The 72089-nt window shown below is 43.0% G+C and overlaps 1 protein-coding gene and 1 pseudogene across 2 annotated transcripts; one reads left to right on the plus strand and one right to left on the minus strand.

The window, feature by feature from the left end:
- Nucleotides 1-562: 562 nt before the first annotated feature.
- Nucleotides 563-9728, minus strand: LOC115104810 (scavenger receptor class F member 2-like; annotated as a pseudogene).
- A 619-nt stretch (nucleotides 9729-10347) lies between these two features.
- LOC115105845 (proline dehydrogenase 1, mitochondrial-like) lies at nucleotides 10348-25021 on the plus strand. Of its 2 annotated transcripts, XM_029628275.2 has the most exons (15): nucleotides 10348-10793; nucleotides 11211-11419; nucleotides 13637-13671; nucleotides 13808-13849; nucleotides 16152-16301; nucleotides 16455-16519; nucleotides 16646-16762; nucleotides 17343-17422; nucleotides 17542-17623; nucleotides 17878-17970; nucleotides 19685-19831; nucleotides 22651-22826; nucleotides 23075-23173; nucleotides 23536-23624; nucleotides 24029-25021. In XM_029628275.2, the coding sequence occupies exons 1-15, from the start codon at nucleotides 10446-10448 to the stop codon at nucleotides 24217-24219; spliced, it is 1923 nt and encodes a 640-aa protein (XP_029484135.2). In that variant the 5' UTR covers nucleotides 10348-10445; the 3' UTR covers nucleotides 24220-25021. The 2 variants fall into 2 exon arrangements, with proteins under 2 accessions (XP_029484135.2, XP_029484136.2); XM_029628276.2 differs by lacking the exon at nucleotides 13808-13849.
- Nucleotides 25022-72089: the final 47068 nt, after the last annotated feature.

The following is a 72089-nucleotide window of genomic DNA, read 5'->3' on the forward strand; positions in this document are numbered from 1 at the left end:
TCAATGCTTGGCATTCCGTTATGGACCAAGCTCCAGGGAGATGTTTAAACAGGCAGTCAAAACATAATTCTAGTCCTCATCCCACCACTAGGCCCCATACGTTTTCCGCAGTAAAACTTATAGAATTAAATAATGATGCAATAGCGCCTATGCATGCAGCCATGCACCCATTCATGTCTTGAAAGCATCAATATGATCGACCTTTCACAACAAGGCAGCTGGTCATCTGCCAATCTTACTGTGTGGCTTATGTTAAATAACTTATTTTCAGGACCTTGTTGCTCTTAAATGGGTCTTTGCTTTGTCTGAGAGCGAATGAGAGATGTTCCTGTCTAAGCAGGTCACAGCATGGATTCAGGATGACCGGCACCAACAGTCTGTAATCAATTAAACACCATCTGATCTTCTGTAGTCTTTACAGCTGCATCAAAGTCTATCATTCCCCCAAAAAACTGCACACACAACTGCAGCACATGTGTCAGACAGCCACAGGGCCCTCAACACAGACCCCAAGCTGTTCTACCATCAACACAACACACCTCTTGTTTGTCTGAGGCCCTGATGTGGCTTCATAGTTCTGGGCAGTGGGATCGGCTTTCCAACTTAAAACATTTAGGAGATGCAAATTCCAGGTTTTTGGGGTGTTTGGTTTATTCAATATGAGCAAATTAGAAAATGTTGGGTACAATAATGACGATTGATCAAGGTAAATAAGTATTCAGACCTCCTAGCACTCACTGTTATACAATACATGGATTTGAGAATAGCTAGGAAAATAAAAAGTTAAAATAGAAAGACTACTGCATTATATCATAACATTTCTCAAGATGAAAAACACCCACAGAAGGGAAAATATTCCATCTATATTCGATTTGGTGCAAAACACAATGAAACAAATGTGTTCCAAAAAATATTTCAGACATCTCAACATGTGCGTTGTTTTCTCAGAATTGAAAATCAACAACACTGACCACACTAACTTGCAGCCTGAGGTGGTGTCACTGCAACCCTTGGAGCAATAGTCTTTGTTTTTGAGTCTATATTTCCTTCCTAGTTTTTTTTCGAGGAGGCTTTGTCATTGGGTCCTTCTTTACTGTGGAGTCTCCCTTCTCTGAACTGCTTTCAGAGTGGTGAGAGTCCTGTTTCTCTGGGATTTTGGCTTCTTTAGATGGCGTATCTGGCAGAGGCTTCTGTGAACTAGCGGATGTGGGAAGCAGAGCCTTTGCTCCAGTCTTTTGGGGCAAGGTGGGCTTCTTTCTATGGGACTGGAGGTGAGACAGGCTCTCCTCACAGCAGCCGGTCTCACTCCTGTTCAGGCGCTGAGTCTTTTCCTTCAGCTGAGCAGCTAAGAGAGAGGCTGCCTCCGAGTGTATGTTCAGTTGGTTAACCTCCCTGTTTAGGGATAAACTGGGGCTCTTCTCTGCGGACTCTCTTTGGATTTCAGGCTTCCGGTCAGCACGGAAGTTGCCCATTTTCCTGAGGACACTCTGCACTGCCCCGTTGATGTGCTCTATCTGCAACATACCAGATCTGCTTTTAGTTGGCTTCTCCCCTTGGAAGCCAGCCCCATCTGTACATGCAGACTCTGCGGCATTGGGAGCTTGCTGCTTGCTGGCTTTCTTCCTGGAACTCGTTTTCTCCTCAGCCACAGTCTTTTCCTGACTTATATTATTCTGTTTCGGCCCAGGAGATGCATGGACCCAGGATAGCTTTGGCTTTGTGGAAGAGTCTGGTGGTCGAGGTTTAACCCTCTCAGCAGCTGTAGGCTTTGCATTGTCTTTGACGGTGTTTGACACTACACTGTTCTCCTTGCTGGACTGCTGGGGTGGCTGCGGAGCATGGGCCCGGAGGCGGATGCTGTTGGCTGACTCTGTGCCACTGCAGGAGCCCTCATTCTCTGAGGACTTCTGGAGTGGCAGCTCACTGATGTTAACTGAGACCTGCATAGTCATGGCCATGTTCTCCGGCAATGTGTCTACCTCAGAGATATCATCATAATCAGCCAGTACTCTAGTCTCTGTTGTGTCGATTCTGTTCCCTTTATTTTTGTTCTGTTCTCCAGGTTCTAGAGAGAGGAGAGAGTTCAAACGACAATCATGTTCTTTTCAAATAAATAAACGATAAGCAGAATCACTCCCCTTTCAAACCTGAGATGTTGAGGAAATAAAATACAATGGAATGTTTTAAATGCTGTATTTCCTGTTGATGTTTACTCTTGAAACTAGGGCCTTAATTGGATGACATGGCAGCAGATTAGTAATTGTATTTGGGGTAGATCAGCTTTAATAGTGCAAATAGATTGTGGCTTCCATCAATGTAATTGTCTGTATCATTTCCAATCCCCCATATATATATATTTTTAAATACATATACACATATATACACTGCTCAAAAAAATAAAGGGAACACTTAAACAACACAATGTAACTCCAAGTCAATCACACTTCTGTGAAATCAAACTGTCCACTTAGGAAGCAACACTGATTGACAATACATTTCACATGCTGTTGTGCAAATGGAATAGACAACAGGTGGAAATTATAGGCAATTAGCAAGACACCCCCGATAAAGGAGTGGTTCTGCAGGTGGTGACTACAGACCACTTCTCAGTTTCTATGCTTCCTGGCTGATGTTTTGGTCACTTTTGAATGCTGGCGGTGCTTTCACTCTAGTGGTAGCATGAGACGGAGTCTACAACCCACAAAAGTGGCTCAGGTAGTGCAGCTCATCCAGGATGGCACATCAATGGGAGCTGTGGCAAGAAGGTTTGCTGTGTCTGCGTAGTGTCCAGAGCATCGAGGCGCTACCAGGAGACAGGCCAGTACATCAGGAGACGTGGAGGAGGCTGTAGGAGGGCAACAACCCAGCAGCAGGACCGTTACCTCCGCCGTTGTGCAAGGAGGAGCAGGAGGAGCACTGCCAGAGCCCTGCAAAATGACCTCCAGCAGGCCACAAATGTGCATGTGTCTGCTCAAACGGTCAGAAACAGACTCCATGAGGGTGGTATGAGGGCCCGACGTTTGGCATTTGCCAGAGAACACCAAGATTGGCAAATTCGCCATTGGCCCCCTGTGCTCTTCACAGATGAACCAAAGGCTCTCCATGGTCAGGGCTTGACAGTACCCCCCCCCCCCCCAAAGGTGCGGACTCCAGCCGCAAAGCCTGAGGGTGGGGGGTTGACTAGTGTTGGTGGCGGCGCCGGTGCCGGTCGTAGCCCCCGCCCAGACCCTGGATCCGGCCATCGCGCCGGGCTGAACGCCGTGCCTGGACTGGGCATCGGCGCAAAGGAGGACTCCGGGCATGGAGTTGGGTTGGACACCGTGCCTGAACTGGGCACCGGTGCAGAGGAAGGCTCCGGCCTTGGAGCTGGACTGGATGCCGTGCCTGCACTGGGCACCGGCGCAGAGGAAGGCTCCTGCCCTGGAGCTGTACTGGGCACCGCTCCTGGACTCTCCGGACCATTGACCGTTACAGGAAGCTCCGGGCCGTTGACCGTCCCGGGAAGCTCCGGGCTGTTTACCATGCCTGTTAGCTCCGGACCGTTGACCGTCACAGAAGGCTCTGGACCATTGAACGCCGCCTGGAGGTTCCGGACCGTTGACCGTCGCTGGAGGTTCCGGACCGTTGACCGTCATTGAAGGTTCTGGACCGTGGACCGTCGTTGGAGGTTCTGGACCGTTGACCGTCGTTGGAGGTTCCGGACCGTGGACCGTCGTTGGAGGTTCCCGGGACCCCGAAACGTCGCCGGAAGCTCTGGACTGTGAATGCGCACTGGAGGCCTAGTGCGTGGAGCCGGCACAGGTGGCACCGGACTGGTGACACGCACCTTAGGGCGAGTGCGAGGACCAGGCACAGGACGTACCGGACTGAGGACACGCACTTCAGGGCGAGTGCGAGGGGCTGACACAGGATGTACCAGACTGGGGAGGCGCACTGGAGGCCTGATGCGTGGAGCCGGTACAGGTGGCACTGGACTGGTGACACGCACTTCAGGGAGAGTGCGGGAAGCTGGCACAGGATGTACCGTACTGGGAAGGCGCACTGGAGGCCAGATGCGTGAAACCGGTGCAGATGGCACTGGACTTGTGTCACGCTCTTCAGCACGCCTGTGCTGCAGCATTCTCATCGCGACCACCTCTCTCCGGAATTTTTCATCAAATTCCTCCTCCGACTCCCAAACAGGCTCTGGCACTCTTCGCTGCTCAACCGCCAGCTCCATGTGCCCCCCCACAAAAAAATGATTGGGGTTTCTGTGGCCGCGGTCCCCGTCGTCGCTGTCACCCTATGCTCCTTGGCGACTCCCACAAAGGAAGGGTCTCGTTTCCTCTCATTGTCCTCCCAAGTCCAAAACTACCTTACCTCATTTTCACACTGCTTGGTCCTTTGTTGGTGGGATATTCTGTCACGAACGCGTGGAGAGACGGACCAAGGCACAGTGTGATTGGAGTTCCACATCTTTATTTTTAGTGAAACTTAAAACAAACCAAGAAACAAACAACGACCGTGCAGTACTGAGGTGCAACATGCACTCACTCAAAAACAATATCCCACAAAGCAGGTGGGAACAGGGAACCCTTAAGTATGATCCACAATTAGAAACAACGATAATCAGCTGCCTCTAATTGGGAACCATGCTCAATCCCAAAACATAGAAACAAAATGACTAGAACACCCCCCTAGTCCCAAAGGCTCTCCATGGTCAGGGCGTGACACATAATATGGACTTGGTCCACCCCTACCTTGTCACAACACCAACAGATTGGCTCAAATGCATTAAGAAGGAAAGAAATTCCACAAATTAACGTTTAACAAGGCATACCTGTTAATTGAAATGAATTCCAGGTGACTATCTCATGAAGCTGGTTGAGAATGCCAAGAGTGTGCAAAGCTGTCATCAAGGCAAAGGGTGACTACTTTGAATAATCTAAAATCTAAAATATATTTTGAATTGTTTAACACTTTTTTGGTTACTACATGATTCCTACATGATTCCATATAGTAGTAAAAGTAGTAGTACTACTTGCACAAACTCATTTGCTAGTAGAAAATAGTAAAAATAAAGAAAAACTCATGAATGAGTAGGTGTGTCCAAACTTTTGACTGATACTGTATATATTATTATTTTCCCCTAACCCTACCACCATTCCCCTAATTGGAGTAAACTAATGGACAACAACAGAGGGGGTTTTAATGCAGCATGCAGTATCATCCAGGAGTGACAGGGAAGATTTAGTTTGTGACACTCACCGTCAGGGACAGCATAGACATGTCCATCCTCTGTGGTCTCTGCGGAAGAGGAGGCTCGGGACGTCCCGCAGGTGGTGGGTTGCTCCGCTGCGGAGGGTGGCTCGATGAAACTACAGTGTAAAGTGTTCTCATGGTTATGGTGGGACACTGTGGAGAACAGAAACAGAGCTTCTAACCCTTAGAACCTACATCCACTAAAGATTTGTACTTATCTGTTGACAATGATAAGACACTGAGCTCACTGTCACAGCCATTCAGAGAGGAAGCAAAGCAAAATACCAAGGATAAAGGATGCTACTTTGAATATATTGGGATTTGGCTGGTTTATGATCAATCATGCGAACCTGGTGAAAACACACATTAACATGAATGTTAAACAATGAACAGCAAGTATGACAGAAATGCAAATGAGTTTGTGCAAGTAGTACGTACCATCAACTTTGGGTAGCTTCTGCCGTCTCAGTGGGATGCATGGAAGCTTAGAGCTGATTCGTGTAAACCCTTCACAGAGTCTTTTGAATTTTTTCTCAGGGCTAAAAGCAAACAACAGACAAACAAAACAAGCAGTAAAGTCTGAGTTTAAATCCAACCAATGTGACAATATCTCATGTTGTACTGTGCCCAATACAAACAACAAAGAATCTGTGTTTTCATTGTGTTTCCACTTGACTTACTCGTTCTGTTTGTTCTGTCTACAGATACAGCAGCAACACAACAAGGAGAGGAGCAGGGGGAGGAGACAGGTGACCAGCACCCCTGCTGCCATCACACCCATCCTCTGGTTAGGCTCTGTTCAAAGAGCAGAGGTCACTAATCTGTCACCATTGAATAAACATATTTTCTAAAATAAATATTGTCCCTAAGTGTTTTTATGGCGGATACATACGTTACCAATAAGCTTTCTGGAAAAAGCATACATGTACATTACTCTTTTTTCCCTCATCACATAACATACGTCTGTTTCAGGAAAGGTTCTTACGTAGGTTGCATGCTCCAGTCACTGTGTTGCAGTTGTTGTCATGGCAGGAACAGATCTGGGTACAGTTAACCCCATACTGACCCTCTGAACAGCTCACATTACAGCTGCATAGGAAAGAGAGGCAAACGACATGGCTGAAAACTTCATTGGGCAATATGCTCTTTGCACAATTTTTGCATGTTGAAATGTTTTGCACTCACTAGGCACCAGAGAAGCCAGGGTCACAGAGACACTCTCCTGTAGCGAAGTGACACATCCCATTGAAACAGCTGTTGCAGTTATTGACACAGTTCTCTCCATAGGTTCCATTCAGGCACTTGAGCTCACATCTGTAAAGACAAAAATGGTTGAAAAAACTCAGAGATGATATAATTTCCTTCTCATAATTTCTCTACAATCATCTACATTTGATTATTCAAATCAAATCAACTGTTATTGGTCACATACACATGGTTAGAAGATGTTATTGCGAGTGTAGCAAAATGCTTGTGCTTCTAGTTCCGACAGTGCAGTAATATCTAACAACTAATCTAACAATTACACAACAACTACCTAATACACACAAATCTAAGTAAATGGATGGAATAAGAATACATACATATAAATATCGATGAGCAATGACAGTGGTACACTTGTAGGCAAGATGCAATAGATGGTATAAAATACAGTATATACATATGGGATGAGTAATGCAACGTATGTAAACATTATTAAAGTGGCATTATTAAAGTGACTAGTGATCTATTTATTAAAGATGTTGAATGTGATAGGAAGCTCATAATCCTATTCCTACCGATCACCCATCCAACCAGGGTTGCAGTGGGGGCAATTGCCGTCGATGAGGTTGCAGAAGTGTCCATCTTTGCAGGGTGAGCACACGTCCTCGCAGTTTCCACCAAAGAACCCAGGAGCACACATCTGGTCACACCTGGTGCCATTCCAACCGCGTTCACATGTAACGCAACGTCCCTCTACCACCTTGCAGGGCTGCTGGCCTTTACAGTGTCCACACCTGGAAGAACAGTAAGACCAAGTCCTCAGTAACATTATAACACAACATGAATAGCATGGACTAACTCAACTCATAACTGTCATACGCATGCTAAACTAGTGTTTCCAAATGGTTGGTTCCCTCATAGCATCTGCCACAGGCTTTCAGCCAAGGCTAGTTCCCTTGTTGCTAGAAACTGGATTGCGGCCATAGGTATTGGTTTTTGGTTGCCAACAGCTTTAGGTGGCCAAAAAACTCTAGGTGGGTTACAGCTCAAAACAGTTTGTCAATCACATTCAATTTGACAGCTTCACCACATGTCTACCACAATGGGCACAGTACAGCAGACTGAAAGAGAAAAGAGCAAAGACGTTTGTCTTATCCAGCTAATTAACCTCTGTGGTTCCAACTAAGTTATCTTTGTCCAACACAGCTGTGTCACAAACCTGTTTCTGCAATTCTGTCCGTAGAACCCAGCTGGACACGGCTCCCTGCAAAACCTCCCTCTGAATCCTGGCCTGCAGGTGCACGATCCATCCGCCTGGTTACAGCGTCCATGGATACACTGACACATGCGCTCGCAGTGAGTACCCCACAAACGCAGTCGACACCTGCAGCGCCCGGTGAGCTGGTCACACGGAGAACCGTTGCAGGCACACTGAACACCACAGTTCCTTCCATACCAGCCGGGGTTGCAGTGGCACTGGCCCGTTCCCACATCACACACAGAGTTGATGCTGCAGTGACAGTTGGTGGAGCACTGGGAGCCCCAGAAGCCTGCGTAGCACGTACAAGTGCCTGTCTCCTGGTTGCATTGGCCCTTCTGGCAATCACAGGCTCTCTCACAGTTTGGCCCCCAGCGATTAGGGTTACAGGTGCAGGCCCCAGTGACATCCTCGCAACTCCCGTTGGGATGGCAGTCACACTTACCCCTACAGTCAGGTCCCCAGAACTGGGACGGACATTCTACAGGGAGGATGAAAGGCAAATATGTATCAATAATGAGATCATTTGTGTACTAAGTTCTCTCTGGACGTAGGCTACGTAGTTCTGAGTAGTAGGCTACCTGGACTGGCTGTATGTGAAAATGACTAGTGTTAACACATTAACTCTACCTTTAAATAAATGTCAAAATTACATTCAAAAGGGGCAATCTGCAGTTGCTACATCCATTTTTGGACTTACAAATTAATGACATGTACCCATTGATTCTTGAAGAATATAACTTATTAATGCCTCAGGAGCTTAGTTCAGCTGTTGTACCCCATCAGAATCCAAAATATAAGATTGTTTTACTCCAATGTTTGTAAACAGAGTAAATGTAAACAAACATTATATAGCCTCAAAACCAGGTTAAAACTATACTTTTTGGATTGTCAATCCATGTATCTATAGATCTGTCTATGAATTGGAGAGTGTTCCCATTTCTCCAGCCCCATCCCTAAGCTTTTTGATATTGTTTCAACAGCTGATTACCACTTTATTGATTGCTGTGAGGTAGTAACAGGATCCTTACTCATGTCACAAGTGGCTCCAAAATAACCAGAACGACAGCGGCATTCGTTGGGTCGCACACAAACTTCATTCTCTTTGCAGGTGAAGTTACTCTCACAAATTGCTGGAGGAAAACAATTGAGCGAGTTAGTTCACATTAAATGGTTATGCTTTAAGAAATGAAAGAGGAAATGGTTGTGAAGTCTACTCCCAATGATCGGACTCAGGTTTGTTAACTCCTATAAAAGAGGCGTTCAACTACTCACGTATTAAGCACTCATCTCCTTGCTGTGCGAAGCCACTACAGCATTGGAGCCTGTCAGATATGGGAGGGAGAAACAAATTATCTGTATTTGATTCATATAAACTAACGTCATTTAACTCTTTCTATCAAAACTAATATTATGATCACATTTCAATCATGACAGATAATGTAATAAATCTAAATATGAAACATGATCCTAATCACGTTGAGATGCAAATCGGTCACAGCATTCAAAGTGCAGGGAATTACTGGCACAAAGAAAAAACGAGGCAGTAGACCAAATAAGTGGAGATCTGAGGAAGGGCTTGGGTATTCAGAAAATATCAAACTATGTTGAAAAAATATATATGCATGTTTATCTACCTTCACTGACTTGAATCAGGCTGCTATAATAGTTTTGTCCATCAATGTCAAGCCTAAAACGTATTTAAAACAGGGACACAATCACTTACCCAGCTTCGCATACATTTCTACCTCTGGGATTTAGTTCTTGGCTGTAAATCCAAAAAAAGAAGAAATTTAGAAGCACAATTACAAAGACATTTCTGGTTGTTTCCATGTTATGATGAACACCATCCCTCCAAGGGCTTTCCCGTGGAATTATGCCTGACTTTCTTCCAAAAAGCACTGAAACAAATTTTCTATGTTGTCCAAAAAGTGACCCATCCAGAGGGTGGCGGTATGCTCTAGTAAATGAAGTAGCCTACCGGTAGGCTGTTAGCACAAGGTCTGTGCTTCAATGACAATTTGCAAATTCGGTATGAAGAAGTAATGGGAAAAAGTTGTAAACCTCTCTGGGCCCACCCCAATGCAACTACATCACCAACTCCCCACCCTCCAGTAAAACAGACTACCATATGAAAACCTGGTCAGTTACAGAGCAGATTCAGGACTTAGTCAATGGCTCTCTCTGTTGTTGAAAATAGGAAGTAGCACATTCTCACAGTACACATACACTATATCTATGGTCGGATGGATGACAACTAGTTTAACATTTCTTTGGGCCTTGTAGGCATATGTATTGACTTGGGTGAAGTGTTACTCTTAAACACAAACCTTTGTGCATACATGGTTGCATAAATCTGGCTCCCAGACAGTATTGAATTGTAGGATAAATAAACCCATTGATTGTTGTACTTTCTTTCAGGCAGGAGATACCATTAAGTCAAACACACTAGCACACCTTGCCAACAATTGTTTACACAACAACGATGGGGACTGGGGAGGGGGCAAGGGGAAACGGGTTTTACTGAAGGGGGAGTCCTCACTACGCGGAGTTCCTGCCAGATGCGTCAGAGTAGGCGTGTCTACTAAAACACGTACCTTGGGTTATAAATGCTGTGCAACAACTAATACTGGCTTTCAGGCTAGCCAGGAACGAAAAGTGGTGGATCCACGCGCCCTTAAACGCAATAAAACGAGTTTTAACGAATTTAAATACTAAAAGTAAATAACATTTTTTTTTTTAAATGTCGTACAATAAAGTAGTACCAGCTCTAGTCAAGTCAAGTTCCGACAACATCAAGAGAATATGCTTGTCTCACGGGAGATTTCGCTCCACGGTCGCATCCACGCAACGTGATGAGGTTGAAGGAGGGAAAGAGAAGCAAGTTGATGAGTGCACTGTGGCGAAAGCTGTTCAAGCGGACCTCATCATCCAGTCAAAAAATACCACCGAAGCTCAAACACAGAAGACCGAAATCGACTTCGACAATACTCATGAAGCTTACAAAAGTAAAGATAACATTGAGCTGCTTAGAAGTCTGTTGGTCTTCAAGCTTTGCACATTCGACTTCCTCGTTGACAAGAACAAGGAGGTAGAGACATTATTTTGATTGTTTTTGCTACATTCCTTTGATTAGTTTTTACAGGTGTAGTTAGTAGGCTAACTCATTTATCAGATCAGGTCAAAAGTTCACGGTCAAAAGGGCCATTATTCAACATGCTTGCAGAAGAACAGCTTACATTAATTTCACAGCCTAACATTTCCAGGTGCACAAGTAGTTTAGGCCTATTATCATTAGCCTGGCTGACTGTCTGCACAGCTGTGACTGAGGCAGGTGTTAAAGAAAACTCTCTTATCATACCATTTGTATTGAAATTTGTGACTGAAATGAAAGTCGAAGGTGGTGGTTTTCACAGATCAGCTCCTGGGGGGGATTAAATTAAAAGGAACACTACTCTTACTGGCGAGTTGTTGGTCTAACTCAGTTGATTATTTGCTCTGTCCATAGTTGATGGACCTTAGCAAGAAGGTATTTGGCCAGCGGTTGTTTGAGAGGCTGATGAAGATGACGTTCTATGGACAGTTTGTGGCCGGGGAGGACCACAACTCAATCAAGCCTCTGATCCATAAGAACCAGGCCTTCGGCGTGGGGTCAGTCCTGGATTACAGTGTGGAGGAAGACCTGACCCAGGAGGAGGCAGAGAAGAAGGAGATGGAGTAAGTAGTCTGCCACCCTAGTCTGCTGTAGTAGTCTGTATCTCATTTGTCACAACCCCAGCTGAAGTAACACTAATCTAGGATATAGGACTCTTGCAGTATCCACACTACAAAAACAAGCTTTCACATTTTCTAGATTCATAAATTATTATGAATCATTGATTATTTGTAGCAATGTGATATAGCGTGCGATGCCTATACTTTTACCTCAGTAGTCACTATGTAAACATTTTCTGCAATTGACCTATGGCAAAAGGCTACAGTCAAAATAATACTAGGTGATCCAATAATATTGTGGAACAAGCCATATGGTCAGTTCCATATGTTGCACTTTTCTCAGACATAGCATGGAGAGCCTACAATCTATCTCCCCTATCAAACACCCTCTCTCCCTCTAAAACACACAGGCCTACTCATCTTTCATATTCATAAAAACCTGTGTTTACAACTTCTCAGCATAAAACATGCCCATCCCATTTTTCATGGTCTCAAATGAATTGTAAACAATGCATCACTTTCAGCATCTGACATTTCCCAGCACTACCCGGCCACCATTGGTTAGTTTAGACATACCCCTCGAGGCTCTCTCCTGATTTGTTAGCTGAAGAAGCATGTTTATTTCAGTCCCTTTGAGAATGCAGTCACATGCGGTGGATTGAGACAAGCCAGCCCTGTTGTTACTTGATGCACCCGTTCAAAAGACGCCCAGGGCGTGTTATGTTTTCATGTGTTTTGAAAAACAGCCTTCCCTTGTTTGGTTAGGGATTTTCTTATAGCCTGACTATGCACACATTCAAGCTGAACTAATAGGCTGAATAATAAAGAGGGTGGGGTGGTAGATGGGAATGATAGTGAAAAGGTTAGTGACAGTATTAAATACCAACTTGGTAACAGTCTGACCCTACCTAATTTCTGTGGAACTCTCCACACCAGACTAATTAGGACTTTTGAAGCCAGTCTACATTGGTGGAGTAACACAACATCCTGTTCTCTCTTGTTGATAATTGGATGTACCAGAGAGGAAGAGGACTCATTGTGAATTAATCATTGTGAGAGTGTACCAGAGTTGTAATCAACCTTTTATTTTTTCATCAAGGTTGGCAAAGTACATGCTTTAAATTAGTTTCTGAAGTCTATTACTTTCAAACTTCCAGACTCTAATTGATTTTAAAACTTTCATGCAAATTGTGCAGTTAGCCTGTGCAAATATTTACCCCTTGATAACATTAAGCCATGGCAATCACTGAAACAACCAACAGCACGGAAAGATGCCAGCAGCATACCACCCTGCATCTCACTGCTAGCTTGCCTCTGAAGCTAAGCAGGGTTGATCATGGTCAGTCCCTGGACAGGAGACCAGATGCTGCTTGAGGTGGTGTTGTAGGGCCATCAGAAGGCACTCTTTTCTCTGGTCTAAAAAAATATGCCATTGCCCCAGGGCTGTGATTGGGGACATTGCCCGGTGTAGGGTTCTGTTTTAAACAGGTGCCCTGGCTCTCTGTGGTCACTGAAGATCCCATTGCGCTTCTTGTGAGCGTAGGGGTCTTAGCCACGATGTCCTTCCCAATCTGGCCCTCCAACCATCATGGCCAGCTAATCATCCCCAGCTTTTAATTGGTCATTCATCTCCCCTCCTCTCCCATGTAACTATTTCCCAGGTTGTTGCTGTAAATGAGAATGTGTTCTCAGTCAACTTAACTGGTCAAATAAAGGTAATTTAAAAAATACAGAAATGTGCTAATGAGACAACAATTTCCTTCGTGTTATTCAAGCTTGTGTATTAGGTTTGGTTCTGGACTGGATCTTTCTAGATTAACCTAGGCTACTGTATGTGGGATGCACTGAGGTTTTGAAATAGTCAACAGTCTCAGTGATCAGAAGTCCACGACGGGACAAGAGATCAACTAGCAGGACATTTGCACTTCTACATAATGTGAACACCCTCCCCCCAATCCCGCTGTCGTGCGTACCATATATATATATATATATATAGTACACTCAACATACTGGCACACACTGTGGTTGTGAAACGCAGAGCTAGAACTGATTTTAACAGCTTCTGGGGGGGCTGCTGCCACAAATACTGGGACCCCATTTTCCTCCCCATCTACTTACTTCAAAATTATTTCCAATGTCTTATTTGGTACTAAACACCTGAACTCTTGATATAAGTATCTCTCAATTGTTGTCATGTTATTTCGGTGTCCTCTATTTCAGTGCCTGTGTGTCTGAAGCTGAGAAAGATAGTCCAGGTGTGTATTTGTAGACTGAAATGGATTAACAATTCAAAATGTGTTTTCGGTTTGATTTACAATTCATTTATATGGTTATGATTGTGAGATTTGTTGTAATTGATTGGTTATTTGTGCACTTCATCATTTATTGCAGTGCCAGCTACAGAATTCTTTGTAACGCAGGAGCATGACCACAGTAATGTTACTTTACATAAATGTTTAATGACTGATGTATCAGGCCATCTGGTTGGTGGAGGTGGGGGGTGGAACCCCTTTCACACGGGGCACATAACCGTGCGTGTGGAAGCAGTGGGGGCGCATTGCAAAAATGTCTGTCGGTTCAGAAATGTTCCTGAATGCTAACTTTCTGGGTCTATGCCAGTGGTCATTTAAGGGTTAATATCTAGCCTCTTGCATGATGTTTGTTACATGAGATTGCATGGGTGAGGGAGCAGGTTCGATCTGGGTTTAGTCTGGAGGGGTTAATGAGGGCAAGTATGTAGGGTTGGTCGGTATCCAGATGTTCATACTCCTGCTGTTTTTGTAACATACCGGATATTACAGTATTACTTAATGTGATCACCAGGGGCAGGTGTGTGTGAGTGTGTGTACCAGTCAAAAGTTTGGAAACACCTACTCATTCCAGGGTTTTTCTTTATTTGTACTGTTTTCTACATTGTAAAATAATAGGAAAGACATCAAAACTATGAAATAACACAGATGGAATCATGTAGTCACCAAAAAAGTGTTAAACAAATTCAAATATATTTTATATTTGAGGTTCTTCAAAGTAGCCACCCTTTACCTTGATGACAGCTTTGCACACTCTTAGCATTCTCTCAACCAGCTTCATGAGGTAGTCACCTGGAATGCATTTCAATTAAAAGGTGTGCCTTGTTAAAAAGTTAATTTGTGGAATTTCTTTCCTTAATGCATTTGAGCCAATCAATTGTGTTGTGACAAGGTAGGGGTAGTATTCAGAATATAGCCCTATTTGGTAAAAGACCAAATCCATATTATGAAAGAACAGCTCAAATAAGCAAAGAGAAATTACAGTCCATCATTACTTTAAGACATGAAGGTCAGTCAATCTGGACAATACCACAGCATTCTGCAGCGATACGCCATCCCATCAGGTTTGCATTTAGTGGGACTATCATTTGTTTTTCAACAGGACAATGACCCAAAACGCATCCCCAGGCTGTGTAAGGGCTATTTGACTATGGAGAGCGATCGAGTGCTGCATCAGATGACCTGGCCTCCACAATCACCCGACCGCAAACCAATTGAGATGGTTTGGGATGATTTGGACCGCAGAGTGAAGGAAAAGCAGCCAACAAGTCCTCAGCATATGTGGGAACTCCTTCAAGACAGTTGGAAAAGCATTCCTTGGGAGGCTGGTTGAGTGAATCCGAAGGGTGGCTACTTTGAAAACACTTTTTTTGTTTACTACATGATTTCATATGTGTTATTTCATAGTTTTGATGACTTCACTATTATTCTACAATTTAGAAAATAGTAAAAATTAAGAAAAACCCTGGAATGAGTATGTGTGTCCAAACTTTTAACTTGTACTGTGTGTATGTGTATATATATCTCACACACACACTGTGCAAACAAACTGTTAAGAAAACCTGCTCTTCCATGACAGACTGACCAGGTGAATCCAGATGAAAGCTATGATTGGGGGTATTTCGAAATTCCCCGGTATGCGGTATAAACGGTATATCGTCCATGCCTACAGATATGCATGTTAAGTTAAAGAGCAGCTGAATCCCTGGTTCACGTCATGTGTTGGGGCTCTGGATATTTACATAACCCTCTCCCACATATATGTTTTCTGAGCATGGGTGTAGGTATCTAGAGATCTTTTTCTTTTACTTATTTTTATATACAGTATCTTATAACATGGTGTGTGCTGCGTCAGATGACCTGGCCTCCACAATCACCTGACCTCAACCCAATTGAGATGGTTTGGGAATGCCAAGAGTGCAATGCTGTCATCAAGGCAAAGGGTGGCTACGTAAACAAATAGAAAAATCTGAAAAAAATATTTATAACACTTTTTTGGTTACTACATGATTCCATATGTGTTATTTCATAGATGATGTCTTCACTATTATTCTACAATGTAGAAAATAGTTAAAATGAGGAAAAACCCTTGAGTGAGCAGGTGTCCAAACGTGTGTGTGTATATGTATATATATATATTAGGTCTGCAGATGTGTTGCCTTGCCAAGAGGCACATGCCTGTCTAATATATTTGGTACACGTTGAAGTATTCTGCTGTCACAATTTTTCATTTTATGAAAAACAGATCTCCAGGTATCTATGCCAATTTAGATCTAGATTGTTTAGGTGATGGTGGGGAGGGTCATTCCTTTGGAAAGTCTTCTCTTGTCTTTCCCTCCCAGTGTTCTGTGTGTGTATACTCAAGTCTAGAGGAAAGTCTTGTTACATTAGACAACATTATGTCTCATGTTGTTTTCTGACTTTAGGCGTTGACCACCGTGAGATGAAGTACAAGGCCCACCGTCAGTTTGGGGACCGTCGTGGGGGCGTGGTCAGTGCCAGGACATACTTCTATGCTGATGAGGCCAAGTGTGACAACCAGATGGAGACCTTCCTCAACTGCATAAAAGCCTCAGGTGAGAACACAATCAAATGCAGTGAGTTCAATTAATTGAGTCAAAAAATAGTTTTTATGCAGATGTTATATTATGCTTAGTATGATTATTATTATGTATTTATCAATCATGTTATTTCTGCACTAAATGTTATGTTGTATCTCTGACTCTTAGGGGGGGCCTCTGTAGATGGATTTTCTGCCATTAAGATGACTGCCCTGGGCCGTCCACAGTTCCTGGTGAGTTAGACACCCTCTGCCTGTTAGACTCTCTTTTAGCCCTTGATTTAACATTGGCAGTGATCATGACAGAGTGCAGCTTTTTTTTGTTTGTTGGTGTTATGACCTGTTTCCTCCCCTCTCCAGCTCCAGTTCTCAGAGGTGCTGGTGAAATGGAGGAGGTTCTTCAACCTGCTGGCAGCACAGCAGGGGAAGTCTGGCATGGATGCACTGGAGCAGAAACTGGAACTGGAACAGCTGAAGGTGCGTGTCACCTAGAGCAACACTCAAAGTGGAGATGTGACTGAGTTCAAGCAGTTTCCCAGCTAAAAATCACCCAAACCGGCTCTCTGCTACTAAGACGACTCCCTAGATCTAACATACTTCATATCTGTGAGAGCCTTATGGTTCCTTTGAGACAAAAACACCTGTGAAAACACCATACCAAAATGATGAAACATTATTGTTTTTCCTCCTACTAATTTCCTTGATCTATCTATAATGTTTCATCATTAATAGTTATTGATGTTCATTAATAAAATGAAATCCTATTTTGGTATTATATTAGGATCCCCGTTTATCTGTTGCGCAAGCAGCAGCTACTCTGATAATAGAGAATATTAAAAGACAAAAACAGCTCAAGGACAGAACTACATATTGTACGTTTTTAAACGGCACACACGGCCTACATATCAATACATACAAAATATCTAGGTCAAATTGGGGAGAGGCGTTGTGCTGTTAGGTAGTGCTTTATCTATTTATTTTCAACCAGGTTTGCTGTTCATTTGAGCATAAATGGGAGTTTCATGCAATAATGGCTCTATACTTCTGTTTGCTACAGGAGAGTTTGACTCAGCTGGGGGTTGGAAATAAAGATGACATTGAGAACTGGTTTACTGGAGAGAAACTGGGCCTATCAGGGTAAGAGGCTGAACCTGAAATGCATCATGAGCACACAAACAATCAACTATTCAATAGATAGTATGTGCATACAGGACTGAATTTGACTTTGAATATGTAATTTACATCATGTCCCCCAGAACGATTGACCTTCTGGACTGGAACAGCTTGATTAATGACAGAACATCGATCTCAAACCTGCTCGTCATTCCCAATGTTGAGGCGAGCTAGCCACATATTACACATGCATTCGCACACACATAAATTGACATATCCTTGTCATATTTAACATACAGGCATAGTACTGTAGGATATGTACCTGAATGTGTTTGTACACAGAAACTTATGAAGTGTAGTATGTACCTACACAAATCCATCCATCCATGCAGTGTACATACAGTATATGCATACATACATGCATTTTGTAGTTTAGGTCAGGGTTGACTCTAAATGAAATATGTCTTCTGATTTTCTAGACTGGTCAGCTGGAGCCTCTGTTGAGGAAGTTCACTGTTGAAGAGGAGAAACAGATGAAGAGGATGCTGCAGAGAGTGGATGTTCTGGCCAAGGTAGGGGGGGTTTTGAGTGCAACATAGGCACTGTTAACTAGCATGGCTTTAAAATTGAACAACAGTATATTAACCCAGCTACTCACATTCATTTTTATTAAACATTTTTATTTCACCTTTATTTAACCAGGTAGGCCAGTTGAGAACAAGTTGTCATTTACAACTGCAACCTGGCCAAGATAAAGCAAAGCAGTGTGACAAAAAACAACAACAGTTATACATGGGATAAACAAAAGTACAGTCAATAACACAATAGAAAAATCTATATACAGTGTGTGCAAATGGAGTAAGGAGAGGTATAAGGCAATAAATAGGCCATAGTAGCGAAGTAATTACAATTTAGCAAATTAACACTGGAGTGATAGATGTGCAGATGATGATGTGAAAGTAGAAATACTGGTGTGCAAAAATAAATAAAAACAATATGGGGATGAGGTAGGTAGATTGGATGAGCTATTTACAGATGGGCTGTGTACAGCTGCAGTGATCGGTAAGCTGCTCAGATAGCTGATGCTTAAAGTTAGTGAGGGTGATATAAGTCTCCAGCTTCAGTGATCTTTGCAATTCATTCCAGTCATTGGCAGCAGAGAACTGTAAGGAAAGGCGGCCAGAGGAAGAGGCATGAGTGAAGGAGGCTTTGTTGTGAAATAGGAAGCCGATTCTAGATTTAATTTTGGATTGGAGATGTTTAATATGACTCTGGAAGGAGAGTTTACAGTCTAGCCACACACCTAGGTATTTACAGTCTAGCCAGACACCTAGGTATTTACAGTCTAGCCAGACACCTAGGTATTTACAGTCTAGCCAGACACCTAGGTATTTACAGTCTAACCAGACACCTAGGTATTTACAGTCTAGCCAGACACCTAGGTATTTACAGTCTAGCCAGACACCTAGGTATTTACAGTCTAGCCAGACACCTAGGTGTTTACAGTCTAGCCAGACAACTAGGTGTTTACAGTCTAGCCAGACACCTAGGTGTTTACAGTCTAACCAGACACCTAGGTATTTACAGTCTAGCCAAACACCTAGGTATTTGTAGTTGTTCACAAATTCATATTCTAATTGAACCATGGGATGTAGTATATATCAGATTTGACAAGACTTTTCTCTTACTCTCATCCCTGCCTCAGTGAGCAGGCCATACAGGAGTTTATTGGAAATAAACATTTTGGCAATACTTTTGTTTATTCTTATAACAAATGTTCTGATTTACTTCAGCAGTGTGTCATCATTTTTGGGAAAGGTTGTGTTTGAATTGTAGTTGCACTGCTCCAACAGGAGCAAGAGTCTACTATGACGTGTTGTATCCAAAGTCTGTTTGCTCTTAAGTGAGTCTCTATAGATACAAGTAATACCTTGGTCCCTTGAGATTGCATTAGTATGGCTGGACTACATGGCAACACAAGATGGCCAAAGACCTCAACATGCTATGACTGTGATATGTGTTGCCTCACCTAGCTATCTTAAGATGAATGCAGTAATTGTAAGTGGCTCTGGAAAGCACAGTCTGCTAAAAGACTAAAATGTCAAATAACATGCTCTGAAATAGAAGGCTTAGACTCATACATTTCTATAGCCTAGGTAGGAGCAAGATCACTGAAGGGTTTCAGATAATCAACAACATTTTCTGCTCACTTTTCTGGAGCTGACCAGGAGTTGATGCTAACTGACAGAAGTTAACAAAAAGTTTTTGTCCTTCCCTCTATCCCAGCATGCGGTGGAGAATGGGGTGAGGCTGATGGTGGATGCTGAGCAGACGTACTTCCAGCCGGCCATCAGCAGACTGACCCTGGAGATGCAGAGGATCTTCAACAGAGAGAAGCCCATCATCTTCAACACCTACCAGTGCTATCTTAAGGTGAGGCCGTCCGTATTATCTTCCAAGAAAACTCTCCTCGGTTATCGTCACAGCCGTGTATATCCTCCCGCAAGCGGATACCAAGACAGCCATCAAGGAACTTCACTGGACTCTATGTAAACTGGAAACCATATATCCTGAGGCTGCATTTATTGTAGCTGGGGATTTTAACAAAGCTAATCTGAGAACAAGGCTACCTAAATTCTATCAGCATATCGATTGCAGGGTAGCCTTAGACAATAACATTGACGTATACGCTGTATAGGAGATGTTGTACCCACTGTGACTACTAAAACCTTCCCTAACCAGAAACCGTGGATTGATGGCAGCATTCGCGCAAAACTGAAAGCTCTTATGACCGCATTTAATCATGGGAAGGTGACTGGAAACATGACCGAATACAAAGTGTAGTTATTCCCTCCGTAAAGCAATCAAAGAAGCAAAGCGTCAGTATAGAGACAAAGTGGAGCCGCAATTCAACGGCTCAAACACGAGACGTATGTGACAGGGTTGACAGACAATCAATCAAACCAGCCCCATCTTTGACATCAACATCTTGATCTCAAACAAATTAAACAACTTCTTTGCGCGCATTGATGACAATACAGTGCCACTGACATGGCCCGCTAACAAAGACTGTGGGCTCTGCTTCTCCCTGGCTGATGTGAATAAAATATTTAAACGTGTTAACCCTCGCAGGGCTGCCGTCCCAGACCGCATCCCTAGCCGCGTCCTCAGAGCATGCGCAGACCAGCTGGCTGTTGTGTTTACGGACATATTCAATCAATCCCTATCCCAGTCTGCTGTCCCCACATGCTTCAAGATGGCCACCATTGTTCCTGTTCCCAAGAAAGCGAAGGTAACTGAACTAAATGACTATTGCCCCGTAGCACTCATTTCTGTCATCATGAAGTGCTTCGAGAGACTAGTCAAGGACCATATCACCGCCACCATACCTGACTCCCTAGACCCACTCCAGTTTGCTTACCGCCCCAATGGGTCCACAGACGATGCAATCGCCATCACACTGCACACTACCCTATCCCGTCTAGACAAGAAGAATACCTATTAAGAATGCTGTTCATTGACTACAGCTCAGCATTTAGCAACATAGTACCCTCCAAACTCATCATTAAGCTTGAGACCCTGAGTCTCGACCTCGCTCTGTGCAACTGGGTCCTGGACTTCCTGACGGGCCGCCCCCAGGTGGTGAGGGTAGTCCACTTCGCTGATCCACAACACTGGGGCCCGACAGGGGTGCGGGCTCAGCCCCCTCCTGTACTCCCTGTTCACCCATGACCATGGGGCCATGCATGCCTCCAACTCAATGATCAAGTTTGCAGACGACACTACAGTGGTAGGCTTGATTACCAACAACTAAGAAACCCGCCTACAGGGAGGAGGTGAGAGCCCTTGGAGTGTGGTGTCAGGAAAATAACCTCTCACTCAATGTCAGCAAAACAAAAGTCATGATCGTGGACTTCGGGAAACCGCAAAGGGAGCACCCCCATATCCACATCAACGGAAAAGCATGGGAGAAGGTGGAAAATGTTGGTTTCCTCTGTGTACATATCACCGACAAAATGAAATGGTCCTTGCACACAGATAGTGTGGTAAAGGAGGCGCAATAGCCGCCTCTTCAACCTCAGGAGGCTGAAAAACCCTCACTAAACCCTCACTAACTTTTACAGGTGCACAATTGAGAGCACCCTGTGACTGTATCACCGCCTGGCACGGCAATTGCCTACTTGGGGCGGCAGGGTAGCCTAGTGGTTAGAGCGTTGGACTAGTAACCGAAAGGTTGCAAGTTCGAATCCCCGAGCTGACAAGGTACAACTCTGTTGTTCTGCCCCTGAACAGGCAGTTAACCCACTGTTCCTAGGCCGTCATTGAAAATAAGAATTTGTTCTTAACTGACTTGCCTAGTAAAATAAAGGTAAAATTAAAACTTAAATTAAACCTACAGACTTGATATCATTGGCCACTTTAATAAATGGAACACTAGTCACTTTAATAAATGGAACACTAGTCACTTTAATAAATGGAACACTAGTCACTTTAATAAATGGAACACTAGTCACTTTAATAAATGGAACACTAGTCACTTTAATAAATGGAACACTAGTCACTTTAATAAATGGAACACCAGTCACTTAATAATGCCACTTTAAGAATATTTACATATCTCACATTACTCATCTCATATGTGTATCCTTCACTATCTATTGCATCTTAGTTGCTCTGTCACTGCTCATCCATATATTTTATACTTCTATATTCTCATCCCATTCCTTTACTAGATTGTGTGTATTAGGAATTGTTAGATATTAAAGTATGTTGTGGAATTGTTAGATATTACCTGTTAGATACTGCTGTACTGTCGGATCTAGAAGCATAAGCATTTCTCTAGACTCGCAATAACATTTGCTAACCATAAGTATGTGGCCAATAAAATGTGATTTGATTTGTATGTAGAGCTTGGGACTTGTTATTGGGACTACATGTACAGTCTCATTTAATATGTATGTAGGGAGGATCCCTGTTATGTATAGACTTGTCATAAACTTAGAGTGAAACAGGTTTTGTAAGCCTTCCATATTTGACTCATAAAAGCCCAACCTAGTATATAATCCATATAATCCTTCCATAACCATGTTTGTTTTTTGACATAAACCTGAAATTAAACTATTTAAACACGATTGTGTTACTTATCAACCCTTTATAAGAGGTGTTCTGGACAGCCTGGTGCCAAAAATGTCAAGATTTGTGGTGTTAACCATAGCGTTATATAATTGTGTTACCCTTTACTACCTGTAAAGGAAGCCTATGACAATGTGTCTGTGGATATGGAGCTGTCCCGGCGTGAAGGTTGGTACTTTGGGGCCAAGCTGGTCCGCGGGGCCTACATGTACCAGGAGAGGAGCAGGGCGGAGGAGATCGGCTACGAAGACCCCATTAACCCAGACTATGAGGCCACCAACCGGATGTACCACAAGTAAGACCCCCTTCTGTGCTTTGGGGTGACGTTTCCCCTAGGTACAGATCTAGGATCAGCTTCCCCGACCCCCAATCCATTTGTGTGAAAAATGCAAAACTGACCTAAGATCATAACCATTGGTGTTATGCGTGACTTTAGTTAAGTGGGTATTTTCATAGTTGAATTTGGATGTATTATGTGATGAAGTTATTATATCAGCTGAATGGAATAGCCAAAGTTCCTTGTCTTTCCCTGATTCTCCAAAGATGTTTAGAGTTTGTGTTGGAAGAGATCAACCACAACAGGAAGGCTAATGTCATGGTGGCGTCACACAACGAGGACACTGTCAAATTCACTCTGGAGAAGTAAGACCAGCCTCTGGGCTTTATTCAAATCAAGAGGTGGTTAGACTAGTTACTAGATTTTTTCTACAGACATTTTGCAACACAAAGCACCAAACCAGTAATAAAACCACTTCACAGAAACCAAATGTATTATATCAATGGGCATGTAGCAAGTGGTTAAGAGCGTTCGGCCAGTAACCGAAAGGTCACTGGTTCGAATCCCCGAGTCGACTAGCTAAAATATCTTTCTGTACCCTTGATAAGAGCCTCTGCTAAATGACTAAAACGTAAATGCATTCATCAGTGAGGTGATGTTTATTTTTGCACAGGATTATGTTTGTTTTATTTTATATTTACATTCCGTCTGTGTTGTCTCTCTGCAGGATGAACCAGATGGGTCTGTCACCCACTGAGAACAAGGTCTATTTTGGACAGCTGCTCGGAATGTGTGACCAGATCAGCTTCCCACTAGGTACTGTAACACCTTCAGAACTGTAGATGGGTGTTGCATAATAGTAATGGGTTTATTGGAGTTCCAAGATTTATTGATTGGCATTTTGGTCAGAAATCTTGTGCGACACAAACAACCTCAGGGTCTCACTCCGTCATCAGTCACCTGATACCAAACCATAGCTGTCTTTAGTGTGTAGATCAATAGGGGTTCACACAGTTCTTATACATTTTGTTATTATATCATTTAGCTTTTTATTGATTTAGACAAATTAGTTTAGAGACTAACTTTTAGACAAAAATACCTTTCATTCCTGTGCATGTAATTAGGTTCCAATGTTTTTCTGTGCTTGTGTGAAACACATTGCTAGTGGTTGTTGCTTCTCCAGTCACATAACATCTCCCACTCTCTCTGTGTCTGAGCAGGCCAGGCTGGATTCCCAGTGTACAAATACGTCCCCTACGGCCCAGTCAACGAGGTCATCCCCTACCTGTCTCGCCGTGCCCTGGAGAACAGGGGCTTCATGAAGGGTTCCCAGAGGGAGCGCAGCCTGTTGTGGAAGGAGCTCAAACGCAGGATGCTCAACGGACAGATCCTCTACAAGCCTGTGTACTAACTGAGCTGACTGACTGTCTGGCACACCAGCACTCTGCCCCTGTAATACATTCCAATGTCTTAACCAAACCTGCCCTGCGCACAATGGGGTGAATACTAACTTCCACTTAAGTTGAATTTCCACTTAGTCCTGCTCTGATGTCAATGGGAGCCTAAAGTGAAGCATTGGCTGAAGTGGACATTAGGATTCAACCCCATGGCTTTAGAATGTACTGTAGGTAGGCTTGTCTAGTACTAAGATACTAACTGACTGGCTCTGCCTTTTCATCTATTGCTGCCAAAAGTGTCCTTATTTTATATAAGAATATATGTTATCCACTGTGGTTTAGCAGCTTATTCAGTGGCTTATTGGCCATATTTAAAGTTGAGTTGTAGTTCTTAAGCTAGCGTGGAAAGTGTGTGATTTGTTATCACTGCTTATAGAGTCATATCAATATAACTGTAGTTGTCGACAGGATTTTTCTGAATTTATTAAGGCTCCTATTTAATGTGTCCAGTGTCTTTTTGTTTCCTTTCAATGTTCAGGAACGGTATGTTTTGTAAAAATGTAGTTATTTATCATTGTCTTACAGACTGCTTTGGAACCCTTGTTTGTTAGCATGTAATGTTTAAAGTTGTCCTTTGTATCTATGTTTTACTGAACTGTGGATGATTGGTCATTTGTAAACACTTTGTACAGGGTTCTAGCTTTGCTGATTTTTAAAACCAATACATTCATTATTTAAATAGGAATATATAAAACTGATGTACACAAGGTTGTACAGTATGATGATATTACTGTCTTATTAAAGAAATTGAGTGGTCATGTGATAATGAACTACAATGTATTGGCCTGAACGTTACACTGTCTCCCCAAATGTCTTTTACCCTTATTGGAATGTATAGGCCACCTTCCACCAAAAGTGTGTTTTTTGATCAGTTTAATAACATGCTTAGGGAATGTAACTTTGGGATATTTTAACATTAATTATGAAGACAAGTCTTGTAGGAAAACCCTCAAACAGATCATTAATACCTTTGACCTTACACAGCTAGTTAAAGGGCAAACCAGGGTGGCTCTAAAGCACAGATTGATTTGGTGTTCAGTAATAAACCAGAGAGAGTGACTAAATCATTCAATATGGTTACTGGGCTATCTGATCATAATCTGACACTTATAGCCAGAAAGCTGTCTAAGAGCAGGTTTAACCTCTCGACTGTTAGAAAGTCGGATCAACTTAGAATACCTAAGAGTGAATTAAACTATTTGAAAACGCAATTAAGGGAATTAACTGGAATGATCTCTTGTCCTAAACAGACGTGGAAGCTGATAGTCAGGTTTTTCTATCCACAATCCAGATGACAATAAATGGTTTCCTAAAGAAAATCAAATCCAAACCTGGCCAAAAGAGCACTATTCCTTGGCTAAATGGAGAAATCTGGAAATTGATGAAAAAGGAGATTGTGCTCTAAAAATAGCCCTAAGATCCAAATTAGAGCATGACAGATGTAGGTTTACCATGTTGAGAAATAAGGTGATGAAAGAAATCAGACAGTCCAAGGCAAACTTTTTTATTAACAATTGGTGAAGCAAAGGGAAATTCTAAATTGATTTGGGGGAATCTAAAAAAATGTAACAGGGAAAGACCATAGTAACAATGCAAAAAGACTAGAAATCATGGTGAATAACAGTCGAAATAGCAATAGCCAATTCCTACTTTATTGACTCTGTCAGGGTACTGACACAGAACCCTTCCACTGGTTTCTTGGGCTCAGTGCATAGTGAATAACGCGCAACTTGTCTTCATAAGGGAGGTTTCTAAATCAAAGTTGAACAAGGTGATTAGCTCACTAAAGAACTAAAGCCAAAGTTGTGTTTGGACTGGACTCTACCTTTCTTAAAACTACAAAGAGTCACTCATTGGCCCCATTACTAAGGTCACCAACACATCTATTGGTCTCGGAGTGTTTCCAAGGGTATGGAAGTCGGCCACAGAACCATAATAACGGCCATCTTTCAATCGGGCGACCCTGCTGACGTGAGTAACTACAGGCCCATTAGCCCATTAGTATACTACCGGTGGGTGGTGTCAAAGGTGTGTAGCAGAACAACTGATTGCCACCTCAAAAACAGCCCCTTCACAATACACTCCATGCAGTTTGGCTTCAGAGCGAAACACTCCACAGAAACTGCCAACTGCTTTCTTCTGGAAAATGTGAAGTCCAAGATGGACAAAGGGGGTGTTGTTGGGGCTGTGTTTCTGGACCTAAGGAAGGAAGCAAGTTCAACTTTTCCCCCGATGCCTTGAGATGGATGATATCATACCTTGAAGGCAGGAATCAGTGAGCTGTCGCCTACTCTTAGCTATGATGTTGGCGTGCCCCAGGGGTCAATACTGGGGCCCGTCCTGTTCAGCCTGTACATTAATGATCTGCCTTCTGTCTGTACTGGGTCTGAATTTCAAATGTATGCAGATGATACAGTGATATATGTGCATGCAAAGAGCAAACAACAAGCTGCACAAGAACTCACTACTGTAATGGTCCAGGTTACAAAGTGACTCAGTGACTCGTGTTTGCATCTCAATGTGAAAAAACTTTACATGTTCTTCACAAAGAGGGCAACAGATGCTACTGAACCAGATGTCTATGTGTCAGGGGAGAATCTCCAGGTGTTATCTGATTTTAAGTACCTTGGCATCATACTTGATTCCAACCTCTCTTTTAAAAAGCATGTGAAAAAGGTCATTCAGATAACCAAATTCAACCTAGCTAATTTCCGATTTATACGAAATTGTTTCACTACAGAGGTAGCAAAACTGTACTTCAAATCTATGATACTCCCCCACTTAACATACTGCTTGACTAGTTGGGCCCAATCTTGCTGTCCAACATTAAAACCTATTCAGTCTGTCTACAAACAGGCTCTCAAAGTGCTTGATTGGAAGCCTAATAGCCATCATCACTGTCACATCTTCAGAAAGCATGAGCTCCTGAGTTGGGAAAATGTGCAATACACCGATGCATGTCTTGTATTCAAGATCCTAAATGGCCTGGCTCCCCTCCACTCAGTATTTTTGTTAAACAGAAAACCCAAACATATGGCAGCAGATCCACAAGGTCTGCCATGAGAGGTGACTGTAGGAGGTGACTTAAGGAAAAGCACCTTTAGTAAATCCGCTTTCTCTGTGAGAGCTTCCCATGTCTGGAATACACTGCCATCAGACACACATAACTGCACCACCTATCACACTTTCACAAAATGTATGAAGACATGGCTAAAGGTCAATCAGATTTGTGTACATAATCCCTAGCTGTGTATTGCCACTTTCCATGTTGTCTGTGTGGGGTGTGGAAACACTGTTGCTTTGATGAATTTTGTCTTGCTGCTTTTTGTTCTATGTTGCTCTGTCTGTAGCCTATGTCTTGCTTGTCCCATGTTGCTCTGCGTGTGCTCACTGCTTAATGATTGTCTATATTGTAATTGTTTTTAATAACCTGCCCAGGGACTGCGGTTGAAAATTAGCCGGCTGGCTAAAACAGGCACTTTTACTGAAAAGTTGATTAATGTGCACTGTCCCTGTAAAAATAAAAATAAACTTAATATTTTATAAAACATGTCAATGAGAAAAGCACTGTGCATGTTTTAATCTTGATCTCAATGTTTGTTGTTGATAATTAGTTAAAGTTTATCAAAATGTTATTTCTATGAAAATAGAAAATCTTCAGGGGTTGGATCAGCTTTAATATTGCTGGTTGTGGCTTCCATCATTGTACATGTCTGCATCATTTTCAATCCACCATATATTTTTAAAAATAAATATATACAGTACCAATCAAAAGTTTGGACACACCTACTCATTCAAGGGTTTTTCAATTTTTCAAAATGTTACAATTTTCTACATTGTAGAATAATAGTGGAGACATCAAAACTATGAAATAACACATTGAATCATGTTGTAACCAAAAAATAGTTTATATTTTAGATTCTTCAACATAGCCATCCTTTGCTTTGATGACAGCTTTGCACACACTTGGCATTCTCTCAACCAGCTTCATGAGGAATGCTTTTCCAACTGTCTTGAAGGAGTTCCCACATGCTGAACACTTGCTGGCTGCTTTTCCTTCACTCTGCGGTCCAACTCATCCCATCTCAATTGGGTTGAGGTTGGGTGATTGTGGAGGCCAGGTCATCTGATGCAGCACTCCATCACTCTCCTTGGTCAAATATCCCTTACACAGCCTGGAGATGTGTTGGGTCATTGTCCTGTTGAAAAACAAATGATAGTCCCACTAAGTGCAAACCAGATGGGGTGGTGTATCGCTGCAGAATGCTGTCGTAGCCATGCTGGTTAAGTCTGCCCTGAATTCTAAATAAATCACTGACTGTCACCAGCAAAGCACCATCACACCTCCTCCTCCATGCTTCACGGTGGGAACCACACATGCAGAGATCAAACGTTCATCTACTCTGCATCTCACAAAGACAGCGGTTGGAACCAAAATTCTCAAATTTGGTCTCATCAGACCAGAGGTAACTCTGGGTTTTCCTTTCTTCTCCTCATGAGAGCCAGTTTCATCATAGCACTTGATAGTTTTTCGACTGCACTTGAAGAAACATTCAAAGTTCTTGAAATTCTCTGTATTGACTGGCCTTCATGTCTTAAAGTAATGATGGACTGTCATTTATCTTTGCTTATTGAGCAAAGACTTGGTCTTTTACCAAATAGGGCTATCTTCTGTATACCAGCCCTACCTTGTCACAACACAACTGATTGGCTCAAATGCATTAAGAAGGAAAGAAATTCAACAAATTAACTTTTAAGAAGGCACACCTGTTAATTTAAATGCATTCCAGGTGACTACCTCATGAAGCTGTTTGAGGGAATTCCAACAATGTGCAAAGCTGTCAAGGCAAAGGGTGGCTACTTTGAAGAATCTGAAATATAAATATATTTTGATTTGTTTGAAACTTATTTTGGTTTCTACATGATTCCATATGTGTCCTTTCGTGGTTTTGAAGTTTAAAAAAATTAAAAAACCTGTGAGTGAGTAGGTGTATCCAAACTGTTGACTGGTACTGTATATAAAATATATATTTTTAAAAATATATTTTCCTTTCTTATTTTCCCCTAACCCTACCACCCCTAGCCTAATTGGAGTAAACCAATGGGCAACATATTATATACATTTTACGGACACAATAGTTATCTTTAGTTTGTTTTTAGTCCCATCCTTCAGCTCCACTCAACCCCTCCCGCCTATCTCTGAACACCATCAAGTTTGGATTTCTATTTGCCATATATTTTTCAACTGTGCTGTGATGTTTCACAAAAGTTCTGAACCTTTTTGTTCCCATAGATTCTACATATTGTAAATGATATAAAATCGTTTTTGCAAAGATAATTATACTATTGATCATTTGACAATTACTTTTAAAATCACCCACCAGAAGCCCTTTTTAGAAAGGAGAACGTCTAATTTTTAAGGGTATTTATGAGAAATGGACCTCCTGTATTCTCAAATGATAAGTGCTTTGTTGAGTTGTAAATTCAGGACTGTTGTTGCCTCAACTGTCATACAGTTGAAGTCGGAAATTTACATACACCTTAGCCAAATACATCTAAACTCAGTTTTTCACAATTCCTGAAATTTATACTAGTAAAAATGCCCTGTTTTAGGTCAGTTAGGATCACCACTTTATTTTAAGAATGTGAAATGTCAGAATAATATTATAGAGAACGATTTATTTCAGCTTTTATTTATTTCATCACATTCCCAGTGGGTCAGAACTTTACAAACACTCAATTAGTATTTGGTAGCATTGCTTTTAAATTGTTTAACTTGTGTCAAACATTTCAGGTAGCCTTCCACAAGCTTCCCACAATAAGTTGGGTGAATTTTGTCCCATTCTTCCTGACAGAGCTGGTGTAACGGAGTCAGGTTTGTAGGCCTCCTTGCTTGCACACACTTTTTCAGTTCTGCCCACACATTTTCTGTGTGATTGAGGTCAGGGCGTTGTGATGGCCACTCCAATACCTGGACTTTGTTGCCCTTAAGCCATTTTGCCACAACTTTGGAAGTATGCTTGGGGTCATTGTTCATTTGGAAGACCCATTTGCGACCAAGCTTTAACCTCCTGACTGATGTCTTGAGATGTTGCTTCAATATATCCACGTAATTTTCCTTTCCTCATGATGCCATCTATTTTGTGAAGTGCACCAGTCCCTCCTGCAGCAAAGCACCCCCACAACATGATGCTGCCACCCCCGTGCTTCATGGTTGTGATGGTGTTCTTCGGCTTGCAAGCCTCCCCCTAATTTCCTCCAAACATAACGATGGTCATTATTGCCAAACAGTTCTATTTTTGTTTCATCAGACCAGAGGACATTTCTCCAAAAAGTATGATCTTTGTCCTATGTGCAGTTGCAAACCACAATCTGGCTTTTTTTATGGCGGTTTTGGAGCAGTGGCTTCTTCCTTGCTGAGTAGCCTTTCAGGTTATGTCGATATAGGACTTGTTTTACTGTGGATATAGATACCTTTGTACCTGTTTCCTCCAGCATCTTAGTTCGCACCAAAGTACGTTCATCTCTAGGAGACAGAACACGCCTCTTTCCTGAGCGATATGACAGTTGCGTGGTCCCATGGTGTTTATACTTGCATACTATTGTTTGTACAGATGAACGTGGTACCTTCAGGCGTTGCTCCCAAGGATGAACCAGAATTGTGGAGGTCAACACATTTTTTTCTGAGGTCTTGGCTGATTTCTTTTGATTTTCCCATGATGTCAATCAAAGAGGCACTGAATTTGAAAGTAGGCCTTGAAATACATCCACAGGTAAACCTTCAATTGACTCAAATGATGTCAATTAGCCTATCAGAAGCTTCTAAAGCAATGACATAATTTTCTGGAATTTTCCAAGCTGTTTATAGGCACAGTCAACATAGTGTATGTAAACTTCTGACCTTCTGGAATTGTGATACAGTGATATAATAATAAGTGATATAATCTGTAAACAATTGTTGGAAAAATTACTTGTGTCATGCACAAAGTAGATGTCCTAATCGACTTGCCAAAACTATGGTTTGTTAACAAGAAATTAGTGGAGTGGTTGAAAAACTAGTTTTAATATCTCCAGCCTAAGTGTATTTAAACTTCCGACTTCAACTGTATCTGTGTGTATAGGAAATCAGAACCACATGAATTGTATTGTAGTTCATTTATCAAATAATCTGTCATTCAGATACTGTATTACCAAATAAAAGTCTTATAAAACCATCTGTATGTAGTGGTTTTCAAATGAATGTGTAAATTATGCATTGTTTGTGTGGTATTGATGTATGTTACCTGTCCAGTGAATCGAACACATTCTGCAATACTTTCACATCAATGTCGCTGAAGCATTACAGACGTGTCCAACCTGAGGTGTCCAAACTGGTCACCTGGAGTCGGACTGGGAACAGAAATTGACCCTGGCATTTCTACTGTAACACACCGGCCCATTTTCTTCCTTGAGGCCCCCACACCGGCTCTCTAGACCAACCGGCCCATTTTCTTCCTTGAGGCCCCGGTATTAGCCAGATAATGATAATTCTCCACAAAAAAAACATGCCCACTAGGCTGGAAATGGACCAGCCCATGCCAGATGGCCACCACCCCTGGCATATTGAACGAGGTAACAATGAGTTAGGCCTACACATACACAGATCTTTGTAGTCTTTCCCACTCTTTGTCTTCTGTTGATGAGCATGTGCCCATGCAGCCACTTATTGGAGATCGTTATGGAAGTTTGGAAGTTAAAATAAGCCTGCATATGTGTGTAACTGGTTACAGGAACCAATTACTTTGTGTTTAGAGTACATCTCCTGTCTGGCCCTAGTTATATGTTAGCCCATTCCACGAAAATGTCCAGGCCATCAAGAACATTAATTTATTTGGGATTTATTTACGATGTTCTGGCCAGTCAATAACTATGCCATTTAAAAACAATCTGTAGACAGTGTTAGCCATGTGACTGTAAAATGATGATGCCTCTTCTAAAAAAAAATATTGAGTAAGCAGCCATGGCCAACATTTTGGTTTCAATTGTGAATTAGGTCCACAAGAATCATCCTTTCATGATTTAAATAACATCTGACATTTCATTTGTGTTGCTCTCTAGAGCTGGTCTAGACCTTGTTATCTCTCTATTCCAGACGTGATTCTAGCCTTCAGACATCTCCTTGACAACAAAGCCATGACAACAAACAGGGCAAACAGGATCTGTCTCTGCCAATCAAACACAGACAGCAGCAGCTGGTAGAGACAGTACACAAAGCCATTATTTCACTGCTGTGCAGGATTACTAAATGTTCCATGGCATTCTAATGTACCCCAACCATCGTACCACACATGCACCTGCACAGCTTTGTCATAATAGCTTCAGTGCGGTGCATGGGGGCATAACAATTCAAATCCGGTCCAGTTAGATATCATCATGGAGCGACCTTTAGTGTGTAAGTCATCACACTCAGTCACCCATGGAGAAGTTATTGCATGCACCAGTGGTTCAAGTCATTTCTCTATTCTAAATCTATATTCGGTAAAGATTGGGAGTTGGTGGATTTCAGGGGACAACTGATAAAGACAGAATGAGGGTGTCTGACAGGGCTGTCTGAGAGTGATATATGTGGGCTGAAATGGGTTTCAGTATATATTACACAACATTGTAGTGTACAGTGTATCATGTATCAGAACGGTGTTTCATGCTGTCAGCGTGGAACATGTTCTCTAGCTTTGTAGTTAACATGATGGTGCACAGTGTGAGAACAGCTATAATAGAAATCAAGTGTACAAAACACGCACGCACGCACACACGCACACACGCACACACACACGCACACACACACACACACACACACACACACACACACACACACACACACACACACACACACACACACACACACACACACACACACACACACACACACACACACACACACACACACACACACACACACACACACACACACACACACAGACAGTTCTATGGCAGATTACAAAGAGACTCACAGATGGCAGTGAGAGAAAGTGTTATGCAGAGAGAGGTGTGTTGGAACACTTTTTATTGCATTCTATTCTGACAAACTTTCTCTGACTACAGCAGATTACTGGCAGACAGTATTCACAATCCCTTCATAATGAGCATATTCTTTATTGAAGTCCAACTATATGTGAATTGTGACGATGTAAATCATGCCAAGTCCTGACTTTTTTTGGACATTGCCGGTAGTCCATGTGCACAAAGTGCTATGCAACCACAAGGTGTCAGTCAAGTCAAACCCAGCAGCTTGCATAGAGAGAGAGAGAGAGAGAGAGAGAGAGAGAGAGAGAGAGAGAGAGAGAGAGAGAGAGAGAGAGGGGGGGAGAAAGAGAAAGAGAAAGAGAGAGAGAGAGCAGTGTAATGTGAGCCAATCTGTGCTCTGCTCCCTGAGACGATGTGACTGAAAGGATATGACTGACAAGATCAAATCAAATTTTATTTGTCACATACACATGGTTAGCAGATGCAAATGCGAGTGTAGAGAAATGCTTGTGCTTCTAGTTCCGACAGTGTAGTCATATCAAACAAGTAATCTAACAAATTCACAACGGCTACCTTATACACACAATGTAAGGGGATGGAATAAAAATATGGACATGCGTGATGGCCGCGTGGCATAGGCAAGATGTAATAGATGGTTTAAAATACAGTATATACATATGAGATGACTAATGTAGGATATGTAAACCTTATTAAAGTGGCATTATTTAAAATGACTAGTGAAATCTTTATTAAATCAATTTTTTAAAGAGGCCAGGGATTTGAGTCTATATGTTGGCAGCAGCTTCTCTATGTTAGTGATGGCTGTTTAACAGTCTGATGGCCTTGAGATAGATAGAAGTTATTTTTCAGTCTCTCGGTCCCAGCTTTGATGCACCTGTACTGACCTCGCCTTCTGGATGATAGCGAGGTGAACAGGCAGAGGCTCGGGTGTTTGTTGTCCTTGATTATTTTTTTGCCCTTCCTGTGACATCGGATGCTGTAGGTGTCCTGGAGGGCAGGTAGTTTGTCACGGACAAACTGAAATGGTCCACGCAGGCAGACAGCGTGGTGAAGAAGGCGCAATAGCACCTCTTCAACCTGAGAAGGCTGAAGAAATTTGGCTTGTCACCTAAAACCCTGCACAACGCATCACCGCATCAGGAAACAGCAGAGGGAGCACCCCCCTATCCACATCAATGGGACAGTAGTGGAGAAGGTGGAAAGTTATAAGTTTATCTGCTGTGATGCGTTGTGCAGCCTCCTCAGGTTGAAGAGGTGCTATTGCGCCTTCTTCACCACGCTGTTTGTCTGGACCATTTCAGTTTGTCTGTAGAGAAACGTATAACTTTCCACCTTCTTCACTACTGTCCCATCGATGTGGATAGGGGGATGCTCCCTCTGCTGTTTCCTGAAGTCCACAATCATCTTCTTTGTTTTGTTGAGTGAGAGGATATTTTTTCTGACACCACACTCCGAGGACCCCAACCTCCTCCCTGTAGGCTGTCTCATCATTGTTGGTAATCAAGTCTACCACTGTAGTGTCGTCTGCAAACTCAAACATTGAGTTGGAGGTGTCATGGGTGAACAAGATAGGGCTGAGAATGCACCCCTGTGGGGCCCCAGTGTTGAGGATCAGCAGGGTGGAGATGTCATACCTCCACCACCCAGGGGGCAGCCCATCAGAAAGTCCAGGACACAGTTTCACAGGGTGGGGTCAAGACACAGTGTTTTTTATTTTACTAGGCAAGTCAGTTAAGAACAAATTCTTATTTTCAAGGACAGCCTAGGAACAGTGGGTTAACTGCCTTGTTCAGGGGCAGAATGACAGATTTTTACATTGTCAGCTCGGAGATTTGAACTTGCAACCATTTTCGTTACTAGTCCAACACTATAACCACTAGGCTACCCTGCCTCCCCAGGGTCTCAAGCTTAATGATGAGTTTCGAGGGTACTATGGTGTTGAATGCTGAGCTGTAGTCAATGAACAGCATTCTTACATAGGTATTCCTCTTGTCTAGATGGGATAGGGCAGTGTGCAGTGTGATGGCGATGGCATCGTCTGTGGACCCATTGGGGCGGTAAGCAAATTGGAGTTGGTCTAGGGTATCAGGTAGGGTGGAGGGGATCTGATCCTTGACTAGTCTCTCAAAGCACTTAATGATGACAGAAGTGAGTGCTACGGGGCGATAGTCATGTAGTTCAGTTAGCTTAGCTTTCTTGGGAACTGTAACAATGGCGAACATCTTGAAGCATGTGGGGACAGCAGACTGGTATAGGGATTGATTGAATATGTCCATAAACACACCAGCCAGCTGGTCTGCGCGTGCTCTAAAGACGCGGCTAGGGATGCGTTCTGGGCCGGCAGCCTTGCGAGGGTTAACAAGTTTAAATGTTTTACTCACTTCGGCCATGGAGAAGGAGAGCCCACAGTCTTTGTTAGCGGGCTGTATCGGTGGCACTGTATTGTCCTCAAGCACGCAAAGATGTTGTTTAATTTGTCTGGGATCAAGACGTCAATGTCCGCGACGGGGCTGGTTTTCTTTTTGTAATCCGTGATTGTCTGTCGACCCTGTCACATACGTCTCGTGTTTGAGCCATTGAATTGCGACTCTACTTTTTCTCTATACTACTTGTTTGATTGTCTTGTGGAGGGAATAACTACACTGTTTGTTTTCGGTCATGTTTCCAGTCGCCTTGCCATGATTAAATGCGATGGTTCGTGCTTTCAGTTTTATGCGAATGCTGCCATCAGTCGACGATTTCTGGTTAGGGAAGGTTTTAGTAGTCACAGTGGGTACAACATCTCCAATGTGCTTCCTAATAAACTCACTCACCTAGTCAGCATATATGTCAATGTTATTGTCTGAGGCTACCCGGAACATATCCCAGTCCACGTGATCGAAGCAATCTTGAAGCATGGAATCCGATTGGTCAGATCCGCATTGGATAGACATAAGCACGGGCGCTTCCTGTTTGAGTTTCTGCCTATAGGAGGGGAGCAACAAGATGGGGTCATGGTCAGATTTTCCGAATGGAGTGCAGGGGAGGGCCTTGTCTGCATCGCGGAAGTTAGAGTAGCAATGGTCCAGTGTTTTGCTCGAGCAGGTAATACAATCAATGTGCTGGTAGAATTTAGTTAGCCTGGTTCTCAAATGAGCTTTGTTAAAATCCTCAACAACAACAAATGCAGCCTCAGGATATATGGTTTCCAGTTTACATAGAGTCCATTGAAGTTCTTTCAGGGCTGTCGAGGTATCTGTTTGGGGGGGGATATACATGGCTGTGACTATAATCGTAGAGAATTCTCTTGGGAGTTAATGCGGTCGGCATCTGATCGTAAGGAATTCTAGGTCAGGTGAACAAAAGGACTTGAGTTCCTGTATGTTGTTATGATTACACAATGAGTCGTTAATCATGAGGCATACACCCCCGCTCTTCTTCTTACCAGAGAGATTTTTGTTTCCGTCGGAAACAGAGAATGTTACAATCTCTGATGTCTCTCTTGAAGGCAACTCGTGCCCTAATTTTGTCCACCTTCTTGTCTGGAGACTGGACATTGGCGAGTAATATACTCAAAAGCGGTGGATGGTGTGCTCTCCTTCTAAGTCTGTCCATGAGGCCACTCCGTCTGCTCCTTCTGCGGCGATGATGTTGTTTTGGGTGGGCCTCTGGGATTAGATCCAATGTCCAGGTTGGAGGTCCGAACAAAGGATCCACTTCGGGAAAGTCGTATTCCTGGTCATAATGTTGGTAAGTTGACGTCGCTCTTATATCCAGTAGTTCTTCCTGGCTGTATTTAATACACTTAAGATTTTCTGGGGTAACAATGTAAGAAATAATACATTAAAAAAAAATACTGCATAGTTTCCTAAGGACTTGAAGCGATGCAACCATCTCTGTTGTTACCATCTTGCATTATTGTGTGACTGACAAGATGTGCAAGTGTCCTGAACAGCAACAACTGGCTTCAGTCAATCCAGGGGATAATGTTTAGGGTAGCATGATGACACAGAGTGTGCGGGTGTATGTTTGTATGTGTGTGTTATCGTGTCATGTGTGTGTGCATGAGTGTGTGTATATGTGTATGTGCTTGTGAAACGCTGTACACCTCATAAACACTACAGGCAGAGCTCTCATTTCAGTCCCATCATGATCCCAATGGTGAATTGCATTATACCCACTATAAGTTTCCTATGGCCGGAGAACAGTGGGAAAATGTGATACTTTATTGAATCTAAATTGTATGAAATGGATTCTGAAACTGAGCAGGTCATGGAAACAGCTGTCCCTGAATAATAGTACTGGACTGGCCTTTGTGAACACTGGAAAAAAAGGCTTTGAAACCTCATAACCGTCGTAGTTGCACCCCCCTTTGCCCTCAGAATAGCCTCAATTAATCGGGGCATGGACTCTACAAGGTGTTGAAAGTGTTCCACAGGGATGCTGGCCCATGTTGACTCCAATTCTTCCCTCAGTTGTGTCAAGTTGGCTGGATGTCATTTGGGTGGTGGACCATTCTTGATATACATAGGAAACTGTAGAGAATCAAAGACCCATTAACGTTGTAGTTCTTGACACAAACCGGTGCGCCTGGCACCTACTACTTTTCTTGCCCATTCACCCTCTGAATGGCACATATACACAATCCATGTCTAAAGGCTTAAAAATCATTATTTAACCTGTCTCCTTGTCAAGCTGGTGGGTGTAGCTGGTGTAGAAAGTCAGGCGCAGGAGAGCAGAGATGAGTGAAACAACGCACTTTACTCGACAGCACAAAGTAAACCATTTACAAAGTGCAAAAAGAACAGTTGCCACAAAACATGGGTGATAAACAGCACCCAGTACAAACCAGCCGGAACATACCGACCTGAACAAATAACAATCACACACAAAGACATGGGGGAAACAGAGGGTTAAATACATGACCAGTAATTGGGAAAATGAAAACCAGGTGTGTGGAAAAATTAGGCAAAATAAATGGAAAATGAAAAATGGCGATGGCTAGAAGACCGGTGACGTCGACTGCTGAACACCACCCGAACAAGGAGAGGTATCAACTTCGGCTGAAGTCGTGACACTCCTCCCCTTCATCTAGACTGATTGAAGTCGGTTTAACAAGTGACATCAATAAGGGATCATAGCTTTCACCTGGATTCACCTGGTCAGTCTATGTAATGGAAAGGGCAGGTGTTCTTAAAGTTTTGTATACTCAGTGTATGTCTGATGACACAGTTTAACTCTCTGGAGGGGGATAATTGACTCCTCAGATAATTGCCTGTTGAATTATTTATTTTGGCACCATGAGGCGTTCATAGGGCCCAGCTACATTTCCAAACCTTCTACAGTTAGAGGGAACATTAAAGAGAGAAATTAACTCCTTTACAGCTATAATTTATGACCTATTTGGTGCTACTGTATGGCTCAGCCTAATGGTGCTATGGCTCTGCCTAATGGTGCTATGGCTCTGCCTAATGGTGCTATGGCTCAGCGTAATGGTGCTATGGCTCTGCCTAATGGTGCTATGGCTCAGCGTAATGGTGCTATGGCTCTGCCTAATGGTGCTATGGCTCTGCCTAATGGTGCTATGGCTCTGCCTAATGGTGCTATGGCTCAGCCTAATGGTGCTATGGCTCAGCCTAATGGTGCTATGGCTCAGCCTAATGGTGCTATGGCTCAGCCTAATGGTGCTATGGCTCAGCCTAATGGTGCTATGGCTCTGCGTAATGGTGCTATGGCTCTGCCTAATGGTGCTATGGCTCAGCCTAATGGTGCTATGGCTCTGCCTAATGGTGCTATGGCTCAGCGTAATGGTGCTATGGCTCAGCGTAATGGTGCTATGGCTCAGTGTAATGGTGCTATGGCTCAGTGTAATGGTGCTATGGCTCTGCCTAATGGTGCTATGGCTCAGCCTAATGGTGCTATGCCTCAGCCTAATGGTGCTATGGCTCAGCCTAATGGTGCTATGGCTCAGCCTAATGGTGCTATGGCTCTGCCTAATGGTGCTATGCCTCAGCCTAATGGTGCTATGGCTCAGCGTAATGGTGCTATGGCTCAGTGTAATGGTGCTATGGCTCTGCCTAATGGTGCTATGGCTCTGCCTAATGGTGCTATGGCTCTGCCTAATGGTGCTATGCCTCAGCCTAATGCTGCTATGGCTCAGCCTAATGGTGCTATGGCTCAGCCTAATGGTGCTATGGCTCAGCCTAATGGTGCTATGCCTCAGCCTAATGGTGCTATGGCTCAGCCTAATGGTGCTATGGCTCAGCCTAATGGTGCTATGGCTCTGCCTAATGGTGCTATGCCTCAGCCTAATGGTGCTATGGCTCAGCGTAATGGTGCTATGGCTCAGCCTAATGGTGCTATGGCTCAGTGTAATGGTGCTATGGCTCAGCCTAATGGTGCTATGGCTCAGCCTAATGGTGCTATGGCTCTGCCTAATGGTGCTATGGCTCAGCCTAGTGGTGCTATGGCTCAGCCTAATGTGCTATGGCTCTGCCTAATGGTGCTATGGCTCTGCCTAATGGTGCTATGGCTCTGCCTAATGGTGCTATGCCTCAGCCTAATTGCTGTGGAATGGGGTGGAGAATTGCTTTAGTATCGCCTTGTTTGGCTCCAAACAAAGCAATTTTCAAGTGATAATTATTCATACAATTTAACAATTTAATTAAGTTAAGGAAAGGCGTGCAGAGAATGTGAAATTTGTGCGATGCATTCAACATCTTTAACATGTTTTATTTATTTATACCCAAGACTTGTTCCAACACCTTCCTGTTGCTTGCTGATTGTTTGGATGTGGGACCACAGCTAGCTGCACCAGGTCTCTTTGTGAAGCGTGTTCTAAGTTGCACTTCCTGGCTGATTCTGATTCTGTTCGAGATGGAGAGTGGAGTTTAATTCCACATAATTTCTCTAATTAATCTACAGAGGCTTTAATTAGCCTGTCTATCTCATGACAGAACTAGGTGTGCAGTGCTCTTGAACTTGGATCTGTAGCTAAGTGTCTTAACTCAGACTGGGCTCATTTGTTTTTAGAAGGAAAGCTGTGTCTCTGAGCTCGGGTATGTCCGGATCAAGATCAACTTAAATCTGCAGTTGTTGAACTTGAATTTATCTTGTGACATGGGGATTTATGTGGTTTGTTTTGTCTGGGGTTTGTCTGGGGTTGTTTGTAGTTATGGGATTGTGGTTAGAGTAGTACTCTAGGTAAGCCTATGGTTGCCTAGAGTGGTTCTCAATCAGAGGCAGGTGTTTATCGTTGTCTCTGATTGGGAACCATATTTAGGCAGCCATATTATTTAGGTCTCTTGTGGGTGATTGTTCCTGTCTCTGTGTTTGTTGCACCAGATAGGGCTGTGCTGTTTCGTTTTTGTTCACATTTCTTGTTTTGTAGATTGTTCATTGTTATTAAAGATGTTTACAAGTAACCACGCTGCGTTTTGGTCTGCCTCTCTTTCCCCAGAAGAAAACCTTACACAGTCACTCACTTCCTGGTTTGAGTTAAATAGGGAGTGGGTGTGTCAGTAAGGGCAGAAGCATAGAGATAGAGGACTTCAGTGCCCAAAAGCCTATTTTAGCAGGGCAGCGCCATTGAGGACTTTCAACATTCTGAAGTAGATAACTAGGTGGAACTTCCTATGGATTAGGGAAGGATCACATAATTACATCCAGGTCAACAGGAGGGATCAGCCAATTAATTATACTTTTGAGCAAATAGTCCATAACTGAATTTTCATTTAATGTGTTTTTCTGTACATTTACCTTAAGCCATCCCTTTAAATACGGTGCAATTTTGTGCCTTCAGAAAGTATTCACACTCCTTGACTTTTTACACATTTTGTTTTGTTACAGCCTGAATGTAAAATGGATTAAAGTTAGATTTTTTGTCACTGGCCTACACAACAAATTTCATAATGGCAAAGTTGGAATTATGTTTTTCAAAATTGCACCCAAAAACTATATTTTGGTATTTGTTTCATTAGTCGATTGTTGACATACTCCCAAAATGTTTTGCTTGTCAGCCACAGTAGCGGTGTGTGGGTAAAATCACTGGGGAAGCCAATCCAGGGAAAAAAAACATATTACATCCTATGTTTTGTGATAATAGCATTGTTTACGCTATAACCTGTTAGTTCATTTGTCTTGACACTGTAATATATAAGCCTAAGGCTGAGACAATAATTGGACACAGTGGCAGAATAAATTCAAACACACATTTGTTTCATTACAAAACCGGAGAGCAACATCTATCCAGTGAAGTCCACAAAACATATTGCATGTTACACAGTTACATTATGATCAAGCAAGGTAATGTTTCAGAAATGTTCAGATGCCCTAAAAAACGATTGATTTCGAACCATGAAGAGTTACCGCAAGTCGAAATGAAAACAGGGTCTGCCTCCACTATTGCAGCACCTTTTCAACTTGAACATTTCAACATCATCTAATCACCTATGCTTAGTGTAATACAGTGATAACTAAAAGATGCCCACAACGATTTTGTCTACATATGATGTGGCTGTCCATGGTACTGATTTATTTGTGTGTGTGTGGTGTGTGTGTGTGTGCAAGCGTGCAAGTAGAAAAAATATGTTGACTCAACCTACTTGTAGAGAAACGCCATTGCCATCCTCCTCCTTCATGCTGCCTAAACAGTCTATGACTCTGTCATACAGTACACATGTTTAGTTTTTGTTGTCCAAGGCAACCTGGCTAAAATACTTGCTTGCTAGCCTAACTTCCTACGACAGGCCAGCTAGTTAACATTAGCATACTACATCTAGCTACATGTTGAACTTCCATCCTCTCAGGCCAGGGTCACAATATATGAGTATATGGTTGGATGAGAATTGCCGTTATAATTATTGGCCAGTATAGAGAACTAAGGAAAACCACAAGTTTTGGGGAGAGGACACTGGTTAGATCTTATCTGTCGAAAATATATCCGTTTGTCTCTGTAGATGGTTTGTCCTCTGACAAATCCACTGTACATTTCAGCGTTCCTCAAGGCTCTGTTTTAGGACCACTATTGTTTTCACTATATATTTTACCTCTTGGTGATGTCATTCGGAAACATAATGTTAACTTTCACTGCTATGCAGATGACACAAAGCTATACATTTCGTGGAAACATGGTGAAGCCCCAAAATTGCCCTCCCTGGAAGCCTGTGTTTCAGACATAAGGAACATGGCGGCAAATGTTCTACTTTTAAACTCGGACAAAACAGAGATGCTAGTTCTAGGTCCCAAGAAACAAGAGATCTTCTGTTGAATCTGACAATGAATCTTGATGGTTGTACAGTCGTCTCAAATAAAACTGTGAAAGGCCTCACCGTTACTCTGGACCCTGATCTCTCTTTTGACGAACATATCAAGACTGTTTCAAGGACAGCTTTTTTCAATCTACAAAACATTGCAAAAATCAGCAACTTTCTGTCAAAAAATGATGCAGAAAAATGTATCCATGCTTTTGTCACTTCTAGATTAGACTACTGCAATGCTCTACTTTCTGGCTACCCGGATAAAGTAACAAATAAACTTCAGTTAGTGCTAAACATGGCTGCTAGAATCTTGACTAGAACAAACATTTTTATCTTATTACTCCAGTGCTAGCCTCTGGTTTCATGTTAAGGCTAGGGCTGATTTCAAGGTTTTACTGCTAACCTACAAAGCATTACATGGGCTTGCTCCTACCTATCTTTCTGATTTGGTCCTGCCATACCTACATGTACGGTACGGTCACAAGACGTAGGCCTCCTTACTGTCCCTAGAATTTCTAAGCAAACAGCTGGAGGCAGGGCTTTCTCCTATAGAGCTCAGTTTTTATGGAATAGTCTGCCTATCCATGTGAGAGACGCTGACTCGGTCTCAAACTTTAAGTCTTTATTGAAGACTCATCTCTTCAGTAGGTCCTATGATTGAGTGTAGTCTGGCCCAGGAGTGTGAGTGAACGGAAAGGCACTGGAGCAACGAGCCGCCCTTGCTGTCTCTGCCTGGCCGGTTTCCTTCTCTCCACTGGGATTCTCTGCCTCTAACCCTATTACAGGGGCTGACTCACTGGCTTAATGGTGCTCTTCCATGCCGTCCCTAGGAGGGGTGCACCACTTGAGTGGGTTGAGTCACTGACATGATCCTCCTGTCCAGGTTGGCACCCCCCCTTGGGTTTGTGTCGTGGGGGAGATCTTCGTGGGCTATACTCGGCATTGTCTCAGGATAGTAAGTTGGTGGTTGAAGATATCCCTCTAGGGGTGTGGGGGCTGTGCTTTGGCAAAGTGGGCGGGGCTATATCCTGCCTGTTTGGCCCTGCCCGGGGGTATCGTCAGACAGGGACACAGTGTCTCCCGACCCCTCCTGTCTCAGCCTCCAGTATTTATGCTGCAATAGTTTGTGTCGGGGGGCTAGGGTCAGTCTGTTGTATCTGGAGTATTTCTCCTGTCTTATCCAGTGTCCTGTGTCAATTTAAGTATTCTCTCTCTCTCTCTCTCTCTCTCTCAGGATCTGAGCCTTAAGAATATGCCTCAGAACTACCTGGCCTGATGACTCCTTGCTGTTCCCAGTCCACCTGGTCATGCTGCTGCTCCAGTTTTTTACTGTTCTGCCTGTGGCTATGGAACCCTGACCTGTTCACCGGACGTGCTACCTTGTCCCAGACCTGCTGTTTTCACCTCTCTAGAGGCAGCAGGAGTGGTAGAGATACTCTGAATGATCGGCTATGAAAAGCCAGCAGACATTTACTCCTGAGGTGCTGATCTGTTGCACCTTCTACAACCACTGTGATTTATTATTATTTGACCCTGCTAGTCATCTATGAACATTTGAACATCTTGGCCATGTTCTGTTATAGTCTCCACCCGGCACAGCCAGAAGAGGACTGGCCATCCCTCATAGCCTGGTTCCTCTCTAGGTTTCTTCCTGTGTTACGGCCTTTCTATGGAGTTTTTACTAGCCACCATGCTTCTACACCTGCATTTATGTACAGCACTTTGTGACATCAGCTGACGTAAGAAGGACTTTAGAAATAAATTTGATTGAAATTTGATTAACACAACACAATGAGATGAAACAATTCTAGTTTTTTTCTGTCAATAATGACGTTTGGCTTGTGATGTGATTGGTCTGAAGCCACATCCAAGCTGGCTTCCCTTGACACTCTTTTTAGATACGCCAGGACCATTACCCGATTAAATTCACAGCGTTTACATTTTTGTTCCTTATAATTGGCTTAACCTCTTAAGTCGACCCTCTACTTTTTTGAACATTCTGTTAAAAATCGCACAACATTTCAGCGCCCTGCTACTCATGCCAGGAATATAGTATATGCATTTGCTTAGTCTGTGTGGATAGAAAACACTCAGACGTTTAAAAAACTGGTTAAATCACTGCTGTGGCTTTACCAGAACGGCATTTACATCGAAAAGCACAGGAAAAACTGATCACTGAAAATGGGAAAATATATCCATGCGCTACTTGAACCCATTGATAAACGTGAACCACAATTAATTGACTGAGGTTGCAGTACCTACAGCTTCCACACGGTGTCTAGAGTCTTGTCATTTCCCTTCGAGTTTTTTCTTGGTCAAACACATACAGGACACCGTATCTCCTCCGGTCTAGGACCGGATATTTTCGTTGAGTTTCTAGCCGGACATTTTTCCAGACGGACAGCTAATGATCTTTACATCGCCTCCTGATGAATTTTATCGCTTATTAACGTTTACTAATACCTAAAGTTGCATTACAAACGTATTTGAAGTGTTTTGTGAAAGTTTATCGTCGACTTTTTGAATTTTAAAAAATGACGTTACGTTTTGAAACAATGTTTTTTTCGTTTATCACACAGTCTACATATAACGATATCTAGGCTTTATATGGACCGATTTAATCGAAATAAAGACCCAAATAGTGTTTATGGGACATCTAGGAGTGCCAACAAAGAAGATGGTGAAAGGTAATGAATGTTTTCTATTTTATTGTGCGGTTTGTGTAACGCCGAAATGCTAATTATTTTGTTTACGTCCCCTGTGGGTCTTTTGGGGTGTTGCATGCTATCAGATAATAGCTTCTCATGCTTTCGCCGAAAAGCATTTTAAAAATCTGACTTGTTGCCTGGATTCACAACGAGTGTAGCTTTAATTCGATACCCTGCATGTGTATTTTAATGAACTTTTGAGTTTTAACTAATACTATTAGCATTTAGCGTAGCGCATTTGCATTTCCAGAGCTCTAGTTGGGACGCAAGCGTCCCGAGTAGAAGCAACAGGTTAACAGCCAATGTGTATTATTTAAAATTACTATTAAAATAGTACTCACTTATAGGAATGGGTAATTGTTTACAAGTTGCTAGCTATCCTATAAAGCCATCTTCTGTTGTTTGGTAACTTCCTGTGTGACGTGTCCATCTCGCAACAGAGCCTAAAACCACAAGGAGGCGTTGTGTTTCCACTTTGCTTTTGACCTGCCCATTGAAATGCATGACATCTGGTGCAACGTAAGAAGTACTTATGGGCCTCTGAGTGGCGCAGCGGTCTAAGGCATTGCATTTTAGTGCTAAGAGGCATCACTACATGCCCTGGTTCGATTCCAGGGTGTATAGCAACCAGCTGTGATTGGGAGTCCCATAGGGCGGAGCACAATCAGCTCAGTGTTTTTAGGGTTTGACCGGGGTAGGCCGTCATTGTAAAAAATATTTTTTCTTAACTGACTTGCCTCTTAAATAAAGGTTCAATTTAAAACATGGGAAATGTGAATGAGGCTTTAGCCTGGCTGATGTGACCCACGTGGATCCCAGCGCAAGGAGAGCTGTGATAGACTGTTATGAATGGAGGCTTCTGTAAATGCAATAGGCCGTACACTAAGGGGTTTGAGAGCTTTCCTTGTTTGCATCTGAATCTCCAACTGTTGTAATGGAAGGGGGTGACGCTTGGGGGCTGTGTGTGGCTATACATGTCAGTGTTTGAGTGAGAAAGGAGAGCCAACCAGTATAACCACAGCCCCTGTTCATTATTGATGTCACGGGATTCTTCTGTTGAAGGAAAGGCGGACCAAAACGCGGCGTGGTTTGTGTTCATCTTGATATTTAATTAAAGAAAGTACTGAACACTGAATACAAAAACAATAAACAAATAACGACCGTGAAGCTAAATGAGAACTGTGATGACACAAGCAATCAACATAGACAATCACCCACCAACAAACAGTGCAACCCAGGCTACCTAAGTATGATTCTCAATCAGAGACAACTAATGACACCTGCCTCTGATTGAGAACCATACTAGGCCGAAACATACAAATCCCCAAATCATAGAAAAACAAACATAGACTGCCCACCCAACTCACGCCCTGACCATACTAAATAAATACAAAACAAAGGAAATAAAGGTCAGAACGTGACAATTGATACATTGTGGCGACAACATCAAAAAGTAATTCCAGACTCTAAAGTCAGGAGGACTTAGAGAGGAAGGTGCTAACCAGACTAGTATTCACTAGGAACCAAACAAAACCAAATGGAAGCAAAAAGAACAAAACTACATTTGTCCAATAGAAACTAGTGTTTTCGTAGCAAAACGCAACTGTTTGCTACGGGTTGGACTAATAATTACACCCCAGGTTGTGGTCCAAAATGTTTAGCTACTAGGAAACTGCTTTTAGACTGAACAAAAATATAAACACAACATGTAAAGTTTTGGTCTCATGTTTCATGAGCTGAAATAAAAGATCCAAGAAATGTTCCATTCGCACAAAAGCTTATTTCTCTCAAATTGTGTGCACAAATTTGTTTCCATCCCTGTTAGTGAGCCTTTCTCCTTTGCCAGCATAATCCATCCACCTGACAAATGTGGAATATCAAGAAGCTGATTAAACAGCATGATCATTACACAGGTGCGCATTGTCCTGGGGACAATAAAAGGCCACTCTAAAATGTGCAGTTTTGTCGCACAACACAGTGGCACAGATGTCTCAAGTTTTGAGGGATGGTGCAATTGGCATGCTGACTGCAGGAATGTCCACCAGATCTGTTGCAAGATACATTTCTCTAACAGAAACCACATCCAACGTTGTTTTCGAGAATTTGACAATACATCCAACCGGCCTCACAACCGCAGACCACGTGTATGGCGTTGTGTGGGCAAGCAGTTTGCTGATGTCAACTGAGGAGGGGGGGGGGACAGTAACCAGGCCTCCCTCCCACAGAGAGGAGAGGGGGAGCTGCTGGATGGTCACCCTTCATATCCTGCTGTAAATCTCTAGAGGAAAAGTTTCCATCCAGTACATTGTGTAGACAGTATGACAAACTTTGATAGTAGTTTTGTTAAGATAGGAATGTGATTTTAGTTTTCTAAGATAATTGTTTTGAGAATACTTTGCACATTTAGTAGCCATGCCCCGGGTGAGGTGAGAGAGCTTGTCAGTGTGATGGAACCACCCTTTTCGACCAGAGTGCTTAAAAGGACTGGGTAAGAATTAACATATCAGACCAGGAAACATTAGGCGAGAGCTACATGTCTTAAATGGTTGAAACTTTCAATTTCAACACGAGGGGATGAGACCAGAAAAGTGTGGAGCGTTAGCTACATGTGGGAAATGGTTGAAACGTTGAACCAACACGAGGTGAAGAAGTATAACTCATGTTCCTTTAGACTAGAAAGACGTGAGACCATGGTCCACACGTTGAAATGGTTAGAAACTCTGAAACTCTCAACACAAGGTGAAGAAAATGATCTTACCAGACCAGGAACCCGCCAGTCTGCAGCTGTGCGTGTAAAGTGAATTTTGAACTTTGACTTTTTACCCAAGGAAGAAAGGAGAAAATCCTCACAGACAATCACTAGTACAGCTAGTGAGGAAACAGCGCTTTGGAGACCGAACAACTAAGAAGGACATTGTGACCTCTGGTGGACAATCAGAGTGTGTACAAGTGGTCCACAGGAAAGGCCAACAAAAACGCCTTTCAAGAAGGTTTGGTTTCAACAGAGATAGATGACGAAAGAGGGCATTCAAACACGTAAATACATGAATTTCTTACTCCCAACGGGCGGTGGTTCGTGTGCAAGTAAATGGTTACTGTGAGTGTAGTTTCCAAATATACGATAAGTGTCTCTTTTCCTTTGTCTCTCTCTCTCCCCCCTCTAACGTTATGTTGTAACAAGCCGTCTTATCTTGTCAGTCCACTAGGGACTTTTGTCTAATTGAAGTGTGTATGTGTATTCTGTGTTATTATTTCGTTAGTTAGTAAATAAATGATTAAACCAATTTGTGTAGTACTGAATAATCAGCAAGACTGGGGTTCTTGCAGACCCAAAAGGTTAACACTGTTCAGAATGAGACAGATATGAGGTAATGATTAATAAGTGACTGTTATCGATATATAACTTATATCTTCTACAGTTTAATTTGGGAGAAGGTAACTCGTTAAACAACTTATTGCATGGTGCCCCAAATTCCTAATGGGTTTATTGTTACATTATTAATTTAATCGGATAACAATTAAACATAGTTAGTGGATTAAATAAATAACAGTCATTAGAATAATGAAAGTCAAGTCACAACACAAGTTTGTGAATAGAGTTCCCCATGGTGGCGGTGGGGTTATGGCATGGACAGGCGTAAGTTACGAACACAATAGGATTTTATCAATGGCGATGTGTATGCACAGAGATACCGTGACGAGATACTGAGGCCCATTGTCGTGCCATTTATCCACCGCTATCACCTCATGTTTCAGCATAATAATGCATAGCCCCATGTCACAAGGATCTGTACACAGTTCTTGGAAGTTGAAAATGTCCCATTTCTTCCATGCCCTCGCCAGACATATCACCCATTGAGCATGTTTGGGATGCTCTGGATCAACATGTACGACAGCATGTTCCAGTTCCTGCTAGTATCCAGCAGCTTCGCACAGCCATTGAAGATGAGTTTGACAACATTCTACAGGTCTTAATCGACAGCCTGATCAACTCTATGTGAAGGAGATGTGTTGTGCTGCATGATGCAAATGGTGATGACACCAGATACTGATTGGTTTTCTGATCTACGCACCTTCCTTTTTTTAAGGTATCTGTGATAAACAGATGCATATCTGTATTCCCAGTCATGTGAAATCCATACATTAGGGCCTACTGAATTCATTTCAATTGACTGATTTCCTTACATGAACTGTAACTCAGTAAAATCATTGAACTTGTTGCATGTTGCGTTTATATTTTCGTTCGGTATAGTTTAAAAGCGAGAACTTTCTTAAATGCTGGTAAGGGAAATTGTGTTGATCATCAAGGTACATTTCCTTTCTGTGGACAATTGACTTACAATAACTAAAGTGTGGAAGGCTATTTCTAAGTCCTCCTTATATATATATATTTTTTAAATGTTTGGTGATTTATTTCCTTCCGGATTATTACACAGATTTACAACTGGACTGCAAAATGCAAGCCTTATGTTATTTATCGCGGCTTGAATAATTGGATCTTATTTTGAGATTTTGGGACTGAACTGAGCATGTTCATTCATTGGAGGTTATAGTCATTGCTGCTTAACTAAAGAAATGATATTGATTTGGCATTTTCATTTGTGATTCAGAGACTTAGCCTATAATTTGATTTGGGAGGATTTTGGTTTGATTCTGTATGCCAGCTGATTTGTTTGTGAATACTCATAATTGAATACACATCATTCTTAACATGTTATTCGTGGCCTCCCTTGTATTTCTATTAGTACCGTTAGTCACCTTCTCTGTATTGCAGTTTGACATTGTGTACACCCATTTATCACAAACATCTATAAAGCACTATTACATACTTAATGTGCATCATTATAGCAAGATTATCAATGCAATTGCAGATGACATTTATTTTTACACTAAAGTGGAGAGAAAATAGGGGAGAAAATCTTTATTGGCATGACCAGTTACAAAGCACACTGTTAATCCTCCTTCTGTAGGAAGACTGATCACAGCCATTGTCCTGGTGTCAGGAAGAGCCAATCGATGGATGGGAGTAGGTTAGGTCTGTGTCTGTATGAAAGAGAGCCACATGCACTCACAGTGTTTCCTCATCAGAGGGACATGTTATGGGGGGCAGAAGGCTGCCTGGAAGAAGGGACATCCAGCTCCATTCTCCCAAGACTCATCATTTGTCCTGTGTTTTCCCATAGCAGTTTAGACAATATATTTTCTTGGATGGAAAAGGCAGACGATGAATTAGAAAGTTTAACATAGGCAGTATCCTGACGATCAAATCAAATCAAATTGTATTGACGCTTTGCCTGTTTGATGGTTCATCTGAGGGTACAGCGGAATTTCTTATAAGCGTCCGGATTAGTGTCCTTGAAAGTGGCAGCTCTAGCCTTTAGCTTGGTGTGGATGTTGCCTGTAATCCATTGCTTCAGGTTGCGATATGTATGTACGGTCAGTGTGGGGACGACATCGTCAATGCACTTACTGATGAAGCCGGTGACAGAGGTGGTATACTCAATGCCATTGGATGAATCTCGGAACATATTCCAGTCTGTACTAGCAAAACAGTCCTGTAGCGTAGCATCTGCGTCATCTGACCACTTCCATGAATCAGGAGGATAAAATTATGGCCATTTGCCAAACGGACAGTGAGGGAGAGCTTTGTATGCATCTCTGTGTGTGGAGTAAAGGTGGCCCAGAGTTTTGTTCCCTTTGGTTGCACATGTGACATGCTGGTAGAAGTGCCGCTTCTGGATGAGCATTTTCAAATTTTCTTATGGCCTTATATAGCTCATTGAGTGTGGTCTTAGTGCCAGCATCAGTTTGTGGTGGTCAATAGACGGTCTTTCGAAAAATATAGATAGTGTGGTCTACAGCTTATCATGAGGTACTCTACCTCAGGTGAGCAACACCTCGAGACTTCCCTAATATTAGACATCGCGCACCAGCTATTATTGACAAATAGACACACCACCACCACTTGTCTTACCGGACGTAGCTCTTCTGTCCTGCCGATGCACGGAAATCCAAGCCAAGATCATATTATCCGTGTTGTCGTTCAGCCACGACTCGGTGAAACATAAGAAATTACAGTCTTTAATGTCCAGTTGGTAGGATAGTTTCAAATGGAGATCATTCAGTTTATTCTCCAGTGATTGCACGTTGACCAATAGAACAGATTTTAGAGGCGGGTTACCCACTCGCCAATTAATTTTCACACGGCACCTCGATCACCTCCCCCTGTACCTCCGTCTTTTCATCACGCGAATGACAGGGATTTGGGATTGGTCTCGGAGAAACAGTATATCATTCACGTTGGACTCAGTAAAGAAGGAATCTTTGTCCAGTTCGAGGTGAGTAATCACTGTTCTGACATCCAGCAGCTCTTTTCGGTCATAAGAGATGGTAGCAGCAGCATTATGTACAGAATAAGTTACAAACAATGTGAAAAAACACACAAAATAGCCCAGTTGGTTAGGATCCAGTAAAACGGCAGCCATCCCCTCTGGTGCCATTCTTTAGAATAGCATGATGTTGGCTATAAAATTGCAAATTTTTCTCTCTGTTTCATGACAAAATGGGGGGAGGGGGGGAGGCTCACAAAACTGTGGTACGCCATGATGATATCTTGCACCAAATTAGTTATATTGTCCTGAGACTGAATCTATTGGTGCTATCCACCATTGCCCTGTACTCTACTGTAGAGATGGACTGGATCGTGAGTCTGTCCCAGGCACCTATTTTATTAGCTCAGCAGAGGAGTGCCAGATAAATCTGTGTACCAGTAAGGAATATAAATACCATACCAGACCAATCAAGAATCATATTCATATAGTCTACCCTAAATATGGAGAAATACAGTCTCATAAGATAAGGCAAATAATATGTGAAATTACACGTCAGCTTGCCATATGACATAGTGACTATATCACGACTTCCGCCGAGGTCGGTCCCTCTCCTTGTTCGGGCGGCATTCGTAGCTGAATAATTTTCCAATATTGTGCGAGAATCACAAACCTAAATAAATAAATGCAAATCATCTGTTGGAGCTTTATCTGGAAATAAAATAATCTAATATTTTGAATTGCTCTACAGTGATGGAGATGGTGCATTACTTAGGATACCAATGGAAACACTCCCATGTTCGTATGAGAATAGAGGCTATTTTCCATTTCTTCTTTTTACAGAAAATATTGAAATAGCATCTGTCCTTCTCATACTAGGTACCGGAAATGGTGTAGGGTATCTACTGGGAATATTAGCGTTTCTACGGATTGCCATGGTCAGAGAGTTGGTCATGAGGGAGCTGAACCACAGGGAGTATGGCTCTTTGTACATTGTCTTAAAATATCAGAAAAATATAACAGTACCTAACCAGTCTGGAAAATAAATTATCTGTGAAAAATCCTTGAGTTTTGCTAGGTATTTGCTACGTGGGTGATGACCTTTTTCTTCCAATCTCTGGTGCCGTTCTTCACTGATGGCTGAATGCGCTGTCTCAGTGTTTGTTGTGACAGCTACACCGACACCAAGTGTTCTGGTGAAGCAGGTTTACCTGTGTCATCATCATCAACCACATAGACCACATACCAAGGGATAGTCTAGAGACCAGAGCTGCTATGTATGGCTGAAACCAGTTTCCTAACTGATATTTGAGCTTGCACATGAAAGTGGTTAGTTAAAGCATAGTTCTCAGCTTCTTTCTAAAAACATTAACTTTAGTTGCAAAGACAGATTAGAATGTAACTTGTGATATCTGTATTTTTGACAGTAACATTAAAGTGAATTAATGATTCATAGGAGAGAATGTTCATACTAATTAGGCAAAATGTCAAGATGAAGAATAAGGAGTTGATATTCTTTGATAGTTCGCTCTGATGATCACAACATGAAAGCCAGTAGATTGATGATTTACAAAAAAATCAAAAGCTTGACTCTTGAGGCTAGGTATATAGCAAGAGAGTAGAAAATAACAGTTTCATTTTCTGCTATTATCTAGATAGAACATTAGCCTTAATGTACAGCATGTATGAAGTTTTAATCAAACCAGAATAGCTCGTACCATGTACGCCGGGGACCCCTCAATGACACGAGAGGTTAATGCGATAGTAAGAAGGAAGTTGTAATCTATAACACACCTCGTTTATCCTCCTCAGGACTTTAAATGTCCCCACACACTGCGGCCCCAGCTTCCGGCAGGGCAGGCGGAGGGGCAGGTTTCGGGTCGAGAGCCAGACCCTGCCCCCTAGTGCGAACACAGGGGCCTCACTGTGGTGGCGGTCAGCGCTCTTCTTCTGCTGTCCACCGGCCTGCTTGAGAGCGTCCTGGACTGCCCGCCAGGTCTCCCTAGATCACTGTACCCACTCATCCACCGCAGGAGCCTCGGTCTGACGCCACGGAGCCAGGACCGCTGGTAGCCCAGCACGCATTGGAATGGCGACATGTTCATGGAGGAATGGCGGAGTGAGTTCTGGGCCAACTCCGCCCATTCTCCTGGCCGGTCCTGGCAATACGACCACAGAAACCTACCCACTTCCTGGTTCACTCTCTCCACCTGCCCATTACTCTCGGGTGATAACCAGAGGTCAGGCTGACCGAGACCCCCAGACGTTCCATAAACGCCCTCCAAACACGGGACGTGAACTGGGGACCTCGATCAGATACGATGTCCTCCGGCACCCCGTAGTGCCGGAAGACGTGGATAAATAGAGCCTCCGCAGTCTGTAGGGCCGTAGGGAGACCAAGCAATGGGAGGAGACGGCAGGACTTAGAGAACCGATCCACAATGAATGGTAGTGTTCCCCTGAGACGGGGGAAGATCAGTAAGAAAGTCCACGACAGATGAGACCAGGGCCGTTGTGGAACCGGGAGGGGCTGTAACTTCCCTCTAGGCAGGTGCCTAGGAGCCTTACTCTGGGCGCACACCGAACAGGAGGAGACATAGAGCCTCACGTCCTTGGCTAAGGTAGGCCACCAGTATTTCCCCCTAAGACCCCGCACTGTCCTCGCAATCCCCGGATGACCTGAAGAAGGTAGTGTGTGAGCCCACCGAATCAATTGATCACGCACACCAAGCGGCACGTACCTGAGACCGGTAGGACACTGTGAAGGCGCAGGTTCCAACCGCAACGCCCGCTCGATGTCCGCGTCCACCTCCCATACCACCGTAGCCACCAGCCTAGAAGCTGGAAGGATGGGAGTAGGATCGATGGACCGGTCCTCAGTGTCATAGAGACGGGACAGCGCGTCGGCCTTAGTGTTGAGGGAACCTGGTCTATAAGAGATCGTAAATCTAAATCGGGTAAAGAACATGGCCCATCTAGCCTGACGAGGATTCAGTCCCAACGCCGCCCGGATATACTCCAGATTGCGGTGGTCAGTCCAGATGAGGAAAGGGTGCTCAGCCCCCTCAAGCCAGTGTCTCCACACCTTCTGGGCTTTTACCATAGCTAGCAACTCCCGGTCCCCCACATCATAGTTCCGCTCCGCCGGACCCAGCTTCTTAGAAAAGAAAGCGCAGGGGCGGAGCTTCGGTGGCGTGCCCGAGCGCTGTGACAGCACGGCTCCAACCCCAGCCTCGGACACCTTCACTATGAACGCTAACGAAGGGTCCGGATGCGCCAACACGGGCGTGTCAGTAAACAGCGCCTTCAACTGGTTGGAAGATCCATCTGCCTCGGCCGACCACCGTAAACGCACCGGCCCCCCCTTCAGCAGTGAGGTAATAGGCGCCGCCACTTGGCCAAAACCCCGGATAAACCTCCGGTAGTAATTGGCAAACCCTAAAAACCGCTGCACCTCCTTTACCGTGGTCGGAGTCGGCCAATTACGCATGGCGTTAACGCGGTCATACTCCATCACCACCCCCAAGGTGGAAATGCGATTACCCAGGAAGGAAACGGCTCGTTTGGAGAACACACATTTCTCAGCCTTGGGTCATGCTCCAGCAGTCGCCCACGTACCTTGCGTACCAGGGAGACTTGCACGGCGCGTGTGGCAGAATAGATCAAGATGTCATCAATGTATACCACCACACCCTGCCCGTGCAGGTCCCTAAGAATCTCATCTACAAAGGAGATGGGTGACATGGAGGGCCGAATGTACCCCTGTCTCAGAGATTCCGTGACATATGTCTCCATAGCCAATGTCTCCTCCTGTGACAATGGGTACACGTGACTCCTGGGAAGTGCAGCGTTCTCCTGGAGGTTTATCACGCAATCCCCCCGTCGATGAGGTGGTAATTTGGTTTTAAAAAAGTATACAAAAACCGATAGCCAAATCGACATATTCTGGGGGAATGCGCACAGTGGAAACCTGGTCTGTACTCTCAAACCGACATGGCACCGATGGAAACTCCTATACACCTACCTGAACACTCCTCTGACCACCCCTGAAGAGCCCCCCGGAAATGAGGGGATTGTGAATAGCCAGCCAGGGAATCCCCAACACCACGGGAAATGCAGGTGAATCGATAAGGTAGAAACTGATCCCCCTGCGTTACCATGTCCAGCGGAACTGTGGCCTCCCTGACCAGCCCTGACCCTAACGGTCGGCTATCTAAGGAGTGCACGGGGAAGAATGGGTCTATCTGCACCAACGGAATCCCCAACTTACGGGCGAGTCCGTGATCCATAAAACTCCCAGCTGCGCCTGAATTGACTAGCGCCTTATGCTGGAGAGAGAAAATAAATAAATAAAAACATATGACCAACAGGGAGCTCTGGGTGAGTTTGGTGCCTACTCACCTGGGGTGGCCGAGAAGTGTTCCGTCTGCCATCTCGACTCCCAGACGGACTCCTCCAGCACCGGTCCGAAGTGTGTCCTCTCCGGCCGCAGTAGGTGCAGGAGAAGCCTCCTCCCCCGGTCCCCTTAGATGCAGCTCCTCCCAACCCCATCGGAGTTGGAGCGGGAGGGCTGGGAGGTGGAACTAACAGGACCCCTCTGAACGCCCGCGGGCAGCTAGCAGGTTGTGCAGTCGAATTTAACCGGGTTTAAATAGCCCAAAACCAAAACCTAAACAAGAAACAGGTGCAACTAATCAGACAAAACTAAATGAAACAGAAAAGGGGATCGTGGTAGCTAGTAGGCCGGCGACGACGACCGCCGAGCGCCGCCCGAACAGGAAGAGGCACCATCTTCGGCGGGATTCGTGACAATACCGCTCAGGAAGGAGACACATTCTGTCTCCTAGAGATTAATGTACTTTGGTGTGAAAAGTGCAAATCAATCCCAGAACAACAGCAAAGGACTTTGTGAAAATGCTAGAGGAAACAGGTACAAAAGCATATTTATCCACAGTAAAACAAGTCCTATATCGACATAACCTGAAAGGCCACTCAGCAAGGAAGAAGCCACTGCTCCAAAACTGCCATAAAAAAGCCAGACTATGGTTTGCAACTGCACATGGGGACAAAGATCATACTTTTTGGAGAAATGTCCTCTGGTCTGAGGAAACATAAATAGAACTGTTTGCCCATAATGACCACCGTTATTTTTGGAGGAAAAAGGGGAAGGGTGGCTTGCAAGCCAAAGAACACCATTCCAACCGTGAAGCACGGGGGTGGCAGCATCATGGGGGTGCTTTGCTGCAGGATGGACTGGTGCACATAACAAAATAGATGGCATCATGAGGTAGGAAAATTATGTGGATATATTGAAGCAACATCTCAAGACATCAGTCAGGAAGTTTAAGCTTGGTTGCAAATGAGTCTTCCAAATGGACAATGACCCTAAGCATACTTCCAAAGTTATGGCAAAATGGCTTAAGGACAACAGAGTCAAGGTATTGGAGTGTCCATCACAAAGCCCCAACCTCAATCCTATAGAAATTTTGTGGGAAGAACTGAAAAAGTGTGTGCAAGCAAGGAGGCCTACAAACCTGACTCAGTTACACCAGCTCTGTCAGGAGGAATGGGCCAAAATTCCCCTAACTTATTGTGGGAAGCTTGTGGAAGGCTACCCGAAATGTTTGACCCAAGTTAAACAATTTAAAGGCAATGCTACCAAATACTAATTGAGTGTATGTAAACTTCTAAGCCACTGGGAATGTGATGAAAGATGAAATAAATCATTCTCTCTATTATTATTCTGACATTTCACATTCTTAAACAAATGGTGATCCTAACTGACCTAGGACAGGGAATTCTTACTAGGATTAAATGTCAGGAATTGTGAAAAACTGAGTTTAAATGTATTTGGCTAAGGTGTATGTAAACTTCCACCTTCAACTGTATATTCAATATACAATTTAATATAGTTCTTATTAATGAATATACCTAATAGCATGCAATAAGTAATAAATAATAAGTAAACACATTTCTTTATCTTATATAGAGCCCAATTATGCTGTTTTGTACTCACAAAAACTATTCTACAAACAGAATAATAATGTTGGAAATGGCATCATTATCATAGTAGTTACCTTGAGCAAGTGAGTGGGAGACAAAGAGAGAAAAATAAAGAGAATTAGAGAAGCCGTTGGCTGGAGTTACTGGGGGTAAAGAGTTTAAATTGGTGCCATCCTGACTCGGTCCATGCCCTTCAGGTCAGGTCATGGAGCCTGCAGACAGGGGTCTTTCATCCCTATGGAGCATGCCATGTTAAACGTGAACCCTTAGCTCCATTCAGGAACCAGCACAGGGAAGTGACAATGGATCAATAGTGTTGATTCATTAACTTCTAATGAGCTCCTGTGGGTGTGAAGGCCCGGCCGGGGAGCCTGGAGACGTCCTCTGCTGCTTTGCTCTCAGCCTGGCTTCATAGGCCAATGGTGACAATATATTTCACCTCTCCAACCCAAGACACACTATCATCGCATGTCAATCATATTCAGTAAGTCAAGGCCTATGAAGTGTCCCTATTGCTGTTGTTCACTCGTTTTACCCTCTATCTTGCTTTCCTAAGAAATGTTCTTCTCAGAATTTAAGTAATTATATAAATATAACGGGGGAGAGGAAAGCATAGTTTGACAGGGAATAATTCTAGAGATGTGTTTTGTTGTTAGGTACAGTACACTTGAGATGAAGGAAGAATTGAGTACAAAACTTGACTGAAAGCAAAAGTGGAAGCACTTATGCTATGTGGACCTACAGCTAGGCAACTCAGAAGAATAAATGGCCTCGTAAAAATCTGAAAACATTATGCCATCCATCATCGCCTGACCTGTTGTCAATTGTGGGTCAACATCCTTCTTCAACATGATTATACACAAAATCGTCAAAATTCAGGACTTTCTGCTAGAGTCAGCAAAGGAGGGGTTAGTGTACACGTATGTGCTCTCCTTCTCTCTGGGCCATTCATAATTCTGAGAGATTCCAAAAACAGGAAGAGAAGTTCAGCATTTAAAATATGCTCAGCACAACATTGCCAGAACGTTGTATTGTATTTATATCTTGCTCATTTACTTATTTAACTAATCTTTCAGGCAGAGCAGCCAACATCACTAATGCACCAGAGAATGCTGGGGGGATATAAGAGGATGGGATCATTGTAATGGATGGAATGGTATAAATGGAACAGATTCAAACATGTGGTTTCCACACGATTGATGTGCATGAATCGGTCCATTAATTATATTTCCAGTCTTTACAATGAGCCCATCCTCACATACAGTTGAAGTCGGAAGTTTACATACACTTAGGTTGGAGTCATTAAAACTCATTTTTCAACCACTCCACTAATTTCTTGTTAACAAACTATAGTTTTGGTAAGTCGATTAGGACATCTACTTTGTGCATGACACAAAAAATATTTCCAACAATTGTTTACAGACAGATTATTTCACTTATAATTCACTGAATCACAATTCCAGTGGGTCAGAAGTTTACATACACTACGTTGACTGTGCCTTTAAACAGCTTGGAAAATTCCAGAAAATTATGTCATGACTTTAGAAGCTTCTGATAGGCTAATTGACATAATTTGAGTCAATTGGAGGTGTACCTGTGGATGTATTTCAAAGCCTATCTTCAAACTCAGTGTTTCTTTGCTTGACATCATGAGAAAATAAAAAACAATCAGCTAAGACCTCAGAAAACAAATTGTAGACCTCCACAAGTCTGGTTCATCCTTGGGAGCAATTTCCAAATGCCCGAAGGTACCACGTTCATCTGTACAAATAATAGTACGCAAGTATAAACACCATGGGACCACGTATCCATCATACCGCTCAGGAAGGAGATGCATTCAGGTACCAAAGTATCTATATCCACAGTAAAACAAGTCCTATATCAACATAACCTGAAAGGCCGCTCAGCAAGGAAGAAGCCACTGTTCCAAAACCGCCATAAAAAAAGCCAGTCTACAGATTGCAACTGCACATGGGGGCAAAGATCGTACTTTTTGGAGAAATGTCCTCTGGTCTGATGAAACATAAATAGGACTGTTTGGCCATAATGACCTTGCAAGCCGAAGAACACCATCCCAACCGTGAAGAACGGGGGTGGCAGCATCATGTTGTGGGGGTGCTTTGCTGCAGGATGGACTGGTGCACATAACAAAATAGATGGCATCATGAGGAAAGGAAAATTATGTGGATATATTGAAGCAACATCTCAAGACATCAGTTAAAGCTTGGTCGCAAATGAGTCTTCCAAATGGACAATGACCCCAAGCATTCTTCCAAACTCCGTTACACCAGCTCTGTCAGGAGGTATGGGCCAAAATTCACCCAACTTATTGTGAGAAGCTTGTGGAATGCTTCCTGAAACGTTTGACCCAAGTTAAAACATTTAAAGGCAATGCTACCAAATACAATTGAGTGTATGTAAACTTCTGACCCACTGGGAATGTCATGAATGAAATAAAAGCTGAAATAAATCATTCTCTCTACTATTATTCTGACATTTCACATTCTTAAAATAAAGTGGTGATCCTAACTGACCTAGGACAGGGAATTTTTACGAGGATTAAATGTCAGGAATTTTGAAAAACTGAGTTTAAATGTATTTTGCGACGGTGTATGTAACTTCCTACTTCAACTGTTGGTCCTCCCACCAACTTCCTCTGTAATACACTCTATTGGCACATTTCCATACAGGATTTACCACAGTGTTTTACCCAAAAGGCTCAGACTTTTCTGTTTGCATCTACGTGGGCCAGCATCTGTGTCTCACTGGCCATGGCCCGGCGGACCGGTTCTCACTTTGGGCCAAAGCCATGTCACTGGTACCTTTCAGCTTTCATTTAAATAACGTTGGTTAGCTGTAAATGTTAACACCTGCTGATTCTCCTCACTGACAGCCCTACAATTAGAAACACAACTTCCCTAGTACAGTATAAGGGTCTATGCCCTAGTGTAACACTGGTGTTACCAGTCGAAAAGTAGCTTATGAGTGTATGTATCTAACATTCCATCCCCTGGAATTCTTACCAGACCAGCAGTTAGGGTATGAACTGTGAAGACGACTATGAGCCTTCTCTCCTACAACAGAACAGACAGGGAAATAATGCCCAGCGTGATGATGAACACCACTCAGTAAACCCGTCAGAGCCATTCTGAAGAGAAGAGGAAGCATGCACCAATTACATTTGGATTAAGCAGATTAATGTGTATCGAGGCCCTCCGGGACACACATCAATTTGCCAAGCAGGAGAAGGCTTTAGAGCATGAGCAGAAGGGATGCAATGATTTTAGCATGTCTAACCGCCTGGAATTGGAGGAGGGATTAGATGAATATCAATTACAACTGGGATCAAATGTTTGCGTTGTGTGAAGACACTCACCAGCCAAGCTGCTACTGAGACAGACACTGACTGCTGAGAGAACACTGACACACTATTTAGAGGTGTGCAACTACTAAAATGGCCTGACAGTGAATTTGGTATTACAAAGGCTCTTTGCCAGGCAGTTAGTGGTTTACTGTAGAGGTTCCTACTCCATTGATATTTCTGAACGTGTCATTGTCAATGTTAAAGGGATAATCCACCCCAAAACACTAATTCCTATGATTAAGACTGACAGTGTTAAATAACACAAATATGCTAAAACAATATTTTTTGTGGACACATTTTTAATTTTGTTGTTATAATAAGGTTGGTACTAATCTCTCATGGACAGATTCTCGTGGACAGATGAAACAACGAGAATCTATCAAGGCTCACATATAATTATGTGATTACGAGCAGCAGTAGATCCTGGTTTTGGGTTTTTATCATTGATTATTTGCACGAATCAGGATTGGGAAAAGGCAGTGCTTAAACTGGTGCAGTGATTTCAAGCCTGTGTGCTGATGATATATAAAATTCCACAGTCACAAAGTCAACATTTTCTGATTCAGAAAAATGTATGAAAGCTCAAATGTGCTCATTATAAACATGGGTGAAATTAATTGAAGGGAGGTGTTTGGCAGAGAGAATCCATTTGCAAGGGAGGAGACTTTGCTTCTTTTCTTTGCAAAAAGGTTATCGCAATTGTTAACGCCATACCACCCAGAAGTAAAACAAGAAATGACATACTTTCTCGAGAGAATTTTACTAACCGAGACTAGGTTGGTAGCAACATGTGAAAATCGTTGTGGAAATCTGTTGCAGCTCAAGTCGACTACAAAACCCACAATGCAATGCTCTCTCGGGGCTGGCTAGATCAATCACATATCAGCATGTGAAGTAGCTAGCTAGCTGTACAATTGCCTAAACAAACTGCACTGTCAATTTAGGAGTCTATTTCACTATTTCAACGTGCAGTTCCTCCCTGCCCAGAGCAAGTGCACAGTATGTTGCTATGGCTACAACAGCCTTTCCCACATTTCCCACAGATACGCAAGGAGCATTGCGAGATGGTACTTTTTGAATAATTTGGTACACTGTTTAGATTGAGGACATCTTAGCTAAACACACTGAGTGTACAAAACAACAGGAACACATTCTTAATATTGAGTTGCACCCCCTGTTGCCCTCTAAACAGCTTCAGTTCTCTACAAGGTGTCAAAAGCGTTCCACAGGGATGCTGGCCCATGTTGACTTCAATGTTTCCCACAGTGATGTCAAGTTGGCTGGATGTCCTTTGGGTTCTGGACCATTCTTGATACACACTGGAAACTGTTGAGCGTGAAAAACCCAGCAGTGTTGCAGTTCTCGCTTCACCATCTGGCATTCCAACAGACTAATCTGGGTTTGGTGGATGCCAGGAGAAAGCTACCTGCCTCAATGCATAGTGCTAACTGTAAAGTTTGGTGTAGGAGGAATAATGGTCTTGGGCTGTTTTTCATGGTTCAAGTTAGGCCCCTTCGTTCTAGTGAAGGGAAATCTTAACGCTACAGCATACAATGACATTCTATATGATCCTGTGCTTCCAACTTTGTGGCAACAGTTTGGTGAAGGTCCATTCCTGTTTCAGCATGACAATGCCCCTGTGCACAAAGCGAGGTTCACACAGAAATGGTTAGTTGAGATCGGTGGAAGAACTTGACTGGCCTGCACAGAAGCCTGACCTCAACCCCATCAAACACCTTTGGGTGAATTGGAAGGCCAATTGCGAGCCAGGCCTAATCGCCCAAAATCAGTGCCCGACCTCACTAATGCGCAAGTCCCCGCAGCAATGTTCCAACATCTAATGGAAAGCTTTCCCAGAAGAGTGGAGGGAATTGTAGCAACAAATGGGGGACCAACTCCATATTAATGCCCATGATTTTTGAATGAGAGGTTCGACGAGCAGGTGTCCCCATAATTTTGGTCATGTAGTGTAGCTATGATGCATTCCTAAATGATTTCCTGATTTCACAGACAGACCCCTTAGAGGTTAAATTATAGGGAGAATTTTACTCACTAATAGAACATAGGCTTTCACCGAATTGACATGAATATTATGATTTTGATTGCTGGGGATGGATTCTCCCTTTAATATAATTTTTTAGGATCATGATGTACGTACATATGAATTATTGAATTATGTAGATGACCAGGTGCCCTTCAGTCTTAATGATTTAATTATGATGATTTATTTTAATTATACATTTTATGTTGATTATGGCTTTTAGACCAGTGATGATGTAAAGTATACTAACTTGGAACTGCACTTGCACTTTTGTAAAGTTTATTTAATGATCTCGAGTATGATGTGCTCCTGATGGTGTAGTCAATTGATGCGCCCTCACGTCACACGTCACGGGTCATTTTGAATATAGAATAACTCCGTGTGTTTATGCTAGAGATTTACCGTAACTTGCAGTGGGTGCAGCTCAATCTCCTCCTTCCGTCGATATAAAATGTGCGCATATTACATTATATCTGTTTTTATGTACTGAAGCCTTAGACAAATTTCCAAATAAAGTTTTTCTAATTCTAATTTCTAATTCTAATTTTTGTGCAGAATGTTTTTTCTTCTGGTTTAATATTGGACAATTCTGCTGAAAAAGCCTTCCCTCTACACAGGCAACACTGAACCATGCATGAGAGCACCAGTAGGATTTGATCTTAGTCCTGTAATGTAGCTTTGCCCAACAGATACACAGATGACACAATCGCTTTTGCACAGCACACTGCCTTCATCCACCTGGACAAAAGGAATACTTATGTAAGAATGGTGTTCATTGACTACAGCTCAGCACCATAGTCCTCTCCAAGCTCATCCCCTAGCCCTGGGACTGAACACCTCCTTCTGCAACTGGATCCTGGACTTTCTGATGGGCCACCCCCAAACGGTGAGGGTAGACAACAACACATCCGCCACGGTGACCATCAACAGAGGGGCTCCTCTGGAGTGTGGACTTAGTTCCCTCCTGTGCTCCCTGTTCACCCACAACTGCGTGGCTGCACACCACTCCAACCCCATCATCAAGTTTGCTGACGACACGACGGAGGTAGTATTGATCACAGACGACGATGAGGCAACTTATAGGGAGGAGGTCAGAGACCAGTGTAGTGCCAGTACAACTACCTGTCCCTCAATGTCAGCAAGACAAAGGAGCTGATTGTGGACTACAGGAAACGGAGTGTCGAACATGTCCCCATCCACATCGATGGGGCTGTAGTGGAGAAGGTTGAGAACTTCAAGTTCCTTGGTGTCCACATAACTAATGAATTAACATAGTCCACACACACCCACACAATTGTGAAGAGGGCATGACAGCTCTTCCCCCTCAGCAAGCTGATTTGGCATGGGCACTCAGATCCTCAAAAAGTTTTACAGCTGCACCCTTGAAAGCATCTTGACTGGCTGCATCACCGCGTGGTACGGCAACTGCAAGGCACTACAAAGGGTGGTGAGTATGTCCCAGTACATTACTGGGGCCGAGCTCCCTGCCATCCAGGACCTCTATATCAGGCGCTGTCAGTGAAAGGCCCCCCAAAAATTCAAAGACTCTAGCCACCAGCCGTAGACTGCTCTGTCTGCTATCGGATGGAAAACGGTACCGATGCACCAGGTTCGGAACCAACAGGACTCTGAACAGCTTCTACCTCCAAGCCATAAGACTGCTAAACAAGACTGCTAAATAGCTAATCAAATGGCTACCCGGACTACCTGCATTGACCCTTTTTTGCGCTAACTCTTCTACACTGATTCTATACACAAATACTGTGCATTCGCAAAGTATTCAGACCCCTTGACTTTTTCCATATTTTGTTATGCTACAGCCTTTTCTGAAATGGATTAAATAAAAAACGTCCCTCGTCAATCTACAAAATACCCCATAATGACAAAGCGAAAACAGGTTTTAATAGAATTTAGCTATTTAATAAAAAAATAAAAGTACTCAGACCCTTTGCTATGAGACTAATATTTGAGCTCAGGTGCATCCTGCTTCCAAATCAAATCAAATCAAAGTCTACTTGTCACGTGTGTCGAATACAACAGGTGTAAACCTTACAGTTAAATGCTTACTTACAGGCTCTAACCAATGGTGCGGAAAAAAAAGAAGGTATGTGTGTGTGTGTGTGTGTAGGTAAGTAAAGAAATAAAACAACAGTAAAAAGACATTTGAAAAAAAGAGTAGCAAGGCTATATACAGACACCTGTTAGTCAGGCTTTTTGAGGTAGTATGTACATATAGGTATCGTTAAAGTGACTATGCATATATGATGAACAGAGAGTAGCAGAAGCGTAAAAAGAGGGGTTGGCTGGTGGTGGGACACAGTGCAGATAGCCTGGTTAGCCAATGTGCGGGAGCACTGGTTGGTCGGGCCATTTAGGTAGTATGTATATGAACGTATAGTGAATGTGACTATGCCTATAAGATAAACAGAGAGTAGCAGCAGTGTAAAATAGGGGATGGGGGGTGGGGGACACACACAATGCAACCATTTTGTTACCTGTTCAGGAGTCGTATGGCTTGGGGGTAAAAACTGTTGAGAAGCCTTTTTGTCCTGGACATGGCACTCGGGTACTGCTTGCCATGCGGTAGTAGAGAGAACAGTCTATGACTGGGGTGGCTGGGGTCTTTGTCAATTTTTAGGGCCTTCCTCTGACACCGCCTGGTGTAGAGGTCCTGGATGGCAGGCAGCTTTGCCCGTGTGATGTACTGGGCCATACGCACTACCCTCATGAAGTGCTTTGCGGTTGTAGGCCGAGCAATTGCCGTTCCAGGCAGTGATGCAACCGGTCAGGATGCTCTCTATGTTGCAGCTGTAGAACCTTTTGAGGATCTCAGGACCCATGCCAAATCTTTTTAGTTTCCTGAGGTGGAATAGGCTTTGTCGTGCCCTCTTCACGACTGTCTTGGTGTGTTTGGACCAATCTAGTTTGTTGTTGATGTGGACGCCAAGGAATTTGAAGCTCTCAACCTGCTCCACTACAGCCCCGTCGATGAGAATGGGGACATGCTCGGTGCTCCTTTTCCGGTAGTCCACAGTCATCTCCTTAGTCTTAGTTACGTTGAGGGATAGGTTGTGGCACCACCCAGCCAGGTCTCTGACCTCCCCCCTATAGGCTGTCTCGTCATTGTCGGTGATCAGGCCTACCACTATTGTGTCTTCAGCAAACTTAATGATGGTGTTGGAGTCGTGCCTGGCCATGCAGTCGTGGGAGAACAGGGAATACAGGAGGGGACTGAGCACGCACCCCTGGGGAGTTCCAGTGTTGATCATCCTTGAGATGTTTCTACAACTTGATTGGTGTCTCCTTGTGGTAAATTCAATTGATTGGACGTGATTTGGAAAGGCACACACCTGTCTATATAAGGTCCCACAGTTGACAGTGCATGTCAGAGCAAAAACAAAGCCCCAAGGTTGAAGGAATTGTCCTTAGACCTCCGAGACAGGATTGTGTCGAGGCACAGATCTGGGGAAGGGTGCCAAAAAATGTCTGCAGCATTGAAGGTCCCCAAGAAAAATGTGCCTCTATCATTCTTAAATGGGATGGACTCTTCCTAGAGCTGGCCACCTGGCCAAACTGGGCAATCGGGGGAGAAAGGCCCTTGGTCACCTTCCAACTGGACAACGACTCTAAGCACACAGCCAAGACAACGCATGAGGGGTCCAGTCATAGCCCGGACTTGAACCCAATTGAACATCTCTGGAGAGACCTGAAAATAGCTGTGTAGTGACTCTCCCCATCCAACCTAAAAGACTTTGAGAGGATCTGCAGAGAAGAATGAGAGGAACTCCCTAAATACAGGTGTGCTAAGGTTGTAGCATCATACCCAAGAAGATTGTAATCACTGCCAAAGGTGTTTCATCAATGTACTTAGTAAAGGGTCTGAATACTTATGTAAATGTGATATTTCAGTAGTTTTTTTTATACATTTGCAAACATTTCTAAACACTGTTTTTTGCTTTGACATTACGGGGTATTGTGTGTAGATTGATGAGGAAAAAAATATATTTGATCAATTTTGAATAAGGCTGTAACGTAACAAAATGTGGAAAAAGTCAATGGGTCTGAATACTTTCAGAATGGACAGTACTTACACTGACACCTCAACACACACACTGCATACGCCCGCCCGCACACACATACAGTACATACACACACACACACTTTCACACTCACCACATACGCTTCTGCTACTGTCTATTATCTATTCAGTAGTCAATTTAACCCTACCTATGTGGGGCGGCAGGGTAGCCTAGTGGTTAGAGCATTGGACTAGTAACCGGAAGGTTGCAAGTTCAAATCCCCAAATCCTCGTTCTGCCCCTGAACAGGCAGTTAACCCTCTGTTCCTAGGCCGTCATTGAAAATAAGAATTTGTTCTTAACTGACTTGCCTAGTTTAAAAAAATAGCTACATCAATTGACCTCTACCCCTACATGTCAATTTGCCACTGGTACTCCCTATATATGTGTAATTTATTACTCGTTATTTGTTGTTCACTGTGTCATTTTCCCTGTTAGTCTACACCTTTTTACGAAGCATGTGACAAATAACATTTGATTTGATATGTTATTCGCCGGTTCTGTATATTAGCAACAGGAGCTGAGCCTTGACTTCTGCCCTGTGGAATGGCCTTGTTTACATATCACTGATATGAGAGAGAGACTGTTTCTATTTAACACTGAGAACCAAGGTGTGAACAGCATCAGCTCCAGATCGCACAACAGTTGTCAGACCTTTGAGATCGCTTTTTCGCAAAACGACAACATGATTTGTTACATTATTAGGGCCATTCAGACTGCAGTCACCTCTATATTAGACAAGATATAGGATGACACATAATATGGTGGTGTTGGAGTGTAGGTGCCTCAGGCACAGATTGGAGAAAGTACTCTATTGTGTGTTTGGCCTGCTCCCTTCTTCACCTGTCGTTACAGGTCTGCTTGCTTCTCACCCAGGTGGGTGTGAATTCTGAGGAATGTCAGATTGGTGGTGAGACGTGACCTCTTCAGCCCCCCCCCCCCCCTCCCCCCAAAGAGCAACCCAGGCAAGAGCAAGCTATTTGAGTAGGTAGACAAGACTTGACTGAAAATCCCATCTGCAGTAGATCTATGAAAATAATGATCCAGAAGCATTTCCCTCTCTTTCCTCCCATTGCTATTCTAAATGCTGTACCAACAGAGAAGAAACCTGAGGATTTAATTGCTCATCAGAAGTCAGCTAAGCATCCAGAGAGAGCCCTATCCAGGACAAGGTAATGGCTTTTTGCCTCCGTTCTTTCCGCTCTTTCTAGTAACCACTGAGACAGTAATCGTACTGTTAAAATATATGATTTCAGTTTTTTTACCTGGGATATTTACATTTTCAAATACATGTAATACACGATACTATAGCAATGGAAGATATGAATCATATGTCTTTGTATCAATATACAGTACAGTATTATATATGGTAATGCAATGTGCTGGAGAGACTCAGTCTTGTCATTGTCTTGAACGTTTAAAAGAGTCCCTGTCAGAGAACACCATACCTTTCCAATGTATCTGAATGTAGGAAAGGTCGGTCAACAAATATAGACAAAGCACCTTGACGAAGGTGATGTACTGTGAGAAAGGTGCCCGCTAGGCCACACGTCAATGTCCCTTCTATGTCAGGGTTGAGAAATAGCTGAACTTTACCTTACCTTCACTGTTCTAGCCCTTGTTGAAATGTGGAAATTTGCCCATTTTGAGTGGCAATAAGCATAACATGTTATATTTTGCTTTGTGGTGTGAACTTTTTCAGTATTAGAGGATAATTCACAAGGACAATGACTTCGACAAGGGTAATTATGTTGAACCATTGCTTTATAAATGTGGATATGTGAGGTTGATGCATCACTCTGAGTTTCCTTTTTTCATTACTTTTTCAGTTGAAATAGACATGTACTCCCGTGCTATACTTAAATCATTGTCATCGTGCTGTTGATAGTGAAACCTAACCTTACATTTCATTTATAACCCTACACTTTAAGCATTGCTTTTCAAGCATAAACCTGTACATTGAGCATTGCTTTTTAATCATAACCCTGTACTTTGAGAATACATTTTTAATCATAAACTTGTATTTTGAGCATTACTTTTCAATCATAACACTCTAATTTTTGTTTGGATGACTTATATTTTGTACTCCTGAATAGCATGAACAGGTGATTATTAATGCTGAAAGGTCCTCCTATTCTTGTGTTCATTCTTATTGTTCATTGGAGGCAGAAGGGGTCTGTTACCATTCACTTAATGAATGAGTTTAAAACGTGAGCTATGCTTTGTTCAATAAGGGGCATCAATCCTGCAGGAGGAATTTTTAGCTTATTGAAAAAGTATCACCGGTAATAAGATGACAAATATGTTTTCAGTCATTTTGCTAAATGTTTTGTTTCTGTGTGTCTCCTGCATAGATGTCTGACGCTAATGCCAAACTGGTGAAAAGAGCAGATGTGACTGTCATTGACTCTCTTTCATTGGCAGATGGCAAGCTTTCTCCTCTTTGGACTTGGGGCCCATCAGTGTCTTCCACCCATATTGGAAGTCCCACAATGTCAAACACGAATGTGTTCCTTCCTGCCTGCTGTATGCACAGAGGTAATTAATGACTGTACACAAAATGTCGGCCTTGGTGAGCACTGCGCTGCTGATGAGCTTAGGAATCATTAATTCATGTTCATATTGACTTTTTCATCCCCCAGCTAAGAAGCTTTGGGTTCCTGCTCTGGAACACTGTCTCAAGAATATTACAAGCTGCCTACACATCTCCAAACAGAGTTGTTACATCACTCAATCTCTGCTAAGTTCTAATCAGAACTTACTGTACAGAAAATTGCCTGTCCTAAGAGACCATTGCTGAACCTGCTCACAGCTCTTTCCAACAGTACCAAGACAGTACTAGGATGATTTATGATTTTAAATAAAACTCTGTTGATGAAACCACATGTCTGTGCCATAAACGGTGCATATTTCTGTAGGGTTAGGGTATCTTGGTGAGATGTAAAGTGTTTTTGGAGATGTCTTCAAATAGACCCGGAAAGCTTTCTAAAAGCGGAGTGAATGAGTCCACAGAGCATAGAATTAATCAACTGACTACAAACCGTGTGTCACAGGTACTTCAGAAGGATCACAAAGTCCTTCTTGTTTCACCCCCTTCCCTGACAGTTGAAACGCCCACAGTGATTTGCATCTTTTAATTACAGGCTCCATATATAATTGGGAGCGAGTGGGAGATGGGTAGAGTTCTGTGGATAGATTGTATATGTACATAAAGATAACTTGTTTTTGTGATGCCGAGGAGAATTCCCGGCTAGATATATAAGCTGATTCAAAATCCATAAAGTTTTCTTGCCTCAGGCCAAATCTTGTAACAGTTATATTACCTTCCTTGTATTGATGTATAATTTCAGACATTTTGCAGAAAATATGACCTAGAATTTTCTGAGGCACAGTAAATAGAGTAAACGGATCTGTTGTACTTGTTTTGTACAAAGCAACCAGTTTAGAGAAACACAGAACTGTCTGTATCCCCAAGCTCACAGTGAGCCTAATACCAAAAGACAGAGCACAGAAGATTTATATAACATGTCTTAAGTGTGGACTTAAAAAATAAATATGTTTCTGAACAGAAAAATATCAACAGCATAAAGTGATGCATTTAATAAAGTGATTGTCTTTTGATAAATGCCTGCAGTATATTAAGATACTTTATTATTTATATGTAATACGCCAGGCAGGGCATGCATACCTTCACATGTTGGCTTCTTTATAAAAACTCCATAGGCATATGAGGGAACATGCCTAATTCACTAAGGCATCATTACATAATGCAGCAGAAAAAATGACCTGGCAAAGGCTGTTGTTTACTAATGCTTAACATTAGGGTGGAACAAGAGTCATAGGGATGGTACAAACACAGCCGATGACCAGAGCAAACATGCCATGAGCATTCACCAATATTATAGACAGCTTATAAGCTACTAAGTTTTCATGAAGCTTCATATAAACGTGTGTATGCAAGAAGCAGAAGAGCATGTTGCATCATTGTGCTTGTTGTCTGGTTGTAATGTGAAGGAAATACTTTACAGCCCAGTCATAGCTGTACTGTATGGCAGGAGCAAGTCAATTGGATACACGATTACTTCAGCTAATATGTATTGGTTAATAAACAGATTGCCAACCCTGACAATCATAGGAACATGTATAACAGGTATAATTACTTCTACATTATACTGAGCTACTGACAAAAGTTCTTATTCACAGTGTTAGGGGTAGGCAGATTTAGACATGCATTTTAGAGAGACTTACACTTACACCCCTCCATCCTGCAGCCTGCAAACAGCAGGAAGTGTTAGGAAATCCAATTAAATGATGAAATGTGAGTAAAAAGAGTAGGTTGCCATGTAATTGCAGCTTAACATAAGCAATTTCACATTGTCCCGGCTGCAAGATGTTAATGAGGTTTGTGTTTTCTCTGAAAAACAATGCAGTGGAGTGCATCATTTTCTCAGCCTCCAGAGGCAAATTAGCCATATCTCATAAGTAGGGAAGAGTAGCTAGATCACACCAGATAGACTTCAGTATTCAACGTTCGGCCAGGTATCCAGGACATCGGGAGATTCCTTCAATACCTTCCACTGGGGCCAACGTGAGTTCCTATTACCTGTGCGCTCCGGCTCCGAGGATTGCGGGTTCAATCCCAGTGCCAAGCATTCTTTTTTTTCCTTTTTTTTTTATTCAAACCTACATGAACCCCTACCTTAAAGCTGCATTATGTAACTTTTTGGGTGAGCAGGCCAAATTCACATAGAAATGTGAGTTATACAGTGGGGCAAAAAAGTCACGTTCTTTCAAAATCGAACCCAGAAGCAGACCAGGACAAGGAGAGTAGGAAGAAGGTGAGTATTTATTTACAAGTGAATGTGAATGGGTAGATATATCCAGGTGGCGTAGCGGGCAGCGGTGGTGAGTTGATGGGAGTAAATAGGTGGATCCAATGGGGTAGCGGAATCCTCCGACGACCAGGCGGGAATGGGGTAAATGATCCGGGTGAGTAACTGAAGACAGAACAAACGGAGGTAAGTTTAAGGCAAGCAATACG

The sequence above is a fragment of the Oncorhynchus nerka genome, linkage group LG22 (genome assembly GCF_034236695.1).
Source record: "Oncorhynchus nerka isolate Pitt River linkage group LG22, Oner_Uvic_2.0, whole genome shotgun sequence".
Taxonomy (NCBI): domain Eukaryota; kingdom Metazoa; phylum Chordata; class Actinopteri; order Salmoniformes; family Salmonidae; genus Oncorhynchus; species Oncorhynchus nerka.

Excerpts from the sequence above, each read along its gene's own strand:
- LOC115105845 (XM_029628275.2), top strand. The coding sequence starts at position 10,446 with ATGTCGTACAATAAAGTAGTACCAGCTCTAGTCAAGTCAAGTTCCGAC. Across the intron at positions 16,302-16,454 it reads CAACTGCATAAAAGCCTCAG|GGGGGGCCTCTGTAGATGGA; the intron begins GTGAGAACACAA and ends TCTGACTCTTAG. Across the intron at positions 16,763-17,342 it reads TGGAACTGGAACAGCTGAAG|GAGAGTTTGACTCAGCTGGG; the intron begins GTGCGTGTCACC and ends TGTTTGCTACAG.